The 61,205-nt window shown below is 39.0% G+C and overlaps 1 protein-coding gene across 1 annotated transcript; it reads left to right on the top strand.

Moving 5' to 3' along the window:
• The first annotated feature begins 29,411 nt into the window (after nucleotides 1–29,411).
• RAB21 (RAB21, member RAS oncogene family) lies at nucleotides 29,412–56,178 on the top strand. Its single transcript, XM_070600295.1, has 7 exons — nucleotides 29,412–29,806; nucleotides 40,320–40,379; nucleotides 41,151–41,258; nucleotides 44,172–44,235; nucleotides 50,811–50,865; nucleotides 51,354–51,442; nucleotides 54,497–56,178. The coding sequence occupies exons 1-7, from the start codon at nucleotides 29,654–29,656 to the stop codon at nucleotides 54,637–54,639; spliced, it is 672 nt and encodes a 223-aa protein (XP_070456396.1). The 5' UTR covers nucleotides 29,412–29,653; the 3' UTR covers nucleotides 54,640–56,178.
• Nucleotides 56,179–61,205: the final 5,027 nt, after the last annotated feature.

Genomic DNA, 61,205 nt, shown 5'->3' on the forward strand with positions numbered 1-61,205 from the left:
TTATGGCCTTGGCTGCCACCTAGATGGATTGGACGATGCACCCTATGCTTCGTCTGGATGCAAGGTAGAACTACATTTACTATATCTCCTCCTGCTAACCTACTCAACCTATGACAATGCTGGACCCATTCTACCTTCTACTGGTATGATCATCTTGTGTCAATTTTTCTTCCTCAATTAGGAATCAAAAGTGTCATCTGGCACATGGAAGCCCTAAACAAATTTACCACAAAGGCATTAAACAATACACAACATAACCTTTCACTGCTTGATTTGGAAGTATTCCAAATGCGTAAGGCAGTCCTCCAAAACTGAATGGCACTGGATGTCTTGACAGCAGCACAGGGGGGCACTTCTGCCATTATAAAAACCGAATGATGTGACTATATTCCTGACTACCACCAAAATATCTGTGGCTTCCTATCTGATATGAACCACCAAATTAAACCCATGTCTGACCCCACCCTATCACTAAATGATTAGTTGGACTCCTGGTCAGGTCCAGGTCTCTGGACTACTATCAAAGGCTTATTCAGTGGGTTAATCATATTGCTTATACCTCAGCATAATTTGTTGTCTATTTCATTGTTTGTCTTCCACATGTCAACAAACTTTTGCCTCCTGGGCCACTTCTTGTTAAATGATTCTCTCCTCTCCAGAGGATCTGTATACCTTGTCAGCCATGGACTCCATGGATGCAAACTTCTGGTCCAGTGAACTTCCTGCCTATACCCCTAGGGCCCCATTTAGAGGCAGCTCTATATCCTTATATGCCTGGAAGTAGATACAGAAGATTGACCATCATCCATGTCCCCAAAGGATTTGGGGGCCAAATGGGTACAGGGGGGATTTTGTGATGAGGATCAAGGTTGCTCCAGGGAGAGAAGCCCAAGGCATCCTGTCCTACACATGGATCTATATCATCCTCTAGGAAGCATTGGACGTCCTCACCTAATTTGACCTGATTTGTATCTAAAGTTATATAACCACCCAATAACCAGACTCCACCTGCACTGATACCATTTTAATGACTTTTTTCCATGATCTTTCCTCTGCCTTGTAAAGGAATAACTCACATACCTATGCCTTATCAATTTAACCCTACCCTAAACCCATGGCAGTTCTTCCCTGCCCATGGGACCTGTACCCATGCTATTCTCTGAATAAAGGAGCACTACAAGTCCTTGAGAGTCGAAGAAATCTTTCTTTTGACCCCTTAGCTCACAATATAGGAGAGTCCTTACACTAAGGAATGGAGCACTCCAAAGAAGCAGGGGTGTACAGACTGGTTATACACAGTCAGAAAGCATGTATCACATGTGATTCAAATGTCACTTTTACAATAGTCATGAGATTGTCTTGTTGGCATGGTGATTGGTGGACACAGCAGGTAGCAGGTCTGCTATCAGCAGCTGGGTGGTCAGCAATCAATTCCTAGTCTAGGGAGAGATGCTTATCCTTAAGGAAATGCCAGTGTAGGGGAAGTTGCACCTTTATCTTAAGAGCACTTGTCCTTGTCTTTGGGATATAGCAAATGCTTAGAGCAGATATACAATCTATGCTCAATGGCCACATCCGGCCCTTCTGGAAAAAAACAAGGTTAGGCCAAATTAATTTTACACAAAGTGGCTTCCTCATATACTCCAACATATCCTATGCTTGCCATTTGTGTATCAGTTTGCTTTTTTGTCTTCCACACGGGAGTGAAATCATATGGTATTTGTCTTTGTCTGACTTATCTCACTTAGCATAATGCCGTCAAGGTCCACCCATGTTGTCACAAATGGCAAAATTTTGTCTTTTTTAATGGCCTTTGTGTATATATATACCATATCTTTATCCATTCATCTATTGATGAACATTTATATTGCTTCCATGTCTTGGCTATTGTGAATCATGCTGCAATGAAAATAGGGATACCTATATCTTTTTGAATTATTGATTTTATGTTCTTTGGATAAATACTCAGTAGTGGAATAGCTGGGTCATACTGTATTTCTATTTTTTATTTTTTTGAGAAATCTACACACTGTTTTCCTTATTGGCTGCACCAGTTAGTTTTCCCACTAGCAGTGTATGAGAGTTCCCTTTTTTCCACATCCTCTCCAACACTTGTTATTTCTTGTCTTGTGAATTATAGCCATTCTGATGGGTGTGAGGTGATATCTCATTGTAGTTTTGATTTGCCTTTCCCTAACAATTAGTGATGTTGAACATCTTTTCATGTTCCCATTGGCCATCTATATATATATCTTCTTTCAGAAAATGTCTATTCATATCTTCTGCCAATTTTTTGATTGGGTTGTTCATTTTTGTTGTTGTTGAGTTGTATGAGTTCTTTATAGATTTTGGAAGTTAACCCTTTGTTGGATATATGATTTTCAAATATTTTCTACCAGTTGGTGGGCTGTCTTTTGGTTTGGTTTATGGTTTCTTTCACTGTGCAGAAGTTTTTTAGTCTGATGTAGTCCCAGTTATTTTTTTCTTTTGTTTTCCTTGCCTGAGTAAACATGGTATTCAGAAAGATACCGCTAAGACCTATGTCAAAGAATGTACTGGTTATATTTTCTTTTAGAAGTTTTATGGTTTCAGGTCTTACATTCAAGTCTTTAATCCATTTTTAGTTAATTTTTGTGTGTGGCGTAAGACAATGATCTACTTTCATTCTTTTGCATGTGGCTGTCCAGCTTTCCCAATACCATTTATTGAAGAGACTTTCCTTTCTCCATTGTATGTTATTGGCTCCCTTGTTGAAGATTAGCTGTCCATAGATGTGTGGGTTTATTTCCGGGCTCTCAATTCTGTTCCGTTGATCTAAGAACTTTAATTGGAGTTGGAGGCAGAAGTTAGTCTTGGTTAAACATTGATTAACTATTGATTTTATCTTCAGAAAGTCCACAATCCTTGGTCTTTGTGGTCAGGATGTCTATTCTCCTGCTGACTTCTCAAACAACCACTTGTAAAACGATTGCTGCTTTGGTCCAGTCCAAACGTTTGGCCCAGTCTAAGGTTCAAGACAGAAGGCAGTCTCACTGGAAAGGCAGCTCTGGCTCCATTTTAAAATAGCTCCACTAAAGTTAGTCTTGACAGTTCCTATGATAAAGCCCAAAATTTTTAGCATGACTTTCAATGTTCTGTATGATCTTATTTACTTCTTTACACTCATCTCTCACCATAATCATCTCATTCTTGGTGCTTGTTTAATGGTATGTTGTGCCCTGAAGTCTGAATACCTATCTCTGTGCTTGGCTGATTCCTATTCCTCCTACAGTGTTCAGATCATTTGTTTATTCTGTACAAGGTACAAGATCATTGTCCCCAAAGTCAGGGTTGCAAAGAATTTAATTTTTCTAAAATTTAACTTAATTGTTTGACTCCTATTGTGCTAAGTAATAGAAACTAAGTCTCAATATGAGTAGTCTTAGCCGGTTCAGAGCCTCCTCCACACCTTCCCCAGGTTTTATCAATGTTTGAGGGGACTACGAACTTCTAAGACCCTGGATGGTGGAGTCTCAGTTATCATCATCTAAACATGTTGGCATCTGCCATCTATCCACATTCTCTTACCCACTTGGCCCTCAAGTGATCGTCTGTCCTCTTTGTCTCAGCAACAAAGCCTTCAGGGACATACGTGTCCTCCTTGTCCCAGCAACGAAGTCTCTTCAAGTAGGGTGACCAACAATCCTAGTTTGTCCAGAAATGAAGTTTCCTAGGATTTTGGAATTTCAATGATGAAATCAGAACAGTCTTGGGCAAACTAGGATGATTGGTCACCCTATCTCCAAGTCCAACTCTTTATTTTTAACAATGCTTCTCTGCAGCTTAGATGAAACATTTGAAGACTCTCAACACTGGCACTGAGTGATGCGGGGTCGGTGAGCCGAGGAGTCGAAAGAAAGATTTCTTAGACTCTCAAGATCTGGGAGTAGTGCTCTTTTATTTAGAGAATAGTGTGGAATAGCATGGGGACAGGACCCATGGGCAGGCAGAGCTCCTGCTGCTGCTGCTGCTGCCCTGAGTTGAGGGTTAGGGCTAATTTTATAAGGCATGGGTACGTGACTTATTTTTACTGGAAAAAAAGAAAAAGATGATGTAAAAAGTCATTAAATGATTTTAGTGCAGATGGGGTCCGGTTATTGTGCGGTCATATAACTTTAAATACGAATCTGGCCATATAGATCGGCATGCAGGTGAGGATGCCCCGGGCTTCTCTCCCTGGGGCAGTCCTAATTCATACCATAAAAAAAGTCCACTGGGTCATATAGTTTGGCATGTAGGCCAGGTCACCTTGGGCTTCTCTAGCTGGGGCAGCCTTAATCCACATCACTGAGGAAACTCGGAAAGTCTCTTTCAAGCTTTCTGTATAGACACTCCATATAGCCACCTCTACTGTATGGCTGCTGATTCATGTTAAACACAAGTGAATTTTACAAAGCTTTGCCAAATTAAAAAGCAGAAACCTCATTAATTTGGAGTCAGGATCCCAAAGTGGGAACTCTCACACTCTCCCTGGATAGCAGACCCCAACTGGAAGAAGAAACAATTCTTCTTCTTAACCAGCAAGAAGCTCAGCCAATGAGAGCTTGTCACAACTTAGCCAATGAAACACCACTACGTCTCAAACTCTTTGTTTACAATAGCCTTCCCAACTTCCTCTTTCCTTCTTCTTCTTTCCTTGTTGAAGGATGCTTGCATGTGGCTTGCCGTATTTACAGACTCCAAATTGCAATTCTTTGCTGATCCTGAATAACCCCATTTTTTGCTAGAGAAATAACTTGTTATTTATTTGTTTAAGGTCAACATTTTGGTGACTCATGCAGGGATCCAGAGAAAACCCCCAGTGACTTCAAGGCTGGTGAGCAAACAGGTGTGGTACTCACAATGGAGCCCATTGAACTCTGTGCTTCTATAACTGACCCTGGAGTTTGAGGGTCTTTTCTCCAGGATCCAAGCTTTTGCCCTCTTTGCATTTGACGATCCCTAGGACTTAAGTGAGATCTATTTTAAGGCTTTGTCTTTTTCTGGTTAAAGCTTTATTTATCTAAGAGCACTTGGGTGGCACTTAGGCCTGATCCTTTGAGTGAGGCTGTTCCTTTGAATAGTACTAGCTTTTGGTCTGATTTCTTTTGGAACCATGCTGTTTCTACTGAAACTGTGTTAGCCTTTGTGCAACTTTTGGACTGTTCATTGGAATTGTGCTGGTCCAGCCTTTGGCCTGACTCCCTTGGGAGCAGACTGTTCCTTGGAACTGCATTGACCAATCTTTTGTCTGATTCCCTTGGAAGCAGACTGTTCTGTGGAACTGTGTTTTTCTTTGAAATTGTATTGATTCACACTTCAGTCCACCTTACTGAAATCAGACTGTTCTATTGGCACTGGCTGGTATTAAGCTTGTAGGCTGTTTGAGCTATTCAAGCTACTTAAGTTGCAATCTAAGTTGTTTAAGCTATTTGAGCTATTTAGGCTGTTTGAGAATTATTCCTTTGCTCTAGAGAAAAATCTCTAAGAAATGCGATCTCAGTTATCTAAATATTTTGAGGGCACTTCCATGATTAAAAACCAAAGTCAGTCCTTTGGCACACTTCTAACTAAATGGACTGTTTTAACCAAAAAGAATTTATAGTATCAATAATCATTATGGGGAAGGTTTGAAGTCCCCAAACTTACTTTTCTTAAAGTGAAATTAGAAACCATGGCTCTGTAATTTCCAAAATTGAATGGTACACCTATTTTGGTTGGTATTTTAAGGCTTCCAATCATTATCAGGAGTCTAAAATCACCTATTTTCAAAATAAAATTTTAAGATTAACTGAAGCAAAGATTAAATAAAGATAAAATGGCTTCCAATGCCTCATGTTCCATTCCTCCAAATCCCTCTTGTTCCTTTCCCCAAAATTATTTGTCTTAGGCCCAACCTCCAGTGTCATCTTCCTCCTTCCCTTTTATACCATCTACACATCCTCTATACCCTCAGTTCCCCCATACTAAGTCTCCCCAAACTTTCTCTTTTTCCTGAATCTTTCCCCCACTCCCTCTTCCTCTGAACCTATCAGAACTTGTCCCTTTAAAGTTGCCTTTTGAGGGGTTGGCCCACTGATGTAGTGGTTAAATTCAGCATGCTCCATTTGGGTAGCCCAGGTTCATGGGTTCAGATCCTGGGCATGGACCTACACCACTCATCAGCCATGCTGTCGTGGTGATCCACATATAAAATAGAGGAAGATTGGCACAGATGTTAGCTCAGGATGAATCTTCCTCAACAACAACAACAACAACAACAACAATTGTCTTTTGAGAATCCAAAGGCTAAATCCTTAATTTCACATATCCCTAGGCTAAAGCTAAACTGCACGCCATAGTCAAAGATTTTCCCAAAGTAACCAAAGAGCCCCCCAGATTTTCTGAGGAATTTAATATAATCATTTAAATTTATCAGCCTGGTTTCTCTCACTTATATCAGCTACTTATATGTTTGTCAGTGAAGGACAGCCCCAGCACTGGATGAAAACTGCTAATTGGGAATATCCCAAAAGGTCTCTAGAATTACAACCAAGAGAATAACTTTCTGACTTGTTATATGATCAGGTTTGGGCATTTGTTAGGTGACTTCATTGGGCAATTCCTGGGACTTTCCCAAAGCCTGTTGATTGGAACAAAACTTGGGCTTGTGCACAAAAATTCATGAACCCGTTCATGACTATTACAACCAACTTCACGATTTTTTTAAAGAAAATTTTGATCTTCCTTCAGATGTTTATTCCACGTGGGTAACTTTTAAATTTATGTTTATTAATGGGCTGAATGGGGACCTTCCTCTTCTAGCACAAAGGGCCATAATGGAATGGGAGACCATAAGTATGCTAGGTTTGTCCAGGCTGTCCAATCTGGCAGGTGAACTCTCGCAGACACTAGATGAGTCACCTAAAAGAAAGACTGCTAAAATTCTTCAGCTTCAGTTCCAGCAAATGAAGACCTATAAATGAAACCAAAAACCTGTTAGTTTCTGCTGTTACTGCAAAGAGACAGAACATTGGAAAAGAGACTGTTACAAATTTAAGTGCTTCAAGTACCTTCAGCCTTCTCAAAAGCCTTTCAAATGTCCTCAAATTCTCAGTGATGGGGCTCTGAGGAACTACAGGGGCTCTTCTCAATTCTTTCTTTTAATCAGCTTGGAGAAACATTTCTCCAGATTGGAGATGAATCTCTTTCTGTCCGAATTGACACTGGAACCACACACTCATTTCTCAACCCCACTACTATAAAGCAGCCCCTGCCTTGAGTGCTAAAAGAGTTCAAATAGTGGGGATTTCTAATAAACCTCAAAAGGTTCTTGTCTCTGAACCTATTTTGTTTAGGCCAGTTGAGAGACATGTACCCTTTCTCCTTAGTTTCTCCCCACTCTTCACTTATTAGGCTGAGACTTCTTGAAAAACTATCATGCTGGAATTTCTTTCTCCTGAAAGAAGGAAATAATTCCAGAATTTGACGGTAGCCATCAAAACAGCCAACAAGCTTAATTAAATGACCCTTTGACATCTTTTATTTCCTCCATCTCTGATGGTCCTAGAGCTGATGCTGGAAACACTGATCATTTGCTCCTATTAAGCCAGCTACTACACTCTTTACGGGCAAAATTTCCAACTGATATTAATAAAATTCACAGCACACCTCCTATCAAGATTCAAATAGATTCCTTAAAACCTCTCTCCAGAACTAAAGAATACCCTCTAAGTAAAGAAGGCTTTTGAGGTATAAAGCCCATAATAAATTACAAGGCTCAAGGCCTCATTATCCCTTGTTCCAGTCCCTGTATTACTCCTATTTTACCTGTGAGAAAACCAAAGGGCTGAGGGTGGAGGTTTGTCCAGGACCTCCAAGTAACAAACAACATCACTATCTCTTAATACCCTATTATTCCTAAAATCTTCATTTGCTACAAACATCCATTCCCATTGGAAGCAAATTCTTTACAGTAATTGATTTATGGAATGTATTTTTTTAGCATTCCAGCTGATGAAGTTAGCCAAAACCTTTTTTTCCTTCACTTGGGAAGGAAAACAATTCACCTGGACAGTATTGCCTCAGGATTTTACTTAGATTCCTTATTTCTCACAAATCCTGAAAGCTGACCTGGATGATACAAAGTTCCCTAGGGGTCCTACTTTGTTGCAATATGTGGATGATTTGCTTTTTTGCTCTCCCTCCTAAGCCTCCTCACAGGAAGACAGCATCCACTTGCTAAAGTATTTAGCCTTATAGGGACATAAGATCATCAAAGAGAAACTGCAGTTTGCCCAAACCCAAGTTTGATATTTAGGACATCTGCTATCATGACAAAGGTTATACCTAGACCCAGATAGTCTTCACGGTGTCACAAGTTTCCCCAAACAAAACTAAGTACCAACTTCAAGGTTTCCTTGAGCTAGATGCTTATTGCAAAAATTGCATTTCAAATTTCTCTCTTATTACCAAACCTCTGTATGTTTTATTCTAGAACAACAACCCCCGCTCAATTTTATAGGAAGAACAGAAAAACATAGCCTTTAAAGCTTTAATGAAGAATTTAATGAACCCACCTGCTCTTGTACATCCTAATTATCAGCTTCTCTTTTTTCTTTTTGTAAATGAAAAGAAGGGAAATGCCCTTGGAATACTCACTCAAAAACACAAAAACTACCATTGACCCATAGGGTATTACAGCCAGCAACTGGACTCTGTGGCACAGGGATACCCCGCTGACCCTCAAACCATTACCGCCACTGCCCTTTCGGTTAAGGCCACTGACAAAATCATTGTGGGATCCCCTTTAACCATTTTTGTACCTCATGTTGTGGAAGTCATCCTGAATTCTCATCACACTCAACATTTTTCAGCCAGCCTCCTCACCTCCTATGAAATCCTTTTGTTAACTGCTCCTCATTTAACTCTTACATTACAACAACCTTAACCCTGCTATTCTTCTCCCTTCTGTTACTGAAGAAGTCTCTCGTGAACTCTTTAACACTTATGGATCACCTCAAAACTCCTCACAATGATCTGCTGGAAACTCCTTTGGGTAATATGACTTCTCATGGTTTACTGATGTTTTTTATTTAAAAGGTTACAATGGCAAATATTGTGCTTGGTATGCTATTGCAACTCTTTTGATGTCATTGAAGCAGCGTCTTTACCTATAGCTACTTCAGCCCAATAGGCTAAAGTATATTCTCCTACATGAGCTGGTACTTTAGCCAAGGGCAAAATTGCCAATATTTATACTGCTATCAGGCATATTTTTCAAGTAGTTCATGATTTTGAAATATTGCAGAAGCAATGTGGCTTCCTTACTTCCAGTGGAAATAAGATTAAAAATGGCCCCTATGTTTAGGAATTATTGGGTGCTATATTTTTACCTGCTGCTTTAGCTATTATCAAGATCCTGGGCTTTCTAAACCTGACTTTCTGGAAGCTAAATGAAGTCACCTTGCTGACATTTCCATAAGAAATTCAGCCCTAAAAGGAACCAACAGCCAAGTCTCTGTCATGGTTCAAAGGGATATTTCCCCAAACGATAACTTAGAAAAACTGGCTAAAGAAGCCAAACAATTCACCTCAGAAAAGGAAAAACAAGAGAGGAAATTTAAAAATTGTTGGTTTGATAAGAAGAGAAAGCTCTAGTTTGGACCAAATTAACAACCCAGTCCTACTGGAGACTCTAAAATTCCCACTTGTAACCACTGTACATGCATTAAACTGTTGATCTACTGACAAAATGATGGCATTTGTGAATCAATATTGGTGGGGAAACATTAAAAAGGCCACAAAAAATGCTTACCTCACTTGTCCCAAATATGATCAGGGAAGCCTGTTCGTGCTGCTTTCAGACATTTTAAACTGCTTAATGGACCATTCAAGGTTTGGCAAATGCATTTCATACAACTTCCGTTATCTCATGAATATAAATGTTTTAGTCATGACTTGTAGGTTTTCTCACTGGACTGAAGCTTTCCCTTGCAGACAGGCTACTGCCTCATCTACCACTAAAGCCCTTTTGGAAAAGATTATCCCACCTGGGGAACTCATCTCAAACTTCATAGTGATTGAGTTCATCGGTGATTTTACTGATTAGGTGCTTTGACAAGCCTGTGCTGTTTTGCCACTTTTACACTTTCACTGCATTTACCACCCTCAATCCTCTGGTTTAGTCAAATACACCAATGACATTATCAAAACTTAATTGGCCAAATGTGTAGAGACTCTTCAAATATCTTGGCAAAAAGCATTGCTGTTGATCCTTCTAAATCTCAGATCCACCCCCTTTTGAACTCATAAACTCTCACCTTTGAGATAGACACAAGATGCCCAATGCACCTGACTCTTGCCTCTTTTCATCCACAACCGATAAAAAGATATATACTCCAATATTGCAGAGGCCTAATCCTTCTATTAAAAATAACCACGTTTTGGTAGAGCAAGCTTTCACATTCTGCTCCAGAGAGATGAAGACTTTAAGCATCATGCCTTGCAATCTGGAGATTTTGTCTATTGGAAAAGATACTTCCAGAAGGGCTTCCTTCAATCTCACTGGAAAGGCCCCTATCAGGTACTGCTAACGAATCCCTGTGCCAAAAAACTCCAGAGGAGAGACTCTTGTGTTCACATGACATACCTAAAGAAAGCACCAAACTCTGACTGGACCTGCACATCATCTGGTGACCTGAAAGTAAAGATTTCTTCAAATTGAAGCACATGACATATGATGAGACAGTTTTCCCAAGATGTCTAGGCTAAGCCTGTTAGAGGCTTGTCTGCCAAACTTTTCATGATGATATAACAGCTCAGATGATCTCAAATGCCTGTGATCTTGACAACATATGGACTTTAGAAAGGAAAAATGCCTGTGAGTTCTCTCTTCTACCCCTCCTTGTTATTCAAATGTGGCCACAATAGGTTTCCAATCTGTGCATTTTTCCTTTGATGTGGGGCATGACACCCAGAAAAAGTCCTTCCTGGCATTGAAAGACAAAAGGCAGCTACTAAAACCAAAAAACCTCTCTTGATCAGTGATGCATTCAGAGAAAGACCTCAATCAAAAGGGGAAAATGTGAAAATCAATAAACAGAAACTTCATTAAATTAGAGTCAGGAGGCCAAAAAGGGGAGCTCTCACACTCTTCCTGGATAGCAGAGCCCAAGAGGAAGAAGAAAAACTTCCCCTTCTTGAGTGGCAAGAAGCTTAGCCAATGAAAGACTGTCACAACTCTGCCAATGAAAAACCACTATACCTCAAACTCTTTCTTATGATAACCCTCCCAACTTCCTCTTTCCCTCTGTAAAAGAGTTTCTTCTCCCCTTGTTGCAGGAGACTTGCATGTGGCTTGCCATGGTTGCAGACCCTGAATTACAATTCTTTACTGATCCTAAATGAACCTATTTCTGCTGGAGAAATAATTGGCTGTGTATTTGGTTAAGGTCAGCGGCTTTTTACCTTCTTGGGGTATATTGAAGAAGGTAGAAATGTGTTTCCTTTGGTCTTAGATTGCTCAAAACTATCTGGGATGCTATCATTATAAATATGTTGGGCTTCAAATAATAGACAACAATACTGCAGTGGATTGTATGTCAGGTATTTGTCTTCCCCAATAAGAACTCCAGAGATGGGAACTCAGGATTAGGAAGTCTACTCAAAACTAATTCTAACTTCCAGTCTGCCATTTTTAGCACATGGTTTTCATCCTTGTGGTTGTGTTATGATTATTATAACTCCAAGACTATGAATTCAAGTATTTCTCTTTTTATCTCTATAGCATAGGTAGGCAAGGCAGAAGGGGAGGGAATGTTTGAGCAACATACGGTATCTGTCATGGGAATACTCACCAGTATCTAACTCTCTTGCTTTTCCTCTAATTCTCATTGACTAATACTTATTTATCAAACAGTGATTCTGATTGTTTATGATTTCTATTTTTAAAAAATGCTTTAAATACTGATGGATTGGGCTTCTGAAAATCAAAATCCAAACACTAAATTCTTTTTTGTACTATGTTCTGCTGTCACTATCCTTCCTTGACTCATAGGATTCCTCGTCACTCATAAAAATACTAGGGGAGGCTCTCAATCCAAGATGGCACCATGAGTAGTCCTCTTTGTCTCTCCCCCTTCGAGTCTACAATTATTTGGACACTTATCACTTAACAAAGGATATCCAGACAGCATCTCAGGACGTCTGAGAGACCCACGCGACTATACATCGGAAGGCGGACGGACTTTCCTCCGGGAGGATGTGGAAATAGGTGAAAACTCTCCGACCCCGACCGAACAGCCTAGTACCCGCAAGCAGCTTTCTTCCAACGGACGCCCCCAGAAGATCAACACACATCTAGGGCAGGAGCGAGCACACAACAGAGGAGCGACGGTGAAAACAGGTGACCAGAACCCTACCTAAACCCCCCACAATTACTCCTAAACACAGAGGGAAATTTTGGAGTTGCACACCTGGGCCCACGGGGAGAGTCTCTCCCCGCCATTGGCGGGGAGATCCCGCCTGGTGTTCACGGCACCTGGAGGGTCCCAGAGAGAGTCGCTGAGGGCAAGGAGGTCCCCCGGCTGCCACTGCCTGCACGGTGGGGCTAGGGATTGCCAGAGATCTCAGAGAGGACTGGGGCTGGGTGAAGCTGCAGAGGCCAGCTCCACGCCCTGGAGGGGAAGCTCCAGAGTTCCGCCAGGGCAGCAGACAAAACTCTCTGTCTGCCATTAGCAGAGGGGCCACACCCAGCATTCACAACTCCGGGAAAGTCCCGGAGAGAATCCCAGAGGGCGAGGTGACCTCCAGCTGCCATTGCCCGCCCTGTGGGACTAAGGATTGCCAGAGATCTCAGAGCGGACTGGGGCTGGGTGAAGCTCCAGGGGCTGGCTCTGTGCCCCAGAGGGGAAGCTCCGGAGTTCCGCCTGGGCAGCAGACAGGGCTATCTGTCTGCCATTAGCAGAGGGGCCACACCTAGCATTCACAACTCCGGGAAAGTCCTGGAGAAAACCCCAGAGGGCAGGGCAACCCCCAGCTGCCATTGCCCGCCCCGTGGGGCTAGGGATTGCCGGAGATCTCGGAGAGGACTGGGGCTGGGTGAAGCTCCAGAGTTCTGCCTGGGCCGCAGACAAAACTCTCTGTCTGCCATTAGCGGAGGGGCCACTCCCAGCATTCACAACTCCGGGAAAGTCCTGAGAGAATCCCAGAGGGCGGGGCGACCTCCAGCTGCCGTTGCCTGCCCCGTGGGGCTAGGGATTGCAGGAGATCTTGGAGAGGACTGGGGCTGGGTGAAGCTCCAGAGGCCCGCTCCGCGCCCCGGAGGAGAAGCTCCAGAGTTCTGCCCGGGCAGCAGGCAAAACTCTCTGTCTGCCGTTAGTGGAGGGGCCACGTCCAGCATTCACAACTCCGGGAAGGTCCCGGAGGGAATCCCAGAGGGCAAGGTGACCCCAGGCTGCCGTTGCCCGCCCCGCGGGGCTGGGGATTGCTGGAGATCTCGGAGATCTCGGAGAGGACTGGGGCTGGGTGAAGCTCCAGAGGCCGACTCCGCGGCCCTGAGGGGAAGCTCCAGAGTTCTGCCCGGGCAGCAGACAAAACTCTCTGTCTGCTATTAGCGGAGGGGCCACGCCCAGCATCCACAATACTGGGAGGGTCCCGGAGAGGAGAATATCAGGCAGGGCAGCAGCTGACCAGCTACCACTGAAATCAGGACCTCCGGCTATCCCCCAAGACAGGGCAAAGGGCTCCCCGAGTTCCTTGGGAACAGGACTGGGGCTGGGGGGAGTTCCAGTGACCCAGCTCCATAGCCTAGGGGGAAACCCTACAGGCTCACAGCAGCCTCAGGGAAAGCCTCTGCACAGCACTAGTAGAAAGCACCCATCTGGCAGCCACAAGGCTGGAAGACCCCGGGACAAAAGTAGCATAGCTAGGTGAACTAACCACAGACTGTAGAAGATGCCAATAGCTCTCCTGCGACCCATAGTGGACAAGTGAGATTTTGTGGGTGCCGACAGCGATGGAGCGACAAATATAAGTGATCCCACCCCTGGCCGCTGGAAAAGCCCATAACACCGTTGCAGACCCCAAGGAGGGAGCACGTCTAGGTGGGCTGCAACAGCAGGCACCAGCAGCCTGAAGCCCCCCTGTGACGGCCCCCACAGCAGAGGAGGGAATCCAAAGGACCACTGTGACTACGAGGAGGGGCCCAGGCCCAGTTAGCAACTGTGGACAGGGTTCCTGGTTGATGCAGTATAAACAGCTGCTCCCCCACCGCAGCAGCAGAAACAAGTGAAAGGAGCAACTAAACTCTATCTCTATGCAGAGGCACAAATCAACAACATCAAGCAATATGAAAAAATACATTAAATCTCCAGAACAGAAAGAAAATAACAAATACACAGAAAACAATCCCAAAGAAAATGAGATATATAACCTAAATGATGATGACTTCAAAACAGCCATCATTAAAATACTCAATGATTTAAGAGAGAATTCTGACCGACAACTCAACGAGTTCAGGAGCTATGTCACAAAAGTGTTTGATACGATAAAGAAGAACCAAACAGAAATATTGGAAATGAAGAACACAATAGAGGAGATTAAGAAAAATCTAGATGCATTGAACAGTAGGGCCGATAATATGGAGGAAAGAATTAGCAATTTGGAAGATGGCAATATAGAATTGTTGCAGGCAGAGGAGGAGAGAGAAGTAAGACTAAAAAGAAATGAAGAAACTCTCCGAGAATTATCAGACACAATTAGGAGATGCAACGTAAGGATTATAGGTATACCAGAGGGAGAAGAGAAGGAGAAAGGGGCAGAAAGCCTATTCAAAGAAATAATGGCTGAGAACTTCCCAAATCTGGTGAGAGAGATGGATCTTCAGGTGACAGAAGCCAATAGATCTCCAAACTTTATCAATGCAAGAAGACCAACTCCATGGCATATAGTAGTGAAGCTAGCAAAAGTCAATGACAAGGAGAAAATACTAAGGACAGCCAGGCAAAAGAAACTAACCTACAAAGGAACCCCCATCAGGCTATCAGCAGATTTCTCAGCAGAAACTTTACAGGGTAGAAGAGAGTGGAATGATATATTCAAAAATCTGAAGGACAAAAATCTACAGCCGAGAATTCTCTACCCAGCGAAAATATCCTTCAAATACGATGGAGAAATAAAAACTTTCCCAGATAAAAATTAAGGGAGTTCATTGCCACAAAACCTCCTCTTCAGGAAATCCTCAGGAAAACCCTCATTCCTAAAAAATCAAAAAAAGGAAAGGGGCTACAAAACCAGGAGCAGAGGAGATAAGTAGAAGGACAACAACAGAGAGTAACAGCTCTTCATCAGAACAGATTAAACCATGGGACGAGAAACAAAGGAAATTGAAGAAAACCGGAAAACAAGACACAAAATGGTAGTGGTAGGCCCCCACATCTCAATAATCACTCTAAATGTAAATGGATTGAACTCCCCAATCAAAAGACACAGAGTGGCAGGATGGATCAAAGAACAAGATCCAACAATATGCTGCCTCCAGGAAACACACCTCAGCCCCAAAGACAAACACAGACTCAGAGTGAAGGGATGGAGAACAATACTCCAAGCTAATAATGAACAAAAGAAAGCAGGTGTCACTATACTAATATCAGACAAGGTAGATTTCAAAGCAAAACAGATAAAGAAAGATAAAGAGGGACAGTATATAATGATAAAAGGGACTCTCCACCAAGAAGACATAACACTTATAAATATATACGCACCCAACACAGGAGCACCAAAATTTGTAAAGCAACTCTTAATAGAACTAAAAGAAGACATCAACAACAATACAATAATAGTAGGGGACCTCAACACACCATTAACACCAATGGACAGAACATCCAGACAGAAAATCAACAAGGAAATAATAGAATTAAATGAAAAATTAGACCAGTTGGACTTAATAGATATATATAGAACACTTCATCCAAAAGCAGCAGGTTACACATTCTTCTCAAGTGCACATGGAACATTCTCAAGGATTGACCATATTTTGGGAAACAAAGCAAACATCAATAAATACAAGAGAGTTGAAATAATATCAAGCATCTTTTCGGATCATAATGCTATTAAACTAGAAATCAACTACAAGAAAAAAGCAGAGAAAGGTGCAAAAATGTGGAGACTAAACAACACGCTTCTGAACAAACAATGGATCATTGAAGAAATTAAAGAAGAAATCAAATATTATCTGGAGACAAATGAAAATGAGAACACGACATACCAAATCATTTGGGATGCAGCAAAAGCAGTCCTAAGAGGGAAATTCATCGCAATACAGGCTCACCTCACTAAACAAGAAAAAGCTCACATAAGCAACCTCAAACAACAACTAACAGAACTAGAAAAAGAAGAACAAACAAAGCCCAGAGTCAGTAGAAGGAGGGAAATAATAAAAATAAGAGCAGAAATAAACGATATTGAAACAAAAAAGACAATAGAAAGGATCAATGAAACAAAGAGTTGGTTCTTCGAAAGAATTAATAAAATTGACAAACCTTTAGCCAGACTCACCAAGAAAAGAAGAGAGAAATCACAAATAAATAAAATTAGGAATGAGAGAGGAGAAATCACAACAGATACCAATGAAATACAAGAGATCATAAGAGAATACTATGAAAAACTATATGCCAACAAATTGAACAACCAGGAAGAAATGGACAAATTCCTAGACTCCTACAATCTCCCCAAACTGAATCACGAAGAAATGGAGAATCTGAATAGGCCAATCACAAGTAAGGAAATAGAAACGGTAATCAAAAACCTCCCCAAAAATAAGAGTCCAGGACCAGACGGCTTCTCTGGAGAATTCTACCAAACATTCAAAGAAGACTTAATACCTATTCTTCTCAAACTGTTCCAGAAAATTGAGAAAGATGGAGTAATCCCTAACACATTCTATGAAGCCAACATCACTCTGATCCCCAAATCTGACAAGGACAACACAAAGAAGGAGAACTACAGGCTGATATCACTGATGAACATAGATGCAAAAATCCTCAACAAAATTTTGGCAAACCGAATACAGCAATACATCAAAAAGATTATACACCATGATCAAGTGGGATTTATACCAGGGACACAGGGATGGTTCAACATCCGCAAGTCAATCAATGTGATACACTACATCAACAAAATGAAAAACAAAAACCACATGATCATCTCAATAGATGCAGAGAAAGCATTTGACAAGATCCAACACCCATTTATGATAAAAAACCCTCAATAAAATGGGTATAGAAGGAAAGTACCTCAACATAATAAAGGCCATATATGACAGACCCACAGCCAACATCATACTCAATGGACAAAAACTGAAAGCCATCCCTCTGAGGACAGGAACAAGACAAGGGTGCCCACTTTCACCACTCCTATTCAACATAGTACTGGAGGTGCTGGCCAGAGCAATTCGGCAGGAAAAAGAAATAAAAGGAATCCAAATAGGTAACGAAGAAGTAAAACTCTCGCTGTTTGCAGACGACATGATCTTATATATAGAAAACCCCAAAGAATCCATAGAAAAACTATTAGAAATAATCAACAACTACAGCAAAGTAGCAGGGTATAAAATTAACGTGCATAAATCAGTAGCATTTCTATACACTAACAATGAACTAACAGAAAAAGAACTCAAGAACTCAATCCCACTCACAATCGCAACGAAAAGAATAAAATACCTTGGGATAAACTTAACCAAGGAAGTGAAGGATCTATACAATGAAAACTACAAGACTTTCGTGAAAGAAATTTACGATGACATAAAGAGATGGAAAGACATTCCATGCACATGGATTGGAATAATAAACATACTTAAAATGTCCATACTACCTAAAGCAATCTACAGATTCAATGCTATCCCAATCAGAATCCCAAGAACATTCTTCACAGAAATTGAACAAAGAATCCTAAAATTCATATGGGGCAACAAAAGACTGCGAATTGCTAAAGCAATCCTGAGCAAGAAAAACAAAGCCGGCGGAATCACAATCCCCGATTTCAAAACATACTACAAAGCTACAGTGATCAAAACAGCTTGGTACTGGTACAAAAACAGGTCCACAGATCAATGGAACAGAATTGAAAGCCCAGAGATAAAACCACAAATCTATGGACAGCTAATCTTCGACAAAGGAGCAGAGGGCCTACAATGGAGAAAAGAAAGTCTCTTCAACAAATGGTGCTGGGAAAACTAGACAGCCACATGCAAAAGATTGAAAATTGACCATTCTTTTTCACCACACACCAAAATAAACTCAAAATGGATCAAAGACCTAAAGATTAGGCCTGAGACAATAAGTCTTTTGGAAGAGAATATAGGCAGTACACTTTTTGACATCAGTTTCAAAATAATCTTTTAAGACACCATAACTCCCCAGTTGAGGGAAACAATAGAAAGAATAAACAAATGGGACTTCATCAGACTAAAGAGCTTCTTCAAGGCAAGGGAAAACAGGATTGAAACAAAAAAACAGCTCACTAATTGGGAAAAAATATTTACAAGCCACTTATCCGACAAAGGGTTAATCTCCATAATATACAAAGAACTCACACTGCTTAACAACAAAAAAACAAACAACCCGATCAAAAAATGGGCAGAGGACATGAACAGACATTTCTCAAAAGAAGATATGAATATGGCCAATAGACACATGAAAAGATGTTCACCATCGCTAATCATCAGGGAAATGCAAATCAAAACTACACTAAGATATCACCTTACACCCGTTAGACTGGCAAAAACATCCAAAACCAAGAGCGACAAATGTTGGAGAGGTTGTGGAGAAAAAGGAACCCTCATACACTGTTGGTGGGAATGCAAACTGGTACAGCCACTATGGAAAACAGTATGGAGATTTCTCAAAAAGTTAAAAATAGAAATACCCTATGACCCAGCCATCCCATTACTGGGTATCTATCCTAAGAACCTGAAATCAGAAATCTCAAGAGTCCGTTGCACCCCTATGTTCATCGCAGCATTATTTACAATAGCCAAGACGTGGAACCAACCTACATGCCCAGAAACTGATGATTGGATAAAGAAGATGTGGTATATATACACAATGGAATACTACTCAGCCATAAAAAAAGACAAAATTGGCCCATTCACAGCAATGTGGATGGACCTCGAGGGTATTATGTTAAGCGAAATAAGCCAGTCAGAGAAGGACGAACTCTATATGACTCCACTCATAGGTGGAAGTTAGTATATTGATAAGGAGATCTGATCGGTGGTTACCAGGGAAAAGGGGGGGTGGGGGGAGGGCACAAAGGGGGAAGTGGTGTACCCACAACATGACTAACAAAAATGTACAACTGAAATCTCATAAGGTTGTAATCTATCATAACATTAATATAAAAAAAAACTAGGGGAAAAATACCCGTAGGCTAAAATATCAAAATATTATCCTACCTCAATTCATGCAACAAATGTTTATTGAGTGACCATTATGGCCTGGTCACAGTGCTAGGCTCTGGAGGCTCAATAGTGGGCCAGACACCAAGGCATATGTTCTCAAAGAGCTTACAAACATGCAAACAAATAAATGTTAGGAGTATAATAAAAGGTATAGAGTAACCAAGATTACTTTAGAAAGTATGGTGAGGAGGTGATATTCAAGATAATATTTGAAGGATGAGATTGAGCTAGCCCTGAGAAATGCTGAAGATAGAACATTCCAGTTAAAAAATAAACCCACTCAAGAACTTAGAGGCAGGTAAGGAATAGGCATATAAGAGGATCAGAATGGAGGCATATCATATGTGACAAACCCACAACTAGTATCATTTTCAATGGAGAAAAACTGAAAGCTATCCCTCTAAGAACAGGAAGCAGACAAGAATGCCCACTTTCATCACTCTTATTTAACATCATATTGGAAGTCCTAGCCAGAGCAATCGGCAAGAAAAAGAAATAAGAGCAATCCAAATTGGAAAGGAAGAAGTGAAACTGTCACTATTTGCAAATGACATGATTTTATATATAGAAAACCCTAAAGAATCCACTAAAAATCTTTTACAAATAATAAATGAATATGGTCTAGTTGTAGGATAAAAAATCAACATACAAAAATCAGTTGCATTTCTACACACTGACAACTAAATAGCAGACAGAGAAATTAAGAATACAACTCCATTGACAATTACAGCAAAAAGAGCAAAATACCTAGGAATAAACTTAACCAAAGAGGTGAAAGATCTATACACTGAAAACTATAAAACATTGTTGAAAGAAATTGAAGAAAGCTCAAAGAAATGGAAAGATATTCTGTGCTCCTGGGTTGGAAGAATTAACATAGTTAAAATGTCCATTCTTCCTAAAGCAATCTACAGATTCACTGCAATCTCTATCAAATTTCCAAAAACGTTCTTCACAGAAATAGAACAAAGAACCCTAAAATGTATATGGAACAACAAAAGGCCCTGAATAGCCCAAGGAATCCTGAGAAAAAAGGACAAAGATGGAGGTATCACCCTCCCTGGTTTCAGAATACACCACAAAGCTATAGTAACCAAAACGGCATGCTGCTAGCACAAAAACAGACACATAGATCAATGGAACAGAATTGAGGGCCCAGAAATAAACCCACACATCTTTTATTCTTTATTTTTTTATTTTATTTTATTTTTTTTAAAGATTAGCATCTAAGCTAACATCTCTTGCCAATCTTTTCTTGTTCTTGTTCTTGTTCTTCTTGTTCTTGTTCTTGTTCTTCTTCTCCCTGAAGCCCCCCAGTACATACTTGTATATTGTAGTTATAGGTCCTTCCGGCTCTGCTACGTGAGACCTCGCCTCAGCATGGCCTGATGAACAGTGCCATGTCTGCACCCAGGATCCAAACCAGTGAAACCCTGGGGCTGCTGAAGTGGAACACGTGAAATTAACCACTCAGCAATGGGGCCAGCCCAAACCCAGACATCTATGGACAGCTAATTTTCAATAAGGGAGCCAAGAACATGCAATGGAGAAAGGAAAGCTTCTTCAATAAATGGTGTTAGGAAAACTGGACAGCCATATGCAAAAGCATGAAAGTAGACCATTATCTTATACCACACACAAAAATTAACTCAAAGTGGATTAAACACTTGAATGCAAGACCTGAAACCACAAAATTTCTAGAAGAAAACATAAGCACTACACTCTTTGACATCAGTCTTAGCAGCATATTTTCAAGTACCATTCTGACCACACAAGGGAAACAACAGAAAAAACAAACAAACGGGACTACATCAAACTAAAAACCTTTTGCACAGCAAAGGAAACCATTGGCAAAGTGAAAAGACAACCTAACAATTTGGAGAAGATATTTTCAAACCATATATCTGATAAGGGGTTAATATCCAAGATATACAAAGAACTCATATATCTCAACAACAACAACCCAATTAAAAAATGGGCAAATATCTGAACAGACATTTCTCCAAAGAAGATATCCAGATGGCCAACAGGCACATGAAAAGATGCTCCATATCATTAAATATCAGGGAAATGCAAATCAGAACTACAATGAGATGTTACCTCACTCCCATCAGAATGGCTATAATTAACAAGACAGGAAATAAGATGTGTTGGAGAGGATTTGGAGAGAAAGGAACTCAGACACTGCTGGTGGGAGTGCAAACTGGTGCAGCCACTATGGAAAACAGTATGGGCATTCCTCAAAAAACTAAGAATAGAACTACCATTCGATCCAGCTATTCCACTGTTGGATATTTATCCAGAGAACATGAAAACAGGGATGTGTAAAGATATATACACCTCTATGTTCATTGCAGCATTATTCACAATAGTCAAGACTTGCAAGCAACCAAAGTGCCCATCAAGGGACCAATGGATAAAGAAGATGTGGCATATATACACAATGGAATACTACTCAGCCAGTAGAAATGAAATCTGGCCATTTATGAATACGTGGGTGGACCTTGAGGGTAACATGCTAAGAGAAATAAGGCAGAGGGAGAAAGTCAAATACCGTATGATCTCACTCATAAGTAGAAGATAAAAACAACAACAAATAATCACATGCAGACAGAGATTGGTCTGGTGGTTACCAGAGGGGAATGAGGGAGGGAAGAGGGTGAAAGGGGTGATAAGGCATACATGTGTGGTGATGGAGTGTAATTATTCTTTGGGTAGTGAACATGATGTAATTTACACAGGAATTGAAATATGATGTACACCTGAAATTTATATAATGTTATAAACTAAGGTTACCACAAGGAAAAAAAAAAAAGAACTACTTACAGAGATGGGAAAACCCAAGGGAGGAACAGCTTTCGGAGAGAAATTGAGGATCCATTTTAAATATATTTTGTTTGAAATGTCCATTTGACACTTGAGTAAAGATGTTAAATGAGAGTTGCCTATATATATACATATATGGTGCCCACGGGAGAGATGCGGAATGAAAGATGTAAATTTAGGAGTCATTAACATGCAGAGGATATTTCAAGCCATATGACTGGACAAGAGCGCCTAGAGAGAGAGTTTTTTTGGAGGGAACTGAATCTGGAAGCCCACTAACATTTAGAAATTGGGAACAGGTAGAAAAGCCAGCAAAGAAATGGAAACGAAGTAGCAGAAAAGTAGACTATGATGACCTGTAAGCCAAGGGAGTAACATATGCTATGAAAGAAAGGGTAGTCATATAAGTCAAATCTGATGAAATATTAAGAAAATTGAAGATAAAGGAGTGTATCCATTCGATCAGACTTACCTTCTGTAACAGCTGAGTTATTTGCTATTTCTATGTGGTTCCATAGTTCCACATACCTATCCCATAGACTATTTACCATACTTTATCGTAACTGTTTTAATTATCTGTGGCTCCCATTAAACTGTAAACTCCATGAGGGCAGAAATCATGTCTGATTGGACTACATTTGTAACACAATGCCTGACATATAGTAAATGCTGAATAAATATTTGTTCAATGATGGATAAATGAATGAAGAATGAATGAACCAAAGATGTACAGAAGCCATTGACAATCACCCTCCCTCCCAAATGAAGAAATAAGCATTACCTAACTCCTCAATGCTGGATAGTTCATCAAAATTCAACAACTGAGGGCCCCAGATGGTCACACTGAAGACTACAAGTTGGTCTTAATTCACAAAAGTGGTATAAGAACAGGGAGAGGAAGGAGGGCCATTCAAAAATCTAGGACCTACAAACATTAAAAACCATCCATAAACTCAACCTTATAACCACCACAAAGCTGGTGGGATTATTTTTCTCCTTTCACAGAAGCTATTAGAGCTACAGGCTACCTTTCAATGGCAACATTTCCAATGTGATACTGTGCTACATGTTTATGTTTAACTTGATCTCATCTGTATAATTATGCTTGATGTGGGGGTTTTTTGAGAGGTGGGGGGTGGGGAGTGGGGGCTTGTTTTTGGTGCAAAGGAGCTATTTGGATTGGAATTTGCTCTCTAGCTTGCCTCAACTCTCACCAATCAGGAATCTATTTTGAGTTATCTACTCACCGAGGAGTCCTCAAATTCTTGCAGCTCTTTTCTAAGGAGGAACTGGAGTTCCAGTTTTTTGTGTCAGCCTCTATCAAATTTATATAGACCAATCGTAGTTGACTCCAAGACTGACCTAAGTTTTTAAGAGCACGGAAACTATCCCAGAATAAGCCTGAATTGCTTTCAATGCTTGGACTAACATAACCTACTTGTTTTCTCCCAATATACTTATGTGTTAGATTCCTATGGCTTCTGCAACATATTATCACAACCTCCTCCAGTTCTGGAGGTTAGGAGTCCAAAATCACTTTCACTAGGTTGAAATTAATGTGTTGGCAGGGCTGCATACTCTCTGGAGAATCTAGGGGCAAATCTATTTCTTACCTCTTCCAGCTTCCAGGGGCTCTCAGCATTTGTTGATTTGTAGCTGCATCACTCCAATCTCTGACTCCATTGCCATGTACATTACCTTCTCTTTTGTGTATGTAGCATCTCCTTCTGATTCCCTCTTTTTAGGATATTTGTGATTGCATTTAGGGCCCACATGGATAATTCAAGATAATCTCTCCATCTCAAGATCTGTTATCACATCTGAATAGACCCTTTTTGAAGTAAGGTAACATTTACAGATGCCAGGTATTAGGACCTGATATCTTTGAGGAACTATTGCCAACTTGCCACAATTTACATCTATATTTACCCACTCTGTGCTCAAAACTATGCCAAACTGACTTATTACAATCCATGAACATTTGCAAAACTTTCCTTAAATCCTAAATTAAGCTAAGTCTGGAAAGTTACTTTCCCTTTAAAAATTATTTTATTTCACAATAAAAGTTTTTTAAATTGTTTTGATTCAGTGATAAATGCAAAGTACTACACGTAGGTTCTAAGACAATCAAGCTATTAAATGATCTGGGATCCATACCACTTGAACAGTAGTTGAAAGGATTGGTTGTATTGAAAAGAGAGGAAAAGAGAAGACTTAAAGGAAGATCAGGGGCCAGCCCGGAGGCGCAGAGGTTAACTGCACACGTTCTGCTTCTCGGTGGCTCGGGGTTCGCCGGTTCAGATCCCAGGTGCAGACATGGCACCGCTTGGCAAGTCATGCTGTGGTAGGCGTCCCACATATAAAGTAGAGGAAGATGAGCACGGATGTTAGCTCAGGGCCAGTCTTCCTCAGCAAAAAGAGGAGGATTGGCAGCAGTTAGCTCAGAGCTAATCTTCCTCAAAAAAAAAAAAACACATTTTCTTAAAAAAAGGAAGATCATACAGCTTTCTTCATATGTATGAAGATGTTTTACAGAGAAGAGAGATTAAATGCATGCCATGTAGGTTGAATCAGGAACAATTCATTGTAGGCAGAGAGAGGCAGATTTCAATCCAATATGAAGAAGAATTCAGAATGGACAATGGAAAGGACTCTCTCAAAATAAAGTCTCTTCCTAATTCTGGAAGTATTCATGAGTATGCAGATGCTCTGAGAGAAGGAATACAGAGAGGAGAAGTAGAGAATACATCCTCAGATATAATCATGAGGATATTTTATGAAAACATAAAGGTTTTCTCTTTGATACCAGCCCTGATATCAGTTCCCCTACATTAAACCCAGCCTATATGGGATTAAAATCAAAACACTCATCTCCTTTTCCCGCTTACTCCTTGGCTTCCTGGTGGCAGAATCCACCATCCCTTGTGAGGCAGACAACCAAGGATTACTACCTGGATTCTGTTATCTCCTTCTCCTCCTTTCTACATGCAGCTTTTGCTGCATCCCACATGAGTTGGTATGGTATGTTATCATTTTCATTTGTCTCCAGATATTTTTTATTTCTCTTTCAATTTCTTCAATGATCCATTGCTTGTTCAATAGCATGCCGTTTAGTCTCCACATCTTTGTCCATTTCTCAGCTTTTTTCTTATGATTAATTTCTAGCTTTACAGCATTGTGATCAGAAAACATGCTTGTTATTATTTCAATCTTCTTAAATGTATGGAGGATAGCCTTGTTTCCCAATGTATAGTCTATCCTTGAGAATGTTCTGTGTGCACCTGAGAAGAACGCGTATTCTGCTGTTTTTTGATGCAGTGTTCTATATATGTCTAGTAAGTCTGTCTGGTCTAGCTTTTCATTTAATTCCATTGTTTCCTTGTTGATTTTCTGTCTGGATGATCTATCCATTGATGTAAGTGAAGTGTTGAGGTCCCCTACTATTATTGTGTTATTAATATCTTCTTTTAGGTTCGTTAATAGTTGTTTTATATACTTTTGTGCTCCTGTGTTGGGTGCATAGATATTTGTTACTTCTTGATGGAGTGTCCCTCTGATCATTACATACTGCCCCTCTTTGTCTCTCTTTACCTGCTTTATTTTGAAGTCTACTTTGATATAAGTATTGCAACACCTGCTTTCTTTTGTTTGCCATAAGGTTCAAGTATCATCTTCCACCCCTTCACTCTGAGCCTGTGTTTGTCCTTGAACCTGATATGTATTTCCTGGAGGCAGCATATGGTTGGGTCTTGTTCTTTAATCCATCTCACCACTCTGTGTCTTCTTCTTGGAGAATTCAATCCATTTACATTTAGGGTGATTATTGATATATGAGGGCTTAATGCTGCCATTTTAGCACTCATTTTTCTGGTTCTCCTGCATTTCCTTTGTTTCTCGTCCTGTTTATTTTGGTCTACCATTTGAGTTATGTAGTTTTTTTATGTTGTGTTTCTTTGTTTTCTCCTTATTTATTATTTGCATCTCTGTTCTGCTTTTTTGCTTTGTGGTTACCATGAGGTCTGTATTCAAAATCTCATCAATAAGATATTCCATTTTCTGATGGCCTCTTATTTCCTTAGACCAGACCACTTCAATCCCTTTCCTCTTCCCCTCCTAAGTTGTTTTTCTCACATCTTACTCCATCCTGAGTTGTGAGTTTGTGGTTAAAATGGCAAGATTATCTTTGATTTTGGTGTTTTCCTTCCCTTTGTTTTTAATGCTATACTTGAGTATTTGCTATTCTGCTCTGTTTCTCTCTAGCTATTTATCTCTTTACTCCATATTTTGTAACCCCTTTCTCACTTTTTTTTTCAGGAATGAGGGCCTTCTTGAGGACTTCTTGTAGGGGTGGGGGTCTCATGGCTGTGAAATCCCTTAGCTTATATTTGTCTGGGAAAGTTTTTACTTCTCCATCATATCTTCAGGATAGTTTTGCTGGATAGAGTATTCTTGGCTGAAAGATTTTGTCCTTCAAAGATTTGAATATGTCATTCCTGTCTCTCTTAGCCTGTAAGGTTTCTGCAGAGAAATCCGCTGAAAGCCTGATAAGGATTCCTTTGTGGGTTATTTTCTTCTGCCTTGCTGCCCTTCATATTCGTTCTTTGTCCTTCACTTTTGCCAGTTTCACTACTATATGCTTTGCAGTAGGTCTTTTTACATTGACATATTTAGGAGATCTGACAGCTTCTTCCACATGGATTTCCATCTTCTTCCCTAAGTTTGGGAAGCTTCTTGCTATTATTTCTTTGAACAAGCGTTCTGCTTCATTCTCCTTCTCTTCTCCTTCTGTAATAACTATAATTCCTATGTTGCATTTCCTAATTGAGTTGGATATTTCTCAGAGACTTTCTTCATTTTTTTTTTAGTCTTAGTTCTCTCTCATCCTCTATCTGGAACACTTCAACATGTGTATCTTTGATTATGCTGATATGCTCCTGTATGATGTCTGCTCAAGCATTCAGGGAATCCATATTTTGTTTTATTTCTTCCATTGTATCTTTCATCTCTAATATTTCTGATTGATTCTTGTTTATAGTTTCAGTCTCCTTTGTGAAGTAGCTCCTAAGCTCATTGAATTGTTTCCCTACATTCTCTTTTAACTCATTGAGTTTTTTTGATGATAGCTATTTTGAATTCTTTGTCTTTTAGATTACATAGTTCTGTGTCCTCAGGCATGACTTTTGTGTACTTGTCATTTTCTCTCTGGTCTGGAGATCTAATATTATGTTTGATATTGCTACAGGGCGTGGCTCTGTTTTTTCCCAACCTGGTGTTATTTGGTCGCATTTACTGCCTATCAACACTGGGTGGGCATCAAGAGCTGTGTATCCTGAGCCCTCTGCCTTCAGCAGAGCTGGCACTGGGTAGGTGGGGTGAGGGACACTTTCTTATGCATGCTCTTGGCATTTTCTCACTCTGCTCTCGCTATATGCTCTCCTGGAGTGTTGGCTTGATAAAGTCACCCCCCAGGAAAGCTTTCGCCATGGTAGGGGGCTTCCCTCTAGGCTGTGTGGGCCCTCAGGGATCTTTGATGTTCCCGTGAACGTACATCCCCTGCCCTGTTCCTTCCCTCTCAGAGGCCACATGTGGTCCTGGATGGCAGTCTCTAGGGAAGGGAGTGACATTTTCTCATACCCTGTTCCACCTCCTCCGAGGGGGGCTCCACCCTCTCTGCCCTCTGTCGTATGGCTGCATGGGTCTCTCCAACATTTTTTGTGTTGGTTTGGACGTCCTCTCTTGGAGTATGAATGTGCTTTTTGTTGTATGTTGAATGGGAGAGACTACTGGAAAAGCTCACTCCACCGTGATGCTGATGTCCTTCCTTCTCCTCTTTGCATTCTTATCACACTTTTAGTCACTCAACTTTACATGCTCTTTCCTACCTCAAGGCCTCTGGACATGCTGTACTCTCTTCTTGCAAAGCTCTCCCCCCTCCTGGCATAGGTTAGTCTTACCCAAAGGTAACATTCTCCTGGAAGGTTTCTCTAGCATGCTAAGCCACCTGGGTCTCTACATAAGTTTGCAAAATACTCTAAACTGCTTTATCAAGAGGAAAGCATGCATCCTATAAGTGACCATATCTGTCTTCTCTGGTAAAATGTAAGTTCCTGATAACAAACACACTGTAGTTTTTCCTGGCATATGATGGGCACCTTCAAAGATTTGCTGAATGAATGAATGGAGTATTTTGGTTTATAGCGGAAAAGGAGTCTGATGAAAATGAATATATTTGCCTAACTGACACCAGATTTCTAGCTCCAAATTTTCAGAAACATCAGTATAGTTTCTTAGAAGGGAATATTTCATGAAAGAAAGGGTAGGTAGATGAGGGAAAATAAGCAATCATCAATCAAGGCAGGTGTATCAAGGTACAGACAGTATGGAATGTCACAAGCTTCATGGACAAAGGAAAAGGTGGGGAGCCAAGGCATACCGGCTTTAGATGTATCGTTTGTTCATTCATTCCCCAATAGTTACAGAATGTCTATTATGTGCCTGGCACTGGAGTCGGACATTCAAACGTGGGCAAGTCTTACACAGTTCTTGTCCTGAACAAATCCACAGCCGAATGGAGAGAGACAAATACTCAGCAAAGTAATTCCCATGGAGCGCGGCGAGCGCCGCTAAAGCATGGACACCGGGGTTCGGAAGCACCTAACTCGGGGTGGGGAGGGGCACGGCAGAGGACAGTAGGGGAAGGACGCGGTCAGGGAAGCCCTTCCCGTTTAAGCTGAGATCTGGGGTCTGAGGAAGCGAAAGAAGTTCAATACTTATAATTTGGGTTCCCACGGAGAAATACTGCCAAGACACCGAAGGACACCTCGGCCCACCTGGTTTACAGCGACTCTGGGGGTGAGGCGTCATGAGCCTTGTGAATACTCCCTAGCAAGAACGGGAACCTGCTGCTTGTCAACATTTCGCCTGAGCTGGGCTCGCCCTACTCCCACAGACTCACACCAAGCGCAGAGCAGCGGCGGCCGCACACCGCCCGGCTCGGCGCAGCCCGCAGCCCCAGCGCGCCCGCCGGAGAGCCGGCCTGGTGCCACTCCACCCGGAAGCGGCCGCGGAGCCCCGCCCACGCAGGCGCGCGCGCCGGGGCGGAGCCCCAGGGCGCCCGCAGCCGGCGGTCACGTGAGCCGGAGTGTGACGTAGGAGGAAGGAGACGCCATTAGAGGAGGCGCCGAGGCAGCCGTCTTCGCTTGTCTTCGGCTTCCCGGCGCGGGGCTGGGGCTCTTCCCTCCGTCCGACGTTCCCTCGGCCTTGCCAGGCCTCGCGCGGAGGCGGAGTGGAGCCGGCGCCCGGGTCGCAGGGCCGGGCGGAGGGCCTGCCCGCGCGGCCGTAAAGGCGCTGCGGCGGCCGGGAGGCAACGCGATGGCTGCGGGCGGCGGGGGCGGCGGGGCGGCGGCGGGCCGAGCCTACTCGTTCAAGGTGGTGCTGCTGGGGGAAGGCTGCGTGGGGAAGACGTCGCTGGTGCTGCGCTACTGCGAGAACAAGTTCAACGATAAGCACATCACCACTCTGCAGGTGCGCCGGGCGCCAGGGCGCCGCCGGCCCCTCCGCGGCGGACTCGGCGGCCCTGGGCCTCCGGCTGTGGGCTCGCGGGTCTCAGGCTGTCCTCTTCTCTCCTCCGTTGACTGCTTTCCGAACTCGCCCTGGGGACACGCGGGGTCGCAGCAGCCTCTAGACGGAAGGACACGCTGTTGGGCGTGGAGGAGACGGGCCCTGAAAAGTCCCCAGGGGTTCCCAGGTGGCTGCGCGTGTTGGGAGTCCCCACCCGCGGCTAGTTTTTCCCGTTTGATTCGCTTCCGCTTGGGCCCTAGGTGCCCTTCGCTCTACAGTCACGGTGTCAGTCCTTTTTCTTTCTTTCGGAATTAGGAATTTAGCTGCGGATTTGATTTTGCGACCTAGGTAATTTGTAACTTTAGCGTTACTGATGACTAAGTGTGCAAGTTCCATTTTCTCCTGTCTTCGAGTAACCTGCTGATTGGCAAAGATCTCTGCAGGGTTTTTGAAATGACTGCTTGCTGGTAGGGGTTACGCAGTTTCTTTGCTGCTTGCGTGGGTCTAACTTGTGGGTCCCATAGTCTTCGAGGTCGGTCGACCCACATTCACATGGAAAAGTCATGTGAATACTGGCCAGCATTGGTCCCCAGACTAACAGCGTAGCTGCTGCTGGTGTTTATTTTCTTTACTTGTAGTGTTGGGCCGGCTTTCATCTGTAGTTAGGTTATGGTTACTCGGAAAAGTGTTAAAATGTAATCATTGATTGGAATTGAAGCCAGGCCTTTGAGACCGTTGTTGTCTCTCTGCTCTCCCAAAGAAATCAGTTTGCACGTGTTAGAAGAAAAATAACTAGTGTGACTTGATCAGTTCAGTCAGAAGCAGTAAATTCTAGTGGACTTTTGAGCCTGATTGTCTAGGTTCATATCCCACCTCCATCTGTTTAACTAGCTGTGTGATCTTGGGCCAGTGAATTAACCTGTCTGTGCCTAAGTTTATTCATCTGTTAAAATGGCCATAATAATATCTAGCTCACAGGGTTGTCAGGACAAATATAATAAAAGCACTTAGGACCTGGTCCAGTGCAAGCTCTCCATCTTTATTATTTCTGCCCCAAATTGCACAACACATCTTAATTAGTGACTGTGTTGTATAAGAACGTGGACACGTGTTGAATGCACAGTCTCCTGATTGTTGTGGTGTTTGATGGTTGATGCTATTATTAAACTACTGAACCTAGAATTTGCAAAGACTGGTTCTGATTCCATTTATGGTTGTATTTTTATTCTGTTTTCACTCCTATGTAAAGCATAATATCTGAAAAAGTGAATGTCAGGAAACTGCATTTTTTTCTTACATCCTTGTACAAGAGCAGTTAAACAATTTTAATAGTTATTGTTAAGTGTTACTTGTGAGATCAAGGAAGTTTGTAGGGTAGATATTTGTGATCATTTGGAACTTTAGAAATTCATTTAGATAAAGTAGTAACAATAGCTGTCATTTAGTGAGTTCCTAGGATGCTGAGTACTTTTCTTCTTTCTTTTAATTTTTGTAACAGCCTGTGAGGTGGATAGTTTTATTAGCCTCAGTTTACAGGTGAGGAAACAGGCTTAGGTAAGGTGAGAGTACTTTGCTGGCTGTCATATCACCACAAGTCATCATTATCACAAGTCCTGGTGCCCAAGCTGAAATTTGAACCCAGTCTGACTTCAGTTTTTGAGCAGTTAAGGCACACTGCCTCTGGATATTGGTGAACCACCTGTTAGTGGTTTCCTTCGTGCTACAGATTTAAGATAAAAGAGAAAACTATTGTAATTGAGCTCTTAATTTTTTTTAAGATAATTTAGCCCATCTACCTGAAAATTACACTTTCAATATATGTTTCAAAACATCTTCGAAGCTAAAAGCAGGCTAAAGATTTTTAAATATCTGAGAGAAAGTGCTGCAGTCTACACAGGAGAGAATGAAGTTATGGTAGATCTCAAGCATATCACAACCATAGCAGTCCTAATTTTAATATTTATACCACTCACCACGAACAGTATCTGGATTATATTACAGAAATGAGGATTTTGATGCATAACCAGTGCATGGAAACAGCTTTATAGATATAATCTCTTTCTTGTAGATATCAGTTCATCTCGTCTTTCTTAATTTTTTCAGAGAAATTTGACTTTAGTGTGACCCATAAAACTTCTTGGTATGCTTTTAGTTTCCAAATGGAGAGGAGATCATGTATCAGAACATAGGAGAGGAAGAACGCCTCTTTTTTCTTGTCAACAAAACTACCTACTATCAAAATACTTCATATTTTGTAAAGTACATGCTCATGCATTTCATATTTCAAAGAATTATAGGACTGAGAGGAACTTAAGATAGTTTATGGTTCACTGATTGTCTTTTGTTTAATATTTCAGTCAAGTGATTGTCTACTTTTGTCTGAAATCTTGGAGGTGAGAGGAGCTGATAGAGAAAGTGGAAAACTCACTATGTCCTGAGGTGGCCTGCTTTATTTTTGCACAGATCTAATATCCAATAAATCTTTCTGTATATAAAGCCGAAATCTGTTTCCCTGTAGTTTCCAGTCCTAGTTCTGCCCTCTGAATCTTGATCATTCCTGAAATCCCTTCTGATAGTTGCAGATGGCTGTCACATCCCTTTGAGTCTTGTCTTCTCTTAGGTAAACAACTCTGGTTCCTTTAACTGCATCTCCTTTGACATTGTAAATCATTGCACTGTTGTGAGATCTCTTCTTGACACTCTCTATTTAATCATTGTCCTCTTTCCTTAAAATGTGATGTCTTGAGCTGTGAAGATGATTCCAAGTGTAGTTTGGACTGAGCACAGTGAAGGGCAGGCTATCACCTGTCCTATTGCCAGTGCTTTCCTAACACTGAAGTGGAAAAGATTCTGTGAGCTTTTCGGGCAGCTGTCACATTGATTAATATTGGGCTTGCTGTGTTAGTCTAGTTTCCTTCAAAGAAAAAGACGTTACATCCTCAAATTCTTTTTGATTTTGTAGCTTTCTTGTTCCTAATATAGTTGACCCACTAAAGTTGGCTTTGACAGATTTGCTCTAGTGATTAAAACCTGTTAGTGCCCTTTTAAATTTTGATTCTGTAATTCAAGAAACGTTGATTGGGCTTCTGTGGGTCAGGCATTTCATTGGGTCCTGGGCATGCAAAGAAGAATAAGGCATGGTCTCTACTATCTGGCTTAGCTCCTCATTTTAACTTTGTCACCTGATGATTTGGTGAAGACTTTGAAAGAAAGGGGAGAGAGAGGGCCATGTCAGAGCTCTGTGGCAGGTCTCACTGTAGTCCAGTGATACATGGCCAGAGGTGTTTTTTTCTTTTAGACATGTAGAATATCAGGGTGGAGTTTCTTCAGACTATGCATGGGCCATAGTTCTCTTTCCCCTTCAATGAGAAACAGTTATTATGGGGTGTTGTATATATTAATGATAACAGAATCAGAAAACAGCTTAAGACTGATTGCCATGGGCTACTACCTAGTGGACACAAAGCCTTTAATGAAAATGGGTATTCCAGCATTACAAATGTGACTTTTTTGCCCACAGGGGATACCATGCGATGCTTTGTCAGAGGCAGAAAACAACAGAACGCTTTGTTTCTGCAGTAGGAGGTCATATGATGTGATAAAAAGGGACAGGACTTTGAAGTTAGACATGAGTTTGAATTTTGGCTCTTTCTTCATAGCCATCTCGCTCTTAACAGTTATTCTAATGTTTGTAAGCTGGCTCTTCATCCATAAAATGGGAAAGTCTCACTCATAGAATTTTTGTGTGGATTAAATAGCTCGTATGTAAACCTGCTAGCACAGTGCCTGGCACATGTTTGTTTAATGAATGTTTGCTGTTGAATGAATAGTGCTTAATTTGTGTTGGTTTCTTTCACGGTAACTCAGTCAAAAAGGTAATGGGGTTAATTTGGCAAGAATTATTTTGAGAACCCATGCTGTCTCTGAAGGATCACCTCATTTTAAAAGTTGCTTATAGATTTTATATATAATATATATGAATATATTATATATATAGACACACATACATGTATTTATTATCCATTCTCGAGTTGTGGCTGGGATTGACGTTTCCGGAAATTCACTTCTTTTTTGAATGCTGTGACATTTGTCATGCTTTGGTGTTTTAGTACTGCTCCCTTTTTGCAGGTTACTGATAGTTAGGAAGTGATATTGTAGGTAAGCTCACTGAGAGAACTCAACATCCTATACCTGGCCCAGGAAACTTGATCTTATATAGAGTAGCCTAGCTCTCTTATGTAATTTCCTCGCTGATTTGGGGCTTTGATAAACTTGACAGAGACAAGAAAGGCAATTGGAGTGAGGAAGTTACTGCTTTTTCTCTGGAATTTATTAGGGCAGTACTGCTGAGCCTAAGCAATTAAATTCAAGAATTGTTTTTTTCATATTTGTGCTAGATCAAACATTGTGCTAACTGGGGAATATAGGATGAATAAGGTACTTTAATTGTCAGTTAGCTTTCCTGACTTTAAATGTTTGTGCCATTTTGATTTTAACCGTGCCCTGTCTTTCGTATGTCTCTTTATATCAGTGCTCTTGGGTGATCGCTTCCTTTCTTTAGTTATACCCCTTTTTTTCCCTTATTGAAGGTGTTCTAAGATTATGCACTCTAATAAGTCCCTTCTCACACTTTCAACTAATCTCCTATATAAAAAGTAACATTGTTTTTAATCAGAACCCTCAGTCATGTTCTGTTTTAGAATTCTAACTGGATTTCCACCTGTCTGCCTCCTGAAATCTGGAGTAGGTTCCTGTCATTTGATTAGCAAAGTGGTCCTATAAGGTTGGCTGGACAGATAGTATCCTGATAGTTTGGCAAATTAGGAAACTAAGACTTGGATTAAATTTCCCAGGTTCCACAAATGGTAATGGTGTACCATTTTTTTTCTTAAACTAGGTCTACTAACTTTTTTTTCCCCACGTACCTTAACCTCTTGAACAACGCTTGGCGTTCAGGTTCTAGCAGTTAGTTTTACGTTTGGCATCATAGGCTTTGGTCTAGGAATCTTGGTTTCCCTGTTTGTAAGATTAACGTTTTGAATGTCTGAGATATCTTCCAAGTAGTCCTGGAAGCCACGCTGAAGTTGATTCAGCCAATTCATTTACAATGTCTTTGTAAAATACAATAGTTGAAGTCTTTTCCCCCATCAGTATTTTACTAGATACATGTAGGCTGTGGAAACGTGGGTGAGTTTTGTTTTTGTTTTTGTTTTTCTTCAGAAAAGAGATTTTCTTCATTGTGGCTTTGAATTCCTAATATACAAGTATTCCATATCTGACTGCCATTTTCTGCTTTGTGTTTTGAGCTGTTCCTCTTTTGACTCTCCTTTTCAAAGTATTTACTTAGGCTCTAAACTGATTATAATCCCTCTTTTTAGAAACTAAGGACAAGAAATATTAAAGTATTCAAACATTCAGCTTAATTTTCTTTATTTTTTATTGAAATATATTTGGCATGCACCATTGTATAAACTTAACATACTCAACATGTTAATTTGTTACAGTCATATGTTGTAATATGATTGCCATTGTAGCAATCCTGCTTAGCTTTCTGATAGCTAATTTTTATCGCCTTGCTACAGGGGACTAGGTTACAGATTAGCTGCCTGAATCCTTTCATGTCTTAAGTCTAGAAGTAGTATTGATGGTTAAATACTTAAGTCTGCGACAATGTTAGTGACTAGCAAAAATAATGGAACTCTTTAGTTATAAACACACATATATTAATGAAAGTCTGTTAAACTTAAAAGGTATTAGATAAAGACAGGAACGTATTTCTTTAAAATTCAGTTACTCTTCTGCTTTAGGTATTTTGCTTTGCCAACAGTTAGCAAGCACAGCAAGTGATCTGGCTAACAACCAAAAAAATTGATTTAAGTTATGAAAAGACTTCCATTTGGGAGATAGAATTTGTTCCTATTATATCTCTCCTGTAATTCTATTTTCTTTTTTTAAATAGAGATTTCAAAAAAATTACCACTTTGATTTCAGATAAGATGTTGGGTAAATAAGCATCAAGTACAAATGGCAGATGTCATCTTGAGCTAATAAGATTGTTAATTTTGTAAATACCCCTAAAGTTTGGAGGATGAAATCATTGAAATTAGAAGTAGTAGTGGTACTGTAGCTCAGGGTTTGGAGGAGTAAGGTGGGAAGTGGACCGTTACTTTGCTCCTCATTACTTTGTGCTTACCCGGAGAATATTTTGGGAGATGAGTTGGTCTCCAGGAACATTTAGTGTCCAAGTGGAGGAGTGCCAGGTTAAGAATGTCTGTATGTTCTAGAATAGGCAGCTTTGTGCAATGGAAAAAGCACTGTGGAGTCAGACTTGCTGCCACCCACTGCAGTACCGACTGAGTTGTCTGACCTTGGGTGAATCACTCTCTTTTCTTTAAATCTCAGGTTCGCAACTGTAAAATAGGGTTAATTACCTTTACTTCACAGGGTTGTTAGGAAGAGTAAATGAGAAAGCCCAAGCACAGTGCTTGACACATAGTATGTACTATGTTTTTCTTCCTATAGTCCTAAAACATTTGAATTGATATTGTTTAATGCCACTTTTCCCCTTTCCTTTGTAGATTGGGGGTTCTTCGCAGAGATTATGCCAGGGATTTATAAATCCCCTGGGAAAGTGTGTGAAAATTGTTTTTGGTATGTGCATATGAACAGTTTTCTTGTAAGTGAATGGGTTCATAGCTTTCATCACATTCTCAAAGAAGCCCATGATCACTCCCCGCTCCCACTCTCACTACCATGTAACAGAATTAAGAACCACTGCCCCAGAGTATTAGAACTACAAATGGTATCTCAGTAGTCTGGCCAAATTAAGTATGCCTCATAGAGGTGGTTTAAAAAGATAAGACAGATTTCATCCTTTTGATTGTTTGCTGCTATTTTGATGTTGCATGAAATCTTGCAACTTTATTCTCAAATATAATGGTATTTGTTTTTAAGACAGAAGTTTGCTTTTTAAGAAAAATATCTATAAAATATTAAAAACCTAGGATGTATATAAAATGAGACAATTTATATTACAGAAAGAATCTTTCCATAGAGTGGGACTTGAGTTTTTCATTATGAAGAAAGAAAAAAAAATGATTTAATGGAGACCCTTTGATAATGTGCTTTACTGGTACATCAAATATTTGATTTAAAATAATTTGGTTTATAAGAAAACTTGTAGGAGCACATCCCTCACATACATTGAGTTAGACCTGCGTTGATTTACCCAGGCGCATTGTAGATGTATTCATCTGCAGTGACAGTGTTTGCTTGTCTGCTGAGGGCAGCGCTGTGGCTCTCCCTACTCCCTCCACTAGTGAGGTGTTAGCTCACATCTCAGTCTGGGAGCTACTGTAGCAATAGTGGTTCTGAGTCATGTCCACAGCTAGACTGGGTTTCAGATTCCACTCTGTCACTCACTCTTTGACCTCGGGCAAGATACTTAGCCTTCCTCTGTCTCAGTTTTCACGTCTGTAATATTTGGATAATAATTATGTTAATATTGAAAATCTTGTAGGAGACTACCGATTTTGTTGTAAGGACGAAATATGTAATCTAGTTAACAGAAGACTTATACCCATGAAAAGATAACTTATAATATGTGGCAGTATATGCTGTATATTACAAGATTATGTTCCCTAAAATTCTTCAGGATAGAGAAATTCAAAGTGGGTTGTATGGATGGTATGAGAAAGCTTAAAAATTCAAGGAAGAAGAGTATAGGTTCTGAACTGGACTTGAATAGATGGTATTCAAGACAGAGAACAAAGAATAGACCCAAGTTAGAGGGGAATTTCAAGAACAAACAGAATTGGAGGGAATGTATATAGACCATAGAAGTTAGACGGTAAGTAGAGAAATACCAGAAGCTATCTTATAGGAAGATGGATGTGGACAAGTTATGGAGGTCCTTGGATACAAAGATAGGCTTTGAGATTTTTACTTGCAGATTAGGGCTCCCTAACTTTTGTAAAGGAGAAGCTTATGAATGATTTTGTAGAAAGTGCTCAGCATAGTACTTGGCAGAAAGTAAACATTCAATAACTGTTAGCTAGTGTTAGCACCAGCAGTGGAAATGACTGTGTAGTGTTTCATTGAATGGATGGGCTGTATTTGTGTATTTTTTTAAATTGCCTATCGATGGACACTCAAGTTATTTCGTGTTTTTTTTTCCTTATAATCAATGCTGTGATAAGCACTCTTTCCATAAAATTGTTCTGTACATCCGTGGTTCCTTAGAAGAGACTTAACACTGTTCCTTAAACTCACCGTGGGAGGGTGGTGATAAGTTTCAGAAGGAATAGTAGTAAGGAAATGATCAGGCTTTACCAGCTCTAATTCACTCCACTCTGCTGAGAAATCCATACAAAACTTATGACAAAAAGGTTATTATGGTATTAGCTGCCAAAAGGGATGTAGTTCAAACGTACTTATTAAGAATGTTAACTTATTAGAGAACCCTTCTATGAGATTTTTTTTTTTTAAATCATTGAGGCTTTGGGAAGATAATTTGGCCTGTAGACTAGAATGTGAGGTGAGACCAAAGGAATTTATATTGTGACATCATATGAGACTGGTAGTCATAGAACTCTAGAGGAAGTACGAAGACAAGGCCTGGTAGATTTTTTGGGAATGTGAAATGATAGGGGAGGAAGAATATTCAGTGATGATATTCCTAAGATTTAAACCTCAGTGACTTGGAGAATGTGTTCAAAATACTAAAATTGGAATGGAAAACCAATCTTGGAGGGAAGATCATTTTAATTTTAAATACGTTTGAAAGGAGAGGCATTTAAATTGACCTATCAAATATTTGGGTAGGATTTAGAATTTGAGTTTCTTTTTGTAGCTTTGATATTGGTTGGGTTGAAATAAATTACACAGCTAATAAGTGGCAAAGCTGAGATTCATATCCCAAGTTCATATTCTTAGCCCTTGTGCTATATAGTAAGTGAGAGAGGTCTTTCAGTAATAATTCACTATCCAGCTTTGTATCTGCTTTACTTTCTGTGCACTTTTTTCTATTTAGCAACACCTAAATTTGACTGTCCCTGCATAGCTGTGAACTTGGCTTTTCCTTTTTTAAACATGTCAGCTGACTCTATTCTGATTATATTTCCTCTTCAATTACTCTTGATTCTGTTTTCTCTTTTCTATCTTTAGGCCCTTTTTGTTGTTCTCTCCAACTTTGTAGTAGCCACCTGTCTCCCAGGTCTAGTCCTGTCCTTTCCACTTCAGCCTCCCCTCCTATCCCAGAGTCATTCTCTTAAAATATATATCTTATAGTTGCTCAGTGCTTAAAAATCCTTCTGGTTCTCCATTGTCAACAGTATTTTTTCTTAACACTTACTCCTTAGGATGAATTAGCTATTTCTCTAGGGAAAAAGAGGTTGAATAAGTTTGGGAAATGTGTGTATAAATGCAGTTAGACAGCCTTCCTTTTGGCATAACCTTAGTCTGATTAGTGCACTCTGAATGTACAAAGAAGATACAGAGTAATATGCAGCATTTCCCAAATATACCTGACTGTAGTATACTTTAAAAAAAAAAAAAATGGGTGTCTTAGTGTCTTGGAATAGGTTTTATTAAGACCCATGAGGTAAAGCCCATATATCTAGACGTGGAATTCTAGGACTTTTTTTTATTCATTCAGCCTTTGCCTATCTTTGTAGTCTCATTTCTGGCACTGATCATACCAATTTGGAGTTCCCCATGGGGCTAGGGGGTTATGTGTTTCAGGCCTCAGTAGCTTCACCCATCTGTCCAGGAAAACCCCTACTATTTCCTAAAGGGGAGATCATCACCTTCTTTCTAAAGCCGCCTTTGTCTCGTCTAGTCAGGCTTCACGCTTCCTTTCTCATCACTCTCCTTACAGTATACTGGGCAAGACCTTCTGTTGTAACAGTTATCGCATGGTACTGTAATTCTCTTTACATTTTTGATCCACAATAGATTATAAGCTCCTTGAAGGGTGGAACCGTTTGCTTTCATTTCTGTGATATTATTACCTAGGACAATTGTTGGTTATCGTCTGAATAATTATAAAATAATTGCAGGAACATTTTAGATAATATTGGTATTCATGCAGTTAAGTAAACTACCAGTAAACATTTATTTCATCTTAGAAATCTCTTAGAATCTTTCTATAATGAGTAGGTAAGGTGGCATCAAATTAAAGGCTCTTAAGAAAAATTTTTATGGAGGAAAAAACTAAGAAAAAGTATTTACCAGTTTTTCTTTGTATTTTTTATAACTTGCATTTATAAAACAAAGTATCTTTTTCTTATATTAGAATATAAATAATGTTCTGTTTTCGGTGAAAATCATGTTTGGTCATTAATAAGTACTCAGTGATTACTTTTTCTCCCAGATAACCTGAATTTCATATTGAGATGATTTCTTCATCTGTACTTACTAGGGTAAGAAACGTATTTTTGTATGAAACATTGTTTAATGTATATCTCTCTTTTCTTAGGCATCATTTTTAACAAAGAAGTTAAATATTGGTGGGAAAAGAGTAAATCTTGCCATATGGGTAAGTTAATCTTTTCAGCTTTGTGAGTGGAGGCCTTTACCTGTTCTTGGTACTGTAATAACTAATTGGCTCAAGAAATAGGAATTTTTTTCTGGATTTTTTTTTTTAGTTAACTGAATGTTAGCCAAAACTTTTTTAGTAAACATTTCTTCTAAAATCTGGTGAAGAATTTTATCTTGAATATAATTGTATACATGAATATTGCTATCATAACTTTTCAACTGGGGAAGGGTCAACTCAGAGAGATTCCACACAGAGAAAGAACAATGTGGGTGGACAGCCTGCCTGGCCTTTTTTCCCCCTGTGTCTCCATGTTCCTACCGTCCAAGGGTGGCTGATGGAGAGTAGGGGAAGGGTAATGCAGTAGGGTAGCTGTTGGCAGGTGGTCCTAGTGCATGCTCTCTTTCCTTGTCCCCTCCCTCTCTGGGGAGCCTAAATTTAGGGCAAGGCCTGTTCCTGGCTTATAATGCCATCTTCGCCATTCTGACCCTCTAGCAACTGAACTGGTTTTTTAATGGGGGTAGGAACATTACTGAGGATGAGGAGGGTTGGGAGGGGAGAAGTAACCTGTGTATAGCCGTAAAACATTAAATATTTGTTATAATTCGACTTTTTAAAAATTTTTGTGACCTGTTTTGTTTCTTTTAACAGTGTTTTGAAGTTTTCTGTAACTTCATGCCCACTTTTCAGTTAATCAAAAAGTTCAGTGTAGTTGGCAATAACAGGTGTATTTTTTTTTCTGATCTAATAGGTGTTTCTTACTTTATTTAGGATACAGCAGGTCAAGAGAGATTCCATGCATTGGGTCCAATTTACTACAGAGATTCAAATGGAGCTATTTTAGTTTATGATATAACAGATGAAGATTCTTTTCAGAAGGTATTCTATTTACTTATGGGTAGATGACTTATAGAAGAACAGACCTGATTTTTCAAGTCTCTATTAACATGCCTTTGTTTAGTAATGTGATTAGTCTTGGTTTTAAAGATAAAGTATAATTTGTGCATAAATGGTGACCACTCATATGTTTTAATGGAGCATTTAGTTCATGTTAACAATATGAATTTCAGTTATTAATAGTTTATTACATGGCATTCTCAGATGCTAGGAAAGGGAAATAATCTGAAGTAAAGCTTCAGAAAAATATAGGGCCTTTTTTTCTCCCTGTTAAAAAAAATCAAATACATTTTTTTGGTTCCATGCACACCAGCGACCTGAAAACTTGGTGTGACTGCACAGGCTGGCTCCCTAGTTGTGAAGAGGAAAAAGAAGCACTAAATGAAGTTTAAGCTCTTTCCCCTCACTAAATATCCTGGAAGATATAATAGAAATTTTAAAAGGACAGTCTAGATGGTGGTTATTTTAAAGCTTTTTCATTTTTTTTCACCCCTCTGTAAACATACACCACAATATAGGATTTTTAAAGTTGTTTGGGACCAAAAATGAGTTACTGTTAAACTTACGTTTGAATTCTTTTCACATTCAGGATGGTGACTGATTACTGATTTGACCTTTCCTCTTGGAATAAATTGGTCAGGGGTGTGTAACTAGGGTGGTAATTTCCAAGGCAGAAGCTTTTCTTGCCTTGAGTTACAGGTTTCTTGTTGAAATGGCTTGCCCTTTGAGTTTTTTTTCTTTTAATTTATTTCCCAGTGTTTAACTGATGAAGCAGATGTACAAGTTAGCCTTTGGATTATTAATGACATGTGGAAAAACCTAATTCAAGGAGTAGAAAAATAAAACGATAGGTAGCTTGAAGATTTAATGATATTTTTAAAAGTTATTTTGGGGCCACTATTTGGTGCTATTTGCTATACCTTCGTGCCTTTTGGCATAAAAAGAAATGGTTTAAGTAATTTACAGATTAAGAGAAGGTTGAGTCTTTTAAGTTGAAAAGTTACCAGTTGTCTCTTGCTACATAACAAAACTCCCAAAACTTACTGACTTAAAACAACGATTTGTTATTTCCTCTGATTTTGTGGGTTAACTGGGCAGGTCCTCTGCTCCATGTGGTGTCAGTGGAGTCACTCGTGCAGCTGCATTGAACTGGGAGTTTGGCTGGGCCAGGGCCATTCAAGAAGGCCTGGTTCTCCTCTGTATGGCCTCTTAATCCATCTGGTGTCTCATCCACTGATAACTCTCTCCACATGCTCCCCTTGTTCCGTATTCTAGCCTAAGCTTCTTAAATAACCACTGCATCCCAAGAGTGTATCTGCCAGGCCTTCTTAAGGCTTAGGTTTGGAACTGGCATAGCGTTACTTCTGCCACATTCTCTCAGTCAAAGCAAGTTACAAGGCTAGCTCAGATTCAGAGGGAGGGGAAATAGACTCTACCTCTTGATAGGAAGATTGCCAAAGAATTTGTGACCATCTTTAACTCACCACAGACTGTCTGGGGGTAATGAATAGGATGCCTGCAGAGGGTGATCTGATTGCAGATGAATAAATTTTTTTAAAAAATTGGTTTGACTTAGTAGGTTGTAATATATATGTATAGGGAGTAGATTAATAGATAATTGGATTCTGGCATGTTTCCTTTGAAGTGATCAGGATGTACGTTTTATACCAGTAGTGTCAAGTTTTTCTTATGTGATATCAACTAGGGGAGGAAGTGAAATGCTTTTCTGAAGACTTATGTGAATGAAACAAAAGATGGGGCTATACTGAGAAAACTGGTTTAGTACTATTATAAAGATAAGGTGGTATGCTAATTACCTTTGCTTTTGTAAAGATTTTGGGTTTACAGAGCATAGGAGTATGGAACTGTTAGATTTGTACTGTAGGACCAGAGGCACAGTAAGTGCTTACCACATATCTCATGTAATTTTTGTAATTTATAGATGTGTGCATTTTTTTTAGGAAGGAGTAGAAGTTCTGTCTCATTTGATTACGTACAGATTAAATTCCGTTACAAAAAATGTAAGGAGGTATCCAAGTTCGTTCTTTATCCTATTTTATTGTAATCAATGTATTTGAAATCATGAGTTCAAAATATTAGTTTACTTAATTCCAGTTTACTGCTAACTGTGCCTAGTGCTATGCTTCATCCATAGTGAAGAGTCATTTTGTTACTGGAGTCATTGTACACCACTCTTTCTCCACCAGGGGGTGGCAATGTCTGGAGACATCTTTGGTTGTCACAACTGGAGGGTGGTACTGTTATCTAGTGGGTAGGAGGCCAGGGATGCTAATAAACATCATGCATTGCACAGGACAGTCTCTCACAACAAAGAATTATCTGAGCCCAAATATTAGTGGTGAAGAGGTTGAAAAAACATGTCATACACTAAAGGGTGAAAACTTATTTTGCCACTCTTTTTTTGGTGCCCATAAACATTTTTTTTTCCTTTAACTGTATGACACAGAAGCTCTTAATGCCCTCTATTTCAGAACCATTTGGGGTACAAAAGCTTTTTAAACCAATGTGTTTGTCAGTCCAAAGTGATTCTATATAAGTATCTATTCTCAGAGGCTGGAGATGACATGCTTTTGCTGTGGTGAATAGCTTTGCTTGGATCTATGGAAGATTTATGAAAACTTGCAGTTAGAGGTGCTTCTTTTATACCTGTATGTAGATATGGAGAGAAGTTGTTCCATTGAATGTTTTTGTGTGTGTGGTTTGCACTATAATCTGGCAATAAATGATCCTACAGTGAATCTTTCCTAGTAATAACTAAATATATGGGCTCTTAGACAGAATTCTGAGGTATTTTGAAATGTTGAGTTTTAGGATGTTGTTATGGTAGTCATTTTAACAGGACTTGTTTTAATATTTACTCTTTTGTATACACAGGTTAAAAACTGGGTCAAAGAATTACGGAAAATGTTGGGAAATGAAATCTGTTTATGTATAGTTGGTAAGCATCATTACTTTTTAAAAATGTCCTTTTTTTCCTTAATGATTGATTAAAGAACGGTAAATAAGTAATTCTCATTTTAAAGTTATATGAGAAAAGAAGAAGAATGGCATTTTAATATTTTAGGATTTAGGATTTGGAAGTGATCTTTCAGGAGATTCAAGCTTCTGTACTTCAATGACTGCTTTGGGGAGCAAGTGGGAAGCTAAACACATAGGACTTCAAGTCCTCCAGCCTGGCTTCAATTTGACTTTTAGTATTTCACCGTTAAGACTTTGTGTAGGAAAAAAAAGAGCTCAGAAACTATTTTAAAATAGAATTAATACCAATGACTTAAGCTAGTGTTCTTGTTCTATACACTTAACTTTACGCATTTTTGAGTTAGGGACAAATTTGATTCCAGGGATTTAAGTAGATCATGACAATAATGGTGGAGAGATATTCTTAACGGGTGAAATAAAGGAGCTCTAGAACTCACTCTTGGACTTCTGGAATTTCTCTTTGGTTCCCTTTTTCTTTAGATTATTATTTCTGTGATATACCAACTAATTATTGAGCTGTAAAGTGTATCAGACACTGTGCTGTGTAATCAGTAGACATTATCTTATGTAATCCTCATAACTCTACGAGGGCTTTATACGGCAGGCCGAGCCCTGGAGATAGTTAATAACTTGCCCAACATTAGGCAGCCATCAGAGATCAGATTCGAATTGTGGTCATTCTGACTCCTGTGCTTATGTTATTAATCCATATGATGAACAGCCTCATGCTGTTTTCTCTCTTCCTTTCTACGTGACCGATAGAGTAAAAATGGCCTAGGAGAAGCCAGGGTAGTTTTAGTGGAGGATGTAGAATGGAATGGCAGCATGGGCAAATTCTGCTTTCAACCTTGAGAATTTTCTTTTTGTAACGTGAGTTTACGTTTCTTTCATTTTGTCGCCATTAGATTGGTAAACTTCACTGTTCCAGATCAGAGTACCTGTCTGGGCGAAGCAGCCAAGGAGATGATCTGACCTGCTTTTTATAGTCTAGATGTTAGGCTGGATGACCAGGATATTTCAGACTAGAGCACCAGAGTAGTAGTTTGGGGGAGTTTGGGGCCAAAGCTGCAGCTAGTCGTTAGTGAGTTTGGCCTGACTTTGTCTGGTGTATGGGACTTATGGGGAGTGGAAGTGGCCAGTCAGTGAATGACTGCAGGTTTGTTTATTTGGGTTTCTGGTTATCTCAGAAGTGAGGAAGAAATGACTAGTATGTACTTAAGAAAGTCAAAAAAGCTTCAAGAGCTTGTTACTTGACCAAGGTTACCAATAACATTTTTTAAAAATTAGCCAGGTAAATAAGTTTATGAATAATTAATTTACACTGTGTTCTCTTCATTTTATAAGAAAGTTTAGGAATATTGGATCTGGTAGCTTACTGCCCCAAGTAGAGTCAGATATTCCTCATTTAATGTTAAATAATGTTTATTAAGGATTAGTGTAAAGTATAAAAAGCTCTCACTTTCTCTTTTCTGTTGACAAGTGTGACATGGAATTTTAGTTGTAATTCAGAGCTGGACGAATTTTGAGAGCCCATTTACCACACAAGAAAAATTGCACCAAGTTCACACATCTGTGAACCAGCAGCATAGAAGACCCCTGTGCTGCTGTCTCATCCCGACGCTGCCCGCTGACGTCCCTCACCAGCCCCCTCCAAACACGATCTTGAGTTTTTACTGCATGGTCTGGTTTTGTTTCAAATATTATGTTAATAGAATCATACAGTATGAACTCTTGTGTCTGGTTTTTTGGCTTTACATTTTGGCAAGATTCCTCTCTGTTCTTGTATAGAGTTATAGTTCATTTTATTCTTTTTGCTGTCTAATACTTTATTCTGTGAATATTCCACAGTTTATTCTTTTGCTATTGGTGGACACTTACATTATTTTTTCCACCTATTGTTTTCATCCTATTTTCTGTGGTAGTTCAGTGTTTATTCTCTCTTCTGTTTTATTGCTAACTTCAAAATAATTATAGTACCTCACAGGATTGTGGTGAAGATTTAAATAATGATTTGGAAAACACTTGGCATACAGAAAGCATTTGACAAGTATTTGTTCCTTTCCCTTTACATAACACAGCTCTTCAAACATTTGAAGCCTACTTGGGTGGTTCACCTAAAGTTGTATATTCTCTAGATCTTCAACTGTTTTTCATTTGGCCTAACTTGTAGACACTGTCATCATCCTGATTATTTTTTCCTATGTTTGTTTCAGTGTATCAATGTATCCCCTGCGCTTGAAATGAACACTAGAGCCCACCCGTTGTTGAGCCATTGTATGTTTAACATGGCTCTCTTTTTTTAAAATCTTCACATTGTCCTTCTACCAACATTCCCTAAGATTGTATACACCTCAGCAGCCATGTCAACTCAGTGTCTCCTTTACATAGATTATAGTTAACGAAAATGAATTTCTTTTTTATAAGTATTGCTCTTCTGTTGGGCTTTTCCCATCTTGTTCTTATATAATTATTTAAACCTAAGTGTAGGAATTTAAGCTTGTCATATGCTTTTGAATCTTTATGTTTGATATGTAATCTACTAGCTTTTTTATGTGTGAATTAGATACTGAACCTTCTAGGTCCTATCTAAGCCACTGATACTGTGTTAATAGAAAACCCTATACCTCACCAGCAGGGACTTTTCCCTCAACATTTAGTTAATCCATTGGTCAGCCACTGTTGGTTGTGGTTGCTCTACTTGATAGTATTTTGCTTCTAGTCTCTCCTTAACGTTGGTATGTTTGTTAAACAAATATATATTATTAATAGTTACCATAAGGGGCCAGCCCAGTGGCATAGTGGTTAATAAGTTCACACACTCTGCTTTGGTGGCCCAGGGTTCATGGGTTCTGGTTCTGATCCTGGGCACGGACCTACACACTGTGCATCAAGCCATGCTGAGGCAGCATCCTGCATACATAAGAGAGGAAGATTGGCACAGATGTAGCCCAGGGCCAATCTTACTCAGCAAAAAGAGGAAGATTAGCACAGATATTAGCTCAGGGCCAATCTTAGTAAAGGAGGAAGATTGGCAACAGATGTTAGCTCAGAGCCAATCTTCCTTTCAAAAAATAAAAAAATAATAATTACCATTTATTGAGTGCCAGGTACTGTTATAAGAACTATACGTTTATTATTTAAGCCTCCTGACAACACTGCAAAAAGGTTTTGTTGCCATTTCCATTTTACACATGAGAAAATGAGCTTAGAGAGCTTGCTATTTCCCAAAGTACATAGCTAATTAGAGGTAGACCTGGGATTTTAACACAAGTCTGTCTGCTGCTTCAAACCCATATTCTTAGCCAACGCTACATATTGCTTACTGTGTTGCAGGCTTTGGGAATAGTATAGTGAATAAGTTAACAAAATAGATATGATCCTTGTCTTCCCAGAGCTTATCTTTTAGGGAAAAAGAGAAAAGCAAGTTACTATTATATATTATAAATGTTATGAAGAGGGAAGTGCAGAGAGCTGTGATAGCACAGAAGCAAACCTAACTAGATTTAGGGGTTTTTAGCGGGAGGGAAGATTTCCTAGAGTGTTAGATTAACTGAGTTAGCTCGATGAAGCCAGGAGGATGGTGGTAGAAAAGTATGTTACATACCATGGGCTTCAATTCTCATACCATTATTGATTTTCCATTTGCTCATTCGTTTGTGATGAATATGGCTGATATTAATAACTACTCTTTATTGAGCAGTTACTAGATGCTAGGCCTTTTACGTGTATCATATTTTCACATCAACCGTGCAAAGGTTGTTAGCTACATTGTACAAAGTGAGGCTAAGTTACAGCCCAAGTTTTATCAGATTTAAAAGCCTTTTGAAAGCTTCTTTTCACTACGCCACACACCATCCAGTCTGAGCAAAATATCAGCTCTTGGCATGGCCATATTCCTTTCATGTTCCTAATTCAAATATGTATTTTAGAGAAGATAGTTTTTACTATTCTTAGGAGGGTGGATTTTTCCCTCCCTCTCCAATAGCCTCAGCCAATTTTTATTTTTTCTAAACTTTATAGTACTATACTTTCAAGTAAAGGCTTACTTTGGTGGTTTTCTGAGGTTTTAAACCTATTAGGAAGAAGCTGCACAGTAGTATTGAAGCAGATGCCAGCCTCAAAGCCTTAATCCTTTTGCTGTCTTGCTTTTAAAAGAATATAGGAGCTAAAGAGGTTTTGAGCTTTGGAAAGATGTCAGTCACAGGCAGTTTTCTGTGACTTGGTCTATGCTATCAATCTATTATGAACACTGATTGTTCAAAGAAATAGTAGTTATTTAGTAGAGGGATCTTTTTTGTGTTGTTTAAAAAAGATTATTAGAATAGTTAGCTATTTTAATAACTGTGTTTATTAAAGGTAGTTAAGTTAATACTCAGCCATAAAAAGGGATAAAATCGTCCCATTCACAACAACATGGATGGACCTTGAGGGTATTAGTTAAGTGAAATAAGCCAGATAAAGAAAGACAATCTCTGTATGACTCCATTCATGTGGAAGTTAAACACGTGGACAAAGAGAACAGCTTACTGATTACCAGGAGAAAGGCGGGGTTGGGGGTGGGCACAAAGGGTGAAGTGGTGCACCTACAATATGACTGACAAATAATAATGTACAACCGAAATTTCACAAGGTTGTAAACGATCATAATCTCAATAAAAAGAAAAAAATGATATAGGACTATGTGAAAAAAATCTTATAAAAAAACAAAATCTGAATAAATTCTAACGCCATAAAAAAAGGTAGTTAAAACGTTGTTAAATAGTAAAGCAGTAAAGTAATTGTCTGCTTCCCCTATCCTCATTTTTTTTTGATAGATGTTGATAATTCTGGTGGAGGAAAAGAGGCATTAAAGATCTAGAAAAACAACTCATGTGGTATTGGCTGATTGAAGCAAAAGTCTGTTCTGTGTAGGAGACTCCTGTTGGACATGTTTAGAGTGGCAGAATCTTGTGCCTCTGTTTGTTGGAGCCGCCGGCCACTAGGTGGTGCTTTTTGCTTTCTTCATAGCATGAAATAACTTGTCTTTCCTCTGGTGATGTTGGATACATTGGCTATAATATTTACAAAATTAAAAATTGTATTGACAAAATGTAATGTAGGAAATCAGAACTAATATGAGTCTTCTTGCTGAGGATGACTGTTCAAAGCAGGAAGAGCTCATTCCTGAGTTCGTTGGTGCAAACTGAGCCTTAGTAGAGTCTGCTTCCCTGCCTCTCATCTTTAGGCTATGGGATCCTGTAGTTACTTGTAGCTGTTCATAATTAGATACTCAGAATTTTTGAGGTCCTCCATATACAAAACTTCTGGGCTTGTATTTTTCAGTTCTAAGCATTGCATCTTTCACTGGGTGCTCACTTCAGGGCTTTATCTGAAATTGTCTTCTAGACTAAGGTCTCAAGAAAAAACGAGTTTATTTATGAGATTTCTTTTCCCCCCATAGGTCGTAACAGAAGAAATGAAAATATTTGTCTGAAGTGTCTTTTCTTAGGGTATTTTCCCCCTTTCCTTTCTGTTATTTGTTTTACTTTTAGCACTCTGTGTCCAGCCAACTCACCTTGACCTCTGCCCTGATTCCATAAGGAATCTGCATTTTGCACTGTCTCATTTTTTTTTCTGGTGGCATTTTAGAATAATCTCAGTTTGGTTCCATTGTTTAAGGAGAGCTAAGCTTTCAATAATTTTAAATCTGCATCATGTGCATATATTAGGTTTTTTCATGTTTTTAAAACAGTACAGTTTTCTCTTCTGTAGTAGTGAAGTGCATTTTAATGCTTTCTTTAACCAGTTCGTATCATCCAGGACACCAAAATACTTGTAGGATCCTAGAGACTAGCCTAATAGATTTTTGTGAACAGTAAGCTAGCCTTGCTTAGTTATCGACTGGTTTTAAGTTGATTGGGGACCATTTACACTTGGCTAAGAATCATAGGTTTATCCTTAGTGAATCTTAGTCCCTGTTATACCCTAAAGCAAAGAATAGTGCCCATCTCTTTGGAAAAGTTATTTTCTCTGACAGAGGCTGCAGCTTCAGGAGGGGTATGCATTGAGCTATTTGAGGGAGGTTGAGGCATTCACCTTGACTTGACAGTCTTTTTTTTGAAAATTGACTCTGAGCTAACATCTGTTGCCAGTCTTCTCTTTTTCTTTTTCTTCTCCCCAAAGCCCCCCCAGTACATAGTTATATATTCTAGTTGTAGGTCCTTCTGGTTGTGCTATGTGGGACGCCACCTTGGCGTGGCCTGATGAGCAGTGCTAGGTTCACCCCTGGATCCGACCCACAAAACCTTGGGTCACCGAAGCCAAGCATGCGAACTTAATCACTTGGCCTCAGGGTCGGCCCCTACCTTGACAGTTTTGATCAACCCTCATATCAGAGGGGTTTAACTTTACAGTTTCAGGACATTTAGAAGCCTCATAGGTATTTGTATTATTTCTCCAGGTGATTAAAATGGCGATTGTAATATTTAGAATTGTCTTAATTTTACTATAAAAATGAATCAATATTAAAGATTGGTATTTACTTTTTCAAATTAGGTAATAAGATAGATTTGGAAAAGGAGAGACACGTTTCCATTCAAGAAGCAGAATCGTGAGTGTTACCCCCTTCCCCAGTCCCTCTACGGGAGAAGCCTTGCTCTTGGGCCGGGTGCTTTTCCATTTAAGTGCCCTCTCGAGACAGAACTGTGGGATTCAGTGAAGCAGGTGTACATGGGTCATTTCTGGACTTTTGGCAATATTTAAAGATACTCCACTCTCACTCTCCTTTTGATTTCAGTAAAAAATATGAGTGATGCAAAAGAAAACTATCATGGTTGAATAGCCAGTGAGTCACAAAAACTTGTAAACTATTTGGGTTCCAAAGTGACTTAGAAAAATGTTGTCTTGTTATACTTGCGTTCTTATGTAAAATTTGGTTCGATGTATAGAGATGTTAAATAGCTACATAGTCTTTAATTTTACTAAACCTGAGTTAATTAGTAATGTCACTAAAATTGCCACTGTAAAGAAAGTTCAAATAGCAGTCATGACAAAAAGATGAAAAAAAATTTTTTTTACATCAATCCCTTCTTTTTTAAGGTATGCAGAATCTGTGGGAGCAAAGCATTATCATACTTCAGCCAAACAGAACAAAGGAATTGAGGAACTCTTTCTTGACCTTTGTAAAAGTAGGTATATTCAGATTTAGTATGTTTAGAAATGGCTCTTTTTAAAATATTGGTAGTGTTTCTAAAGTGATATTTTACAGTCTCCATTAATGACCACATTGATGATTTGTCACATCTACCAGTACTATTATTTAATATTTTTTCTTTAACTTACTTTTTAAAGCTTGAATACCTACTTTAGCCCTATTTTAAGCAGTAATGGCTGTGAAATCATATGTGTGCTATGTGCTAAATACATATTAAAATAATGCCTAACTATTAAAATTAAAAAGGCAGGGGGAATATACAGGTTGAAACAGATTTGAGATGTAATAGCCTGTTGCAGTGGTTTTTTGGATCCTGATTTGACAAACTAGTGAAAAAGAACATTCATGAAACAGTTGAGATTATATGAACACTCACTGGATATTTGATGCTATTAAGAAAGTATAGTAAATTTTTTTAGGTGTGGTTATGCTTTTAAACAGAGTACTTATTTTTTAAAAAAAGTTCTTGTAGAGATCATATTAAAATAATTTATGAATAAAATTATGTGTCTGGGATTTGATTCAAAATAATGGTAGGGATGTTTGCCAAGTATGGATGAAATTGTATGATGGACATATTTTCATTATGCTATTCTTTCTACCTTTAGATATATTTGAAATTTTTTATTTTAAAAAGAAAGAAAGGAAAATTTTTATATACTGCTTGAAAGTCATTTCTCATATCACCAAGAGAATGCATATGATACTTAGGAAAACCCTGGTTTGCAGAATAATGGATTGAAATGATTTTGTCAAATATATTCCTTGAATTTATGGACCTCAGATCTCTTTTGAGAATTTGATGAAACTATGATTTTTCTCTCTAAAAAAATGTATATATATACAAACTTTGGAGTAAATTTCGGTTTTATGAAAACCTGGAGGTCATTCTTAATTCTTGAGTAATTCTCTAAGTGAGGTCCCCTGATCAGCAGCATCAGCATCACTTGAGTGTGTTGAAGTGCAAATTCTTGGGCCCTGCCCTAAACCTGCTAAATCAAGATCTCTGGAGATGCTGCCCAGAACCTTTTTTTTTTTAACAATTCCTGCATATGATTCTGAAGCAAACTAAAATTTGAGAACCACTGCTGTACCTATATTGATCACCTGGGGATCTTGTTAAAATGCAGATTTTGATATAATTGGTCTGGTGTAGGCCTGAGCTTCTTGTTTCTAATAGGCACTCAAGTGGTGATGATGCTGGTCCTCAGACATACATTGAGCACCAAGGTTCTATACCAGTGGCTTATAAATATTGTAAATCTCACATTTTTATTAAAAACTTTTGAGTATTCCTCATATTTACTAAAAATTACAGAACATATACAAGTACTAATAAATTTTGTACATTATAAAACGTGCATAAAAATAGAAATTTTGAAAGGTTGAAGAAAAATAAGTAGAAATTAGAATTTGTAATATTTTCTAATTTCATCTCAGCATGTTGTCCTGCCTGCTTCAATTTGGAAACCATTGTTCAGGAGCAGTCTCTGGACCCAAGTTTAAGAATCCTTGTTCTGTTGGGGTTTTTTTTAATTTTTTTTTTTAATTTATTTTTTCCTTCTTCTCCCCAAAGCTCCCCAGTACACTAGTACATAGTTGTATATTCCAGTTGTAGGTCCTGCTGGTTGTACTCTGTGGGACACTGCCTCAGCCTGGCCTGATGAGTGGTGCTGGGTCCGCTCCCAGGCTCTGAATCGGCAAAACCCTGGGCCACTGGAGCAGAGTGTGTGGGAACTTAACCACTCAGCCATGGGGCGGTGTCCCCCCTTGTTCTGTTTTATGGATTCCCTCTTGTTTGCTTGTCTTTGCAGATATGTGTTTTGCAAATATTTGCCCCTAGTCTGTGTCTTGTATTTTCAGTTTTCTTAACTGTGTCTCTCAAATAATAGTTCTAAATTTTGATGAGGTCTGGTTTATCAATTTTTCTTTGATTTGTTTTTTGTGTCTTATATGAGAAATCTTTGCCTAACTCCAAATGACAAAGATTTCTCCTACAGAGATTTTTCTCCTGTTTTCATTTAGAAATTTTATGTTTTACATGTAGGTCTGTAATTCATTTTTTTGTTAATTTTTGCGTATAGTGAGAGGTGTAGGTCAAGGTGTATTTTTTACATGTCAATGTCCAGTTCCAGTACTGTTTCTTGAAAAGATCCTTCCCTCTTCATTGAATAACCTTAGCATATATGTCAGAAATCAAGCGACTGTATATGTGGGGGTCTATTTCTGAACTCTGTTCCGTTGATCTCTATATTTTTCCTTTCACCAATATCTCACTGTCTTTATTAGAGTAATTTTCTACTATATCTTTAAAATCAGATGAAGTGAGTCCTCCAGCTTTGTTCTTCCTCCATCATCTTAAACTTTCATTCTTTCAAATATCATTTGCTTAAAAAGTACACATTGCTGGTTGAAAAATAAATTCTGCACCCTAAGTATCACTTGTACTTGAACAAGTTGAACTTCTTTAACATATTTCTAAGTATATTTGGAAAATCTTAAGGATTATACTTGTATACAGTCATTTATTTATTTTCTTATTTTTTATTTATTTATTTTTTAATTTTTTCTTCTCCCCAAAGCCCCCCAGTACATAGTTGTGTGTTTTAGTTGTGGGTCCTTCTAGCTGTGGCATGTGGGACCCCGCCTCAGCATGGCTTGATGAGCCATTCTAGGTCCGTGCCCAGGATCCAAACTGGGGAAACCCGGGGCCGCCAAAGCAGAGTGCAGAAACTTAACCACTTGGCCACTGGGCCGGCCCCCAGTCATTTGTTTAGAGCAGAAAGTTTTTTTTCCTCTATTGTTGTCACTGTGGCTATTATACAGCTGGACGAATATAAAACTGTAGCACGCTACTAATTTTTTTAACTTGCAGGAAAAGCTATTTAGTGAGCTGACAAAATGTTTATTATATTTTGTTTCCTTGATTGAAAGTCAGAAATGGCTATCATGGTGGTGTACTGAAATTACAGAAAGAGAAAACTCAAAGATTTAGTCCTAAATAATTTCTGCTTTCTCCCTCTCCTAGGAATGATAGAAACAGCGCAAGTGGATGAGAGGGCAAAAGGCAATGGCTCCAGTCAGCCAGGAGCTGCAAGGCGAGGTGTACAGATTATCGATGATGAGCCTCAAGCCCAGAGTGGTGGCGGAGGGTGCTGTTCTTCTGGATAACTGTTCACACCTAAGAAATTTAAAACAAACTGTGGATCATTGCCCTCAACATGAAGACTGCCATATTCCAAGTCACATTATTTTACCAATGGAATTATAGAATTAACAGTATTTTAAATTACATTTATAACACTGCAGAGACCTTAAGTGCTAAACATAGTGGAGTTTGTGACCAGAGAATTGGCATTTTCTACAAATGTTAACAAAGCAATTACCAATGGCCTTTTTACATATTTTTTCTTTAATAAGGAATAATGTGCATGTGGAAAAGACCTACTTAAAGCCTTCATTTATATTCTTTTAAATCAAATCTTTATTTAATAACTTATATATGTTATTGGAATGGTATACATTTTTGCAGCCCTTTGCATTTTGTGGTAATTTGAATTGTATCACTTCCTACCAGCAAACTGTTTTTGTTTTTGTTTTTTTTTTATTAGCAGATACCCGAAGTACTATTTTTGCAGGGTTTGCACAGGCCCCTAACTGTCTACTACTTTGGTATAATCTGTATACATCCTGTATGCTGAGCTGGTAAAATAACATTGTAAATTACATATTAAATATTTTATTTGCTTTTACAGGCACAAGGTGCAAAAATATATACAGTAGTCTCATTGATGACTGTAAAGTGAATTAACATTTGGCAATAATGCCTAAGCTTTTTGTCTGATATAAAGATCATAGCTCCCCTTCACTACTTTTGTCTTAACTTGAAAGTGGTGTGTTTAAATTTTCACATATACTTTACTTGAATTATTGCTGTTACATTTTTTCATTTCTTGCCTCTTATTATAAGTCCATCTGATGACTGAACAACAGCATTTGCCTTTTGGTTTGTGGGTTTTTTTATTTTTTGGATAAAAGAGACGACTTCTGCCAATTTTCCTTAGAATGGTTAACTTAACTTAGAAGTGTTTGAGTGGAGTATGCTGAGTTTCACTTCTGCGATGGCTTTAGTTTTCTCTTAGGCTTTATTTATGTGAGATGGGCTCACTAGTGTGAGAAGAAAGGAAGAGGTCCCAAATAGTAACCACTGACCAAGACTCATTTATGAGGCATGCTAGTGGTAGTAGAAGACAGCACTTTTAGATCCTTTGTGAGCAAGTTGTATTGGTTCATTGCTTGCCAGAGATGAACACAGAAAGTTTTGTTTGATTTTATAAGAGATATCCTTCTGAGTTTCTGTGAAGGGAAACATTTCGTGTAATGCAGTTGAAGTGAACACTGGAAAGATTTACTATAAAATTATATTCTTGTATACTTTGTAAATTAGTCTCTCATTAGGTTTTTTTTTTCCTTAAGTATAAGACTGAACTTAAATTTGTTAATTTTAATAGAATCAGGCACTGCTCGCAGAAGGAACACAAATTGTGGAAATTAACCTAAGTTGTTCTTGTTCTAATATATATATTTTTCCATTTCTGTCATGCTTGGAAAACTAGTAAATGTTTGTCTAAGATAAAATGGAATGGTCCCTGGATTTACTTCTTTTAAGAAGCGTTAGTATGCAATAAAGTTGTTAGCATGAACAATTAAGAGGCTATGAAGAGGTTATAGTTACTAAAGCAGTACTACCATATTTTTAAGCTAAATTTTCCTAAATGGAGTAGAAGTTGAATGAATTGACGCCTTGATGTTATGATGTTAGAATTTTAACTTAATATTAAGTGTTCTGTGAGCCCTCACTTTATCCTATTTAATTATCGCCCTTGCCGAACTCAACACACTGACCCCTCTGTTATGTGTGTTTGGGGAAGGGGAGTGGGAGGAGCAGGGAGATAAGCTGAAATTGTCTTCTTTTGTGGGATGACTTTGCTGTGCAGTCTCTCAGTTTCCTGTGAAGTTAATGTTTATACAGGAGGTGGAGGGAGGCAGGGGAGTCATGAGGACAGAATCAGGAAAAACTGCTTTCACCCTCCTGGTTCCTTTGGAGATAGTAAAGAAACCCTTGCCATTTCTACTGTTGTAGAAGTAGATGGAAAATAACTCTTCTCCCTTGGAGTGAAATATGTTTTTTAAACTAATTAGAGATGAAATTGAGCTTTATTCCAAAAAATAAAGTCATAAAGCATGATAATTGGAGAGTTGTGCTCTCAATGTTGGACCCTATATTAATGATGTAAAGTCCAGATAGGAAGCCCTGCTCAAGTTGCCAGGTAATTATTGGTGGGGTACAACCGCTGTGCGTATTTTTTTTCTTTACTCTCCCTTGCTTTCTGAGTATCTTTCTTAACCTCAAGCATTTCATTCTTCTTTTTTTAACCTGTAATTTAAGCTAATTCAGTAGCAACAATAGATAATATGATATCCTGGTCCTTGCTCTGAAGCCCAAAAGGTCTTTAGGTAGGAATGAGTTAAAAGGTGATGACAAGACCAGTCAGTTGCAGTGTGTATTCAAAGGGAAGATGCAGACGTGATAAACCAAGGCCAAGGGAATTTTTCTAACTTTCTTCACCTCCTAATATCCTTTGTGTTCTTGCCCTTATAATTGTGCTATTAGGAAAAAGACACAAGTTACTGTGTTGTGTATTAAAGTAGTAGGTAGGTAGAACCAATGTATTTTTCAGCTAGTAAGTGTATACAGTTAGTAAATATAATTAAAAATTGGTTTAAGATAGTCATTAAAAACATCTGAATATTATGTTAAAAGTATACATTGTTTCTGTAATGATGGTGGGTATTCTCCTTGTTTTGATTTATGATTATAGAGGAAGATTATTGTTTTCAAAGATGTATATTACAGCAACTTTTTGGGGTAAACAGTAATCTGAAAAGAAAAAAGCATCACTTTATTGTATGAAGTATGAGCGTTTGAATTTGTTTTGTTCTGGTGATATCTCCTGAAAATACCCTAAAGCTATGGATCTTACTGCTAAATTGAATTTCTTTTAATATTAGCCATGTATTATTAGTGATTACTTTTTATTTGGCATTAAAGTAAGAAAGAAGAATATTTTATTTTTAGATTTTCAGTAAGAAAAAGTAAAATTTGGGAACTAGAGAAGGAGGGTAGTGAGGAGTAGAATGGAAGTCAGGTAGATAGGAAACTCTACAACCTGACAGTTTTTTAAATCATTTTGAAAAATGTTACTTTTATCAGATAGTTTCTACATGAGGCAGGTAAAGGGTTGTGCCAAATATTTAGAACATTTTAAAAAATTGTGATACCATTTATTTTTTAATACATAATTTTCAATTTTCTATGTTGTAAGTGCTCCAAGGAGTCTAGATCATTCATCTTATAGTATCTCCAGATAATATAATTTACCCTTATAATTAACCACTTACATTAACTGTAGAAGTGGTTTAATCTGTGCCTTTAACTTTTGAAATTTATCTTTTGATATCTACTTGCCATTATGGTTTTCAGAGTTTTCTTTATAGTGTTACAAAGAGAGAATATTTAATTTGTGACTGTTTAAGATGTTGAGATCTTCTAGAAAATGGTGTAAATAGTAGTGACCTGCAGGAACTTCACAATAATGTTTAACGATGGTAGAGGCTGAGTAGATCCTTAAGTATTCTTTTCTAAATTACAAAATGCATTACTTAGATTTTAATAATTAAAAGCTAGGATTCATTGAACATACATGTTTACTTGATTTCATGAGAAGCATTGATTCTAGTATGTTGCTATTCTGTAATTTTTACTCAGCTAAAACGGGAATATATTTGGTCTTGTGGACCAAAATTCATGTTGCACATATGTCTGACTTCGATGGCTTTGTCCTTTTCAAGAAAACAAGTTAATCACACTTATGAGCTAATTTTCCTAAATGTAAGTATTTTAATATTAATCATATGTAGTGAAAAAATTTAGAAATACTCTTTAAGAGTTTCCAATTTTAAGCAAAAGTGCTTCACTTCTCAACAAATATCACTTTGATAGACCTTTAGCACTGCTTGTGCTGAGATTTAGACCATCTCTTCTGAGAAGCTGCGTGTGCTTTTGAGTGTTACCCTCTCTGCTGCAGAATGTTCTCTGCAGTGGAGAATGAACATGGCAAGTTAATGTGACGTGGCACACCCAGCACAAAGCTTACTTCTAAAGCGTCTGTCCTCTTGAGAAGCCTTCACTTGCTTCCAGATGCACCACCTTAAAGCCCAAAAAGGGGCCTGCCTACTTGATTCCTTTGTTCCCACTATATTGGTTCTCACCTTGATTTTGATATTTCTGGTAACTATGGTCCCTTCATTATCAAATACTCAAGAAAAAGCTAATACGATTTCCTTAAATTTGAACTTGTGTAAAGCAGTGAGAGAAAGGTGAGAGACAGTGGGGATAAAGTCTGATAATGTTGAAAAAGAGGCAACAGCTGTATTTGCTAAACTATATCTTCGGTAGCAAGCTATTTTAAGAAAGCCATCACATGTAGTACTTCCTAGAAATATGAAAGTTCTTCATTTTGTATTTAAGCAAGAATATATACTAGGAAAAAGAATTAAAAATATAGATATTGTGGAAGTGCCCCTTGGGTACCTGTCCCAAATAATAAGTATTACTCTGTAGTAGATAGTCTTCAATTACCTTTTTGCTATGCATTTATATACCTGAATGTTTACCTAGAGAAATAGATAGTTTTGTGCGTTTTAAATTTTGGCATAAATCGTGTCTTACTATGCGTATGTTTCGCAACTTGCTTTTTTCTCTTACCAACATGTTTAGGAGCTCTTTTTCATTTTATTTTCTCCCACTGCTCTTTGGGTATATTTTCCCTTTTTAAATAACCTCTGACTCCATGAAACCGTCCCAAAAGGAACCTGGTCAATTAAGGTGGATTTCATTAGAATCAGAATTTAAATGCAAACCAGTGCTGACCTTAGAGAAAATCAGGGTCTCCTGTAAGCACGTGAATTGAAATTAGAAAAGTATCTGCTTACAATTCATATGAAGTAACATTACTTTGGGCCTGCTGTTGACTGACTAATATATAAAGTTCAGGAGTTAACTTGAGCAGATTCTTTATTCAGAACAAGTTTCATTTGAGGGAAAAGGGAAAGTACAGGTTGATAGGGAAAGAGTACAGCATAAACTAAAACAAGTCTTTATACAACTCTAAGTAGTTACATAACGCTTCATGCTGCCAAAAGTTGAAACTTGTCTGAGCCGTGCCTTTAGAGTAAAAAATGAAGGTCCCTTTTCAGATCTCCCTTCCTCCACCATTCCACATCCCTCTTTAGAAGTAACCATTGTTAATTTAGTGTTTGTCTGTATCTCTTACATATAAATGTTTTAATTTATATTTGGCCTTTATAAATTTTCAGTTCCCTGGAAGCACCTTCTACCCCAAGTCAAATTCCATCCTCAGTCAACTGACCGATTTCCCAAAAACAAACCAGAATCATGCTTCTTTAAAGAAAGTTAAATCCGGTGGTGACAGGTCTGAAACTAGGATTTAATTAACTGACTCTTAAGATATGTTCTGTTTTTCATAAATCAAGCTTAAAGAGTAAGTGTAGTGTCTGGGGAAGTCAAATCAAATCGTTGGTTTCTATCCCCTGTGGAAATAGGCTTGGCAAAGAAGCGCGTGCAAGCCCAAGCTCTTTCACACCCATGTGATTCTTGGTTGGGCTCATTCTCTTGGCATATTTTCCTACTGGGGTCACTGTAGTCCTCGACACTTTATAGGCGCTTCTCTGCACTGTCAAGGCTATAGCTTAGCACAAGTACTGTGACACAGTTAAATATGTGTACCCAGAACGGCAAATTCGTTTATATTTGACTTTTAATGAAAATAATTCAGAGAGCAAGTTGAGCACAAGTTTACATGATTTTAATAATTGTTTCTGGATGGTCTTATAAATTTAAAACACGTTCTGCTCATCATGACCTCTGTTAATTTTACTAATTTATTGAGTGCTCTGTGACCAGTGCACATACAGCCAGGGAACTAGCCTTCCTTTATAGTTAGAGCTTAGAGATGGGGAACTGATGACCATTGCTCATAGTCCAGGGTTTAAGTTGTTTATCTGTGAATATGAGGTCAACCAAGCACACATGTTCACATTCTGTATTTTATGAGACATGTACGAGTCAAACTTTTGGGGTGAGAGAATTAGAATGACAGTAGTTAAAGCTGATAGTGAATTTGAGGTAAAGAATGATTACCTGGACGGGAAGATTTTGAGTTTTGCAAATATTACATTTTCAAGGCGGACTTAAATAGAATAACTTGTTTTCTAGCTTCAGGGGGCAATTAAGTGGTTGTCAAACCCGAATTGCTTTTCAGATTGTAGTAGTGAAGAAACAGATGCCTTTTGCTTTGTTTGGGTTTTTTTAACTTAGAAAAAATCCATTTTAAAAAGCAGTCATGGGGCCAGCCCTGTGGTGTAGTGGTTAAGTTGGGCGCACTCCACTTTGGCAGCCTGGGTCCATGGGTTTCGATCCTGGGCATGGACCTACACTACTCGTCAGCCATGCTCTGGTGGTGACCCACATACAAAGTGAAGGAAGATTAGCACAGATGTTAGTTCAGGGCAGATCTTCCTCAGCAAAAAAAAAAAAAGCAATCATACTGTTTTCTTTGCCTTTGACAGATGTTGCCTTGTTGCCAGACAGTAAC

The sequence above is a fragment of the Equus przewalskii genome, chromosome 29, assembly GCF_037783145.1.
Source record: "Equus przewalskii isolate Varuska chromosome 29, EquPr2, whole genome shotgun sequence".
Taxonomy (NCBI): Eukaryota; Metazoa; Chordata; class Mammalia; order Perissodactyla; family Equidae; genus Equus; species Equus przewalskii.

Bases quoted from the DNA above. Each gene is read 5' to 3' on its own strand.
- RAB21 (XM_070600295.1), top strand. From the start codon at position 29,654: ATGGCTGCGGGCGGCGGGGGCGGCGGGGCGGCGGCGGGCCGAGCCTAC. The intron at 44,236-50,810 runs GTAAGCATCATT...TTTTCAAATTAG, and splicing joins AATCTGTTTATGTATAGTTG to GTAATAAGATAGATTTGGAA. The intron at 51,443-54,496 runs GTAGGTATATTC...TCCCTCTCCTAG, and splicing joins CTTTCTTGACCTTTGTAAAA to GAATGATAGAAACAGCGCAA.